The sequence below is a fragment of the Athene cunicularia genome (assembly GCF_003259725.1).
Source record: "Athene cunicularia isolate RWA chromosome 5 unlocalized genomic scaffold, athCun1 chr5_part1, whole genome shotgun sequence".
In the NCBI taxonomy this organism is placed as follows: Eukaryota; Metazoa; Chordata; class Aves; order Strigiformes; family Strigidae; genus Athene; species Athene cunicularia.
Window position 1 is genome coordinate 40,568,887 of NW_020799101.1, and position 71,917 is coordinate 40,640,803.

General features: G+C 41.1%; 2 protein-coding genes across 4 annotated transcripts in view; one reads left to right on the top strand and one right to left on the bottom strand.

Moving 5' to 3' along the window:
- The window catches only part of SPTBN5 (spectrin beta, non-erythrocytic 5), a 90,033-nt gene extending 72,225 nt beyond the window's left edge, over positions 1-17,808 (top strand). For both annotated transcript variants that reach the window (XM_026849776.1, XM_026849777.1), the window contains exons 48-63: positions 2,185-2,397; positions 2,773-2,969; positions 3,533-3,737; positions 4,479-4,673; positions 5,788-5,943; positions 6,466-6,683; positions 8,196-8,385; positions 9,371-9,547; positions 10,411-10,515; positions 11,524-12,144; positions 13,094-13,165; positions 14,673-14,759; positions 15,172-15,263; positions 15,459-15,544; positions 16,026-16,161; positions 17,487-17,808. In XM_026849776.1, the coding sequence (XP_026705577.1) occupies positions 2,185-2,397; positions 2,773-2,969; positions 3,533-3,737; positions 4,479-4,673; positions 5,788-5,943; positions 6,466-6,683; positions 8,196-8,385; positions 9,371-9,547; positions 10,411-10,515; positions 11,524-12,144; positions 13,094-13,165; positions 14,673-14,759; positions 15,172-15,263; positions 15,459-15,544; positions 16,026-16,161; positions 17,487-17,661 (2,925 nt within the window). In that variant the 3' untranslated portion in view covers positions 17,662-17,808. The remainder of the gene's footprint in view (positions 1-2,184; positions 2,398-2,772; positions 2,970-3,532; positions 3,738-4,478; positions 4,674-5,787; positions 5,944-6,465; positions 6,684-8,195; positions 8,386-9,370; positions 9,548-10,410; positions 10,516-11,523; positions 12,145-13,093; positions 13,166-14,672; positions 14,760-15,171; positions 15,264-15,458; positions 15,545-16,025; positions 16,162-17,486) is intronic.
- A 5,785-nt stretch (positions 17,809-23,593) lies between these two features.
- On the bottom strand, positions 23,594-50,687 carry LOC113480746 (cytosolic phospholipase A2 beta-like). Of its 2 annotated transcripts, XM_026849859.1 has the most exons (20): positions 50,619-50,687; positions 49,390-49,566; positions 48,618-48,754; positions 47,781-47,912; positions 46,538-46,596; positions 44,748-44,790; positions 43,474-43,537; positions 42,929-43,056; positions 42,697-42,807; positions 41,594-41,631; positions 40,521-40,656; positions 39,411-39,547; positions 38,925-39,147; positions 38,211-38,328; positions 37,019-37,156; positions 35,721-35,825; positions 34,906-35,091; positions 31,774-31,940; positions 31,058-31,244; positions 23,594-28,263 (listed from the first exon to the last, which is right to left on the bottom strand). In XM_026849859.1, the coding sequence occupies exons 1-20, from the start codon at positions 50,668-50,670 to the stop codon at positions 28,019-28,021; spliced, it is 2,583 nt and encodes an 860-aa protein (XP_026705660.1). In that variant the 5' UTR covers positions 50,671-50,687; the 3' UTR covers positions 23,594-28,018. The 2 variants fall into 2 exon arrangements, with proteins under 2 accessions (XP_026705660.1, XP_026705661.1); XM_026849860.1 differs by lacking the exon at positions 49,390-49,566 and having other exon boundaries at positions 50,619-50,677.
- Positions 50,688-71,917: the final 21,230 nt, after the last annotated feature.

Here is a 71,917-nt window from a genome sequence, read left to right on the forward strand (position 1 = left end):
TTACATGTCAGGTCAAGTGCCTCTGGGGAAAATCTGTGCAATCTGCAGTAGGGCTGGGAAAACCAGAAGATTTTACAAAGTGGGAGTTGTGATATATATACATATATACAGACAAAGTAAGCCCAAGCATTTGGTGCAATCTGCATGTCTACAAATAAAAATCTGATCTTGCAAAAAATCTGAAATGCCTCCAGAGTAAAAAGTCAAGACTGCTACAGGTGACATACTAGGACAGAAATTAAGTCTTTTAAAAAGTTGATTTATCCTAGGTGTACTCACCTTTTAGTGAATTGCAAAATATTTTTAAATATATCTCCCAGAATATTCCCGAGTAAGAACCATGGGTATATTCTGAATAATTTACACCTTCTTAGTATTTAGTGTAATTCTCATATTTGTAAAAATTATTTATTTAATCAAGATGCAGTTGGTGACTTTGAGATTAGGCAGTAAGAACAAAAAGCTTGTTTCATCATGATTAAAAGTATAAACGTTGTTATGTGAGCAATTACTCCTAAAAATTATGAGCTGATTGACATGGTAGGGAAGTAATTAGGTTCATGGAAGAAAGGAATATTTGAGCTGAATTAATCTGAGGAAATATTGGGGATAAATGAAGGAACAGTGGAGATGCTGCTTTAGGCTGCAATTATCTTTGTGTTAATTGGCCAGTTCTCAAAATATTCCAATGGACTATAAGAATGGGTGATAAAGACCATAATACCAGTGCATAATATCATGACAATTCCTCCTGCCATTTTGTTACTTATTCTTCTGGAAGCAGGATTAAAATATAAGATTTGAATTCTCGATCTTTTAGAAGCTAGAATCTCTACCCCTTTTTTTTTTTTAATGTTGGCTTACAGGATAACAAATGTCAGAGGTAACATAACAGTCAAGAATTTACTTAGTTCCACCCTCTATTGTTTATCTGAATGAGACAGATTTGCAAAATTCAGTCCTTGGTTTGTTACCACAAAAGAGATTTTGCATTAAATGTATCAACCTGAAAACAACCCCAAACTGTCTTGCAAAGCTGTATTTACACACAAATATAACATGTGTACACACAGCTGCTTGGCTTGGAATACATTTTCCCCTCATTTCCCCCCCCTCCCCCTTTTATTTTTTTTAAATTTCATGTTGTTCTAAATGAAACACTGTGTATACATGTTGCTAAATGTTCAACTGCAAAGATGTTCTTCATGTTGCTAGCTTATTATTAATACACAGTACAAGATGTATAATCATCTTTGCCACTGGATTCCATTCTGCTGGGGTCAAATATGGTGTCACTTTTCAACAACACAGTGACTGTCTTGAAATTAATAGGGGGAAGTTAAAGGCAAGATTAGAATCAGAGCTCTTTTCCAGCCAAGTTGAAAAAGCAGCTCCTCTCCTCAGAGAGGGTGTCTTCTACATTAACACAGCACTGCAGTCTAACTCTGAAATTGCCTGTTCTGTAGCTATGAAAATAAACAGAACAATTGTAAAATGGTGGGGTTTGTTTGTGCTCAAGGTGCTCAGGCATAGTTAGCTGTGGAATGCACATCTGCCCAGCCACCAACTGGTGGCGTGGTCCTTCCCCACCCACACAAATACCATATGTGGGGTATATGGAGGTATGTGTATGGTTTTAAAATCTACCAGTCTTCCAAAATTAATTTCAAATAAAGTTTTTGAGAAATGTTTCCAGTAGTTTTCTTCTCTCCCTTTCCTCTTGGTGGTCTGGTAGTATGTGTACCGAGTGTTTTCAATGGCTGTTATGCAAAGCTGCATCTTCCAAAAAGGTGTTGGCAAGTGATACATACTGATGAGCAGATGAATTGATTGTTCTTCCCTAGACACATTTTAATTCAAGAAACACTGTGTAATGGGGTGAAAGTGGCTGTATTTCAGTGGAATCTACAGATAAGAGGTATGTGATTAGTACCTCTTCCTTCCTTCCACGCTCTGAAATGGATACACACCAAGGTCGAAATTTCATGGTTAGATTTGATTTCTATAGTCACTCCTTCACCCCAGAAAACTCCTCCACTTCACTTCAAGCATTCACTCAACCTTTGCACCTCAGACCCATCTTCATATACGGAAAACAAATTTATAATGGAATTATTGACTACATCATCGGGTATAAAAATCTCCATAGTTTTTATTTTTGATCTGTCAATTTACTCTTTACAGAATTTGGAGAATGAGATAAGCAGTCGGGATGCTTTGACCAAAGCAGTGCTTAGTACAGGGCAGAAACTGGTAAGGGGAGGCCACTCGGCCTCCCGCAAGATTACGGAGCATCTGAAGGAGCTTGAGACTTCTGTAGAAACCTTGAAGACAGAGGCTCAAGAGAGGAGACAGCGGCTCATGCAGTCATATGAAGCTCATCTGTTCCTGAATGAGGTAAAGATGATTCATGAGAGATTTATTTTGTTCTGTCTTTGCTCAAAAGAACCAATACCTATATTGTTGAATGGATGCAAGTGCTGAGATAGGAGCAGAATTCATACTGTCGTGATTTTTTCATATCCGGTAAATATGGATGCACTAGAGAAATAACAGTTATTTTCCAGCTGACTGAAGTGAGGCATAAACATGGAACCATAATTACTGGGTTCTGGGCACACATTCTTCAGAACAGTGTCTGCTAGATTGCATTACACCTAAACTGCTCTCTGTTCTTACTGATATGTCTCTTTAGGAATCACTGCTTTCCATTTTTCTTTGTCTTGACCTAAATCACAGCTGTGTTCAAGCTCATCCCTCTATTTTATACAGTTACTGGAGGTGGAGGCATGGTTGGCAGAAAGGAGCTTCATTCTGGAGACCTCTGATTATGGGAAGAATGAAGAATCCACGCAAGCTTTACTTCGTAAACTTGAAGCTACCAAGTTGGACATGGATGGCTTCAGGCCCCGGATAGAGAAAGTGCAGGAGACAGGTGCCAGCTTAATAAACAAAGACAGCCCAGAAAGGTAAGAAAGTGAAAACAGGCTTCTGCTCCATGTCTAACAGAAATACCCAGAGAAGGCAAATATAGAAAAGTTCAGCCTTCAGTAGCTGTTAGCTCATTCAGAAATATGATTTCAGGGGACATCAATCCTTCCTTCCCCACCATCACACACTCAGGCCCCAGAAAGCTTGATGATTGTTTAAATGTTTTCATGACTGATGTTCTTTAACAACAGGCCAATTAATGCAGATGAGCTTTGTTGTCCAGGAACTGTCATCTAGGTCTCATTTACTGTAAAGATTCAGAAAACAGTGCTTGGGAAAGGAAATAGACATCGTTGACAGTTCACTGTTTTTCATTGCCAGTTTTCTTTTATATCTGGGGGGGAGGAGGAAGGTTAAAAGAGCCACCATTTGTATGAGATACTTTAATTTCCTGAACTAGCTGGTTTTAACAGCTTGGCATAACTCACTCCATGATGTTATCTGTTTTTTTTCTGTATTTTGAAGGTATTGCAAATTCAACCTGTCAGAACAAAAAGAACAGTAAACCAAAGGCATACCTTCTGATTCTTGTTCTTTGCAGCCCAGCCATACTTTCAAAGCTCCAGGGGATCCTAGCAGACTATCAGTCTCTCCTACAGAAGGCTGAGACCCGGAGAAAACACCTGCAAGAACAATTCCAGCTCTATCAGTTTGAAAGAGAATTTCAGCTGGTGGATGCATGGCTTTCCAGTAAACAGACTGTAGCAGAGTCCGCTGACTATGGGCAGGACTTAGATGATGTTGAGGTAAAAGAAAATAAGAAGTATTGTATGTATTGTGTGGCAAAGCAGAAATATTTTTGCTGCAATTTTTGTGTAGCTACTGACAGTGAAACTTGTTACAGTGACAAAAACTAAGCAAACCGATTATCTCTGCAGCAAAAACTCAGACTGGTTTCTGTCTACTTATACAGGGCTTTCTGGTAGCATCCTCCAACAGAAAATGTAGGTGCATCAGAAAGTTAGCTTTTTCTTGGGATAAAGTGAGGTCAGCACACTTCACTGCTGTCCCTGATTATAAATTTGACAGGGCCTAAAAATTTGACACGACCAGGGCCATGGTTTTATAACAATTTCAGGGGAAAACACTGGGATGCAGCATTCACACCTCTGGCTGCTGATTTGAAGGATAAATTTCTCCTCAGGGCACACAGTGCAGAGAGGTATAATTCATAGTATCCACTCTTCAACAAGTGTTGCCTATGGGGACAGCCTAACAGGTTAAGTTTCTTAGCTTTTGATCTAGACAGCATCTGTTTGTCAGGATGTGGATGATTTTTCTCTGTGACATAAAATGTTAAATGATCAAAACAACAGATGCCACCTTCTGACTCTGGATCATCTAGGTTTATCAAGTGATTTGCACTTGTAGACTGCAATATATAGCTTTTGTGTTATACAGTACAGAGAAAATTATTCCTTCTGCCTCTCTCATAGAGGTATGCAGAAACTCTTATATCTAAGTCTGTGTCCTCATTTACCCTGCAGATCCTTGAGAAAAATTTTAAAGATTTTGTAAATGAGGTGAAACCTCTGGGACATTCTAAAGTTGGCTCCTTAAATGAGTTAGCGTCTAAACTAGAGAAGGAGGGCCACAGCAAGATGGACGTTATCCAGAAGAGAACAAAGCAAAGTAATGAGATGTGGGAGAAACTATGTCATGCCATCCAGACAAGGACAGAGGTAATGAAAAACTGGGGCATTTAATTTTCTGCAATTTTGCATGTCCTTCGTCCCTTCTCAAACCAATGCATTGCTTATGTTGAAACACAAGGTTTATAAGAGCAATGGGTGTATTCTGTTCTATTCTTTTTTGATTCATTTCCCTTTATAGCCACTGCTTACCCTGCTGTTCCTGGCAAGACTTATACTTGAAAGATATTTATCAGCCTGGAGTAATTATGCTTTCCTTAATTCATTGCTAGGTCTGGTTTCTTAAAAAAACTGAGCCAATCTAACAGTTTACCACTACTAACAGGAGGCTGGCTCTGGCAGGCACTGGACTCTATTAAACTACTTCAGCTTATTAAACAAGATGAAATCTCTCCAGATATTTCTGCTGAGTTAGTTGCTTGAAGTCAAAGAAGGGGTATGGGAGAGAAGGTAATAGAGACACGGAGCCAAAACCCCTACACTTTGGCAGGAGTTAGCTGTTAAATCAGCTCACCCCCTCTCATGAAACTGCAGTCACAGATGCGTTTGGAAAAACAAAGAGGACACATAGAACTCAACATTTTTGTGTTGAGAGAGAGTGTAAAATGTCGGATGGCCTCAACAAATTTTTTTCACTCCCGTTACATATACATTTTGCTTATGAAGTGGGTCAAGTCCACTATTGTCTCTCAGCAGTAGTAAATGCATGACAATGTTAATATAAAGTTTGAATGTAACATAGTATTACAAAGTTTTTTAATCTTCTCATTCCAGAAAACCTAATTTTCACTTAACTCCTCATATTTTCACTGTTTGCAGTGTAGGCCTCTATTTTAAGCAAGTTTTTTAGGAGACTTTCTGTGGTTGAGTTACCTTTAGAGGGTAATTCATGCTCTCCATCTTGATCATTCATCTTGCATCAAGATAAATTGCTCTTTGGAGACATCTGTTTGTTTCCATTAACAAAGAGAACTTGGGGAAATAAGGTGAGCTTGAACACCTCACTTCCAGGTGACTTAAGTGGGAAGGTGTTTTGCTCCCACTCTTGCTCAGTCTGTGCTGCATTAGGACATATTAAGGTTGCCCTTTTCTGTGCTGCAGACATGATATATAGTGTTACCATTAAATTGTTTCTTTATCCCAGAATCTAAGAGCAGCCCGGCAAGTTCACCAGTATGATCATGATGTGGATGAAGTAAAGGGCTGGATGCAGGAGAAAGAGGCAGTGGTGGATATAGAAGATTATGGATATGATCTTCCAGGTGTACAGACGCTTCTCAGCCAGCTTGAAGGAGTAGAGGTAAGGGGATCTGTCATGAAGCAGTAGCAGAAAATCATAAATGGCAAAAAAAAAAAGAGACTGACACTTGATTTGAAATCCTCTTAAGTGCCTTGTTTGCAGGCAACCAAAAGATAAATGTATTGCATCCTGAAATACTCTTTGTGCTCACAGAAGGGGGTCTTTTCCTCCTGTTTTTAACATCGTGATATTATATTGTTAATGTTTTTGCTTCTAAGGATGAGCTTCTCTTCTAAAATCTATTCCAAATTGTCATTGTAATTCCAAATCTGAACTACAAGAGACTTCAGCTCCACACTTACCAAAATAATCAGTGTGTCACATCTAAAGAAGCTTCTTTGATGTTTGACAATGAATGTTTAAAGGCATTAGGAAGAAACTGAGAGGAAAAGTCTTCACAGAGTCATATTTCCAACTTCTGTGCAGTGAGTGGCTAGAAAAGATATGCACCATTTTTAAAATCTGCTTTTGATAGATGTAAGTAGTGACTTGGACTTACAATACATTCTGTCTCTGCTCCAGAGAGATCTAGGAGCCATCATGAAAGAGCTGGAACGGATTCGGGGAGAGGCTTGGCACCTCAGCCGCACATACCCTCAGGTGAAAGAAAACATCATGGAAAGACTCACAGATGTGGATGCGTGCTGGGAAAACCTGGACAAGAAGTTTCTGGAGAGGAAGGCAAGACTGAGCCAGGCAGAACAAGTCCAGCTCTACTTCAATGACTGCAGGGAGCTGATGTATGTGTTGGCCCCTTGAGAGTGGCAGCGGGCCTTATTTCTTGTCTTTCCTATACAGGATTTTCTAAATAACACCCGTTAGTTATTTGACTCCTCGCCCAGGTTCTCTGCACCTTGCTTGCAAATCTCTCTGAATAATCATACATGGCATCTTCTCAAGAGCACTTCACAGAATTTACCACACATCAGAGGTGGCCATGTCATTCCACTTCAGCACAGTGTGCATGACAAATCCACATTTTTAGACTATTTCCTAGACAGTCTTTGAGAATTCGGTCACTCTGAATAGATTTGGTAGTCTCACAGTTCCAAATGAAAATACTGCTGATTCTGCAGGAAGATGGGGTAGTCTCTGCTAGATAGTCAAGTAATTTGTACACCTGTACAGACACCTGTGCCCATTGTTCTCAGAGTCAAAGCAACAACATTAAAGGTAACTTTCTAGAATAAGTCAGCACTTCCTCAAGTGCTGAAAGTGTTTTGCACACATGTGTTTAATGCCATTGCCCATATGCACCCACTCTTCTGTCTGTTCTTTTTAGGGGTCTTTTTCTGGAAGAATTCAATTGCTGGGAAATTCCATGGGGTTTTTTTTTACATTTTTGAATCTGAATTAGAATAAAATGTTGAATGCTTAAAGCATCTATAAAAACATCTCTTTTAAAAAAAATATATGTTGAGCTAAATGTTTCATTATATTCAAATCAATCATGCCAAAGTATCTGTAAGCAGAGGTCTAATGTAAAAATTGAAATAATAGAAATATGTTGTACTCAAAGTGGCAAACCAATATTAAAATATTATATTTTCTCAGTTTACTGTAATTTTCCTCAAAATTGATACATTTTTGACGAAAATTGTGGTTTTTAAAATTTCTCACAGAAGAAATATGGACATTTATAATTCAGTGTAGTTAATGAAAGAGTTAATCCTCGAAATGAGTAGAAATGACAAAGACAATGAAGTGGTTACCACTGACTTTTGGACAGTTACTATGCTAAGGGAGAAATCCTGAGCCCAGGTAAATCAAGATGCATTGATTTAAGCCTGTTGAGGCTCACAGAGCAGAAAATTTTTCCTTAGAAACTATCAGTATGCTTCTTTGCATGAGTGCTCTGTACCCATATGAAGTACTTTCATGCAATGTGGTAAAGTTGGATGGACATCTGAAAGTCTCTGTGTCCCTGTACCACATATAAAACCACTGCACATGTGTACAGCCTAGGCGTTTGCAGGTACAGTTCTTTCTGAGGATTTGAATGTGCAATGCTTCAGTATGCATAGATGCTGCAGCTGCCTTTCTAACAGGCTATGTACTGAGATGGCACTGGGAACATTATTTCAGGTTATAAAAATCCATAGACGTGTGGGTGAACCTTCATCAATGTTTTTATATTCATATTTTTTGATATGTCTGTATACATATATCCACAGCCATGGAATGTGTGCATTCCTGAGTATTCAACAGACCTGGCTTCTTTCTCTTTTCACCCTTTTGACTGTATTCTGTAGGGCCTGGGCCAATGAGATGCATGCACTAGTGATATCCGAGGAACTGGCAAATGACGTCCTGGGAGCCGAACTGCTCATCAAGCGCCACGAGGAATACAAGCGTGAGATAGATAAGCAGTGGCTAAAATATGAAGAAATGCAGCGGGCAGGAGGTGATCTGATGAAGAATGGACACTTCATGTCTGTGGAGGTGTGTTGATGAGTTAAATATTTTATAAACAAGAGTGAACAAATACATTAAACAGGCAGGAGTTGCAGCTTTGTCTCTCTTCCAGCACAGAAGAACTAAACAGGATAATCCAGTTTTCTACTATTAAAAGCTGCAGACTTCATGTGACATGTAGAAAAAGAAAACACCTTTTAAAGTTCCTACTCCTCTAAAAACTGATTTTGAAGCTGACCGTAAAAGAACAGTCACTGGATTGATCATGCTATGTGGGAGGGTAGGGAGTTATCGCTATTCCACAGAAAAGGTGTGAGATAATAAATGAGATTTTAGCATTTCACTACACAAGACATCGGATAAAATATATCACAATGCGATCAACTATAGGATGGAGTGATGTCCCTGAGTACACCAGAAGATATGTAATTCTTCAGAAATGTTAAAGAGCTAAAGGGGCAAGAATGTAAAAATTTCTGTGATCCTGCTATCTATGTACCTTTAGACTTTGACCTTTGCAGTGGTCCCAAACTTGTCTTCATACTATCTGTAGATCTGAAGATCACACCATCAAAAAAATCTTCAGAATTTATCCAAGATTACCTTATTTCTGTTGTAGAAAGAATTAGAGAACTTTCACATTTTAAGGCTCTCCATTGTTGCTTTGCCATAAATTCATGTAGTTGTTGAATCTTCTGGTTCTCACTAGTTCTATAATACAAATTGCCTGGGTATGGAGTTTCATCATGGGAAAAGCACATAGCAGAATATTGGTTATACAGTCTGTGGAATACACATGCAATAATAATATACAGCTATACAACATACAAACTAAATGAATTCAAGTAAGAAAAACAAGGACTCAGACATCCTTTCTAAACTATGTTAACACTACAAAGTTATCTAGAGGTCATGTTCTGGATCATAAGGACAGATTACAAACTAGTTGACTGTCATGTGAAAGTATGATTGAATTTTTCACCTCTGGGCATTGCAAATGTTATTTTTCCAGATTGAAGAAAAACTGTTAGAGCTGTCGGAGCTGATGAAGAAGGTAAAGGAGAGCTGGGACATGAGGAAACAGTTATATGAAGAAAACTGGGAGATTCAATTGCTCCGCAGAGAACTAGAACAAGCAGAAGCATGGCTATCTGCCAAGGAGAGCTTTCTTTCAGATCCTAGCTATGGGGTGAGTAACAACAGTGCAACACTACTGAAATGCCTCTTAGCATATACAGAGGACTTAGAGCATGTATCAGCTTGGGCCTGAAGTTAATCACAATCTAAACAGTAATGCACCCTTGAGATGTGGAGGAGGTCTGTCCTCTTACAGAAGCGAGCCCAGGACAGTTGTTCCATTTTACGTGGTGATGGGCTCCAGGAGGTGGTGACTTCCAGGGGGTGATAGAAGACTGGGGAAAATTTCAGACCATTTTTTCACATAATAAGGTAACTTGCAGGGGGTTCAACCTTCCCTCTCATGCAGAGAGACAGTTTCAAACAGGAAAAGGGCTTTTGTCCACCTCTTCTTGCTCAGTAGAATATTTTTCACAGATGGCTTGATAGCTAGCTTGTAAATTCCTATTTAAACATCAGCATCCATAGCTTTTTTTTTTTTTCCTTATTGTTGACTGTCTTCTAATGGTTTATAAGGTGGGAAAACATTGTCACAAACTGAGGTATCAAAAACTAAGTGGAGAGCAAGACAGATTTAAGATGGATGTGTTGTAGGGCAGGAATAAACTCTGTGTTACTTAATCCATATTTAAGCAGTTACAGTTGGAACCCATGGTACCACATGGCTTTGTAGAAAAAAGAATGCTGTTATTTGAGCTTTTTCTCATGTACTGCAGACAGACTGGAAGCTACGGACCTTTCTTTTAAGTATAAATTAAGATTTTTAACACACTATCAGGAGTTTAGACCTTCAGTTACAAAAACTTTAGAATCGTCATTTGGCTAAATAGAATGGGTAAGTCTGAAAATCTTAGGCATAATCTCTTCTGACGAACTTGATTTTAGTCTTCCATATCTGATAATTTTCCCATGCAGGGCTCAGTATCTGAAGTAGAGGAATTACTGAAGAAACACCATGATTTTGAAAAGATGCTTGCAGCTCAGGAGGAGAAATTTGCTCAGCTCAACAGGAAAACTAAGGTGAGAAATAGGTTGATGAGCTGTGTGTGAGACAGGATGATGTGGATCCTTGAATGTTTGGAGCTCAGTGACTCCATGTAAGAGTGAACTCCTGTGCTGAGACTGAGTAAATGAGTGACCAGAGCTGAGATACTGCAGAGAGAGTAGCCGAGAATAAGACCTGTATGTGGATCAAAAGAGTCCAGCTAGCTTGCAAAATCTCTAAGGGGAAATTGGAAGCTTTCGTCTGCCAGAAGCAGCAGAAAGTGTGCATAGTGCACGTGGCTGTGTGAGAAACAGGGTGATCCCTTGCTACACAGAGAGATTTGATTCATTCAGGACTGCAGCCATGAGAGAGTGCTGGGGGATAGCAAAGGCTTGAAAATAGAGGGAGACCAAAGGCAGAGATAGGCCTTTTTCCTTCTGACATCAGAGTTCTACAGTAGACTGTATTAAGTACCAGAAATACTCAGTCAGCCTCCCCGATGCTGTTTTAATGGTTTTAAAAATTATTTTCCAGAAATAACCACCAAAACATAGATTTTGTGTTTGGCATTAGGCTAAAAATGAGCTTAGCTGAGTCTGCCTTTTTGCTCAGTGATCTGAAAATTGGTTAAATGAAAGGACAAAGGCCCTCCACTCTACAATTTTCCATGAGAACACCCCCAGATACTCACTGTTTCTACAGCAAACTTAAAGAAGCAGTGCCACAGAAGAGAAGTGTAATTTCTCTAGAGCTTATTAAAGACTCAGTCTCCAGAGAACTTAGCAAGGGCAGGATTCACTGTGTTCGAGATAACTGCCATCACTATTCATGGTTTGGTCAACAAAATAATGCTCAGCACATAGCAACTGAGTTGAGTTCCAACTCTAAAAATGCCAATGGGGGTACAGGCCTTAAAATTCAATACCATGAGAGAACATATTTCAAAAACTATACTTGCTTAAAATAATAAAAAAAAAATCTTAGCTAAATACCCATGAATGTAATGAAGGTCATTTAAAAAATTTAATATTTGTATCCTACAGAGGGAGATGAATCTCCTGAAACAAGTGGACACAGAAGAGAGTGAGCAGAAGGATAAAGGCAAAATTGTACGGGTTCCCTCTCTGAAAAGAAAAACATCTGACAAAAGGAATACACCGCCAAAAGTGACAGAGAAAAAGAGTGTAACGCCACTGCCATCCACGACCTTACCCAGCCTGTCCCGGATAGCCCCACTTGAAACCATTTTCTCCCCCATTGAAAAGTCTCCATCAACATTCCAACAATTCACTTCTGGGGGAGTCCCAGATGTGCTGAGCAGCAACAAAACAGAAATGAAAGCTGAGAGGAAGCTGAGTGAGATTATCACTCCACCTTCACCAAAGATGGTGGGTTCACGACCTACATCTCTGGAAAGTCAAAGTTCTTTAAGTTCTCCTTTATCTCCTACTCCCATAAGCCAGCAACACAACAGCAGTTTGTCAGAATTGTATGCCACAGGCCTTTTATCACCTCGGGAAAAAAGTGCTAGAGGATCCTCTTCCTCCAACCTGCAGACAAAACTAATGGCGACTCCATCTGAGCCTGGCCAAGGGTCACTAGATAAATCACCAAACTTACTGCTGTCTAAGTCCTCTTTGGAGAGACTAGAGAATACATCTTTGGTAAGTCCCAGGAATACCTGACTTTCTCCTCACAAAACTGCTATCCTGTGCTAGTTAAAGTAAGGAAATAAATGAAGTTCTGTGACAAAGTCACAAAGAACATTATATAGTGGGAATTTTAGTGGATACACTTGCGGATCCGAACAGCAAGATGCACTTTATGTGCCTTTGCAGTTGATACCCTTTCCAAAAAAATAGTTAAGCAGCTAGGTAATGCTTAAAACAATTTCTAATTTGCTCAGCTTTATAGCCTAAATCTTGACAACTGCATTGGTTTCTCTTTTTCTTTCCCAAACTAGAGGTTATTCATGCTGCTGAATACTCAGCAGAGTACTTAAGAACCAGGAGATGCTGTCTCACAGAGGCAAGACTGATAACTTACCCATACCCTCCATGTGAGGTGGTGGTGCTTAGTGTTCACTGAGTTTAGAAGTCAGCGAGGCAGGACTTAGTGTTACCCTTGCCAAAGAGCTGAGCCTGGTGCAAGACTAGAACCAGCCTCTCCTGTTTGCTTATCCTGTCAGGAAATGCACTGTTAACTCATGGACAGGTAAGAATTGTTCCCTTCCCCTCTTGCAATTTGAGAGGAAAGTGTACAACATTGGTGTAACTCAGTATTATTGCAGGAGTGGTATGAATAACTTTAGCAATTTAAGTTTAAATTGTATTTAATAATATAAAAATAATATTAAATAATTAACACACCACAATAGAGCAAATTCCATGAGTAAGTTGTTCTAGAGGGATATGAATTCTCTTCATTTAGGTAGTGTATCACAGATGTGACTCCAACCTAGAGAGGATTTCTAGCCGTGATGTGAATGTAAAGGCTAAAGGCAGTAGAGATCAGTTTCTCTGTCTGGAATTTATCTAGAGACACCTTTAGAAATTTTAATGTATGTTTTAGGACTATTTTAAAGTTAAACAGCAATGTTCTTGTGTGTCTCAGGTTTCTGCAAGACTCCAGCACATGGAGGGATTCCTAGAAAAGAGAGACCAGCTCCTTCCAGGAAGACAACAGGTAGAAACAAATGCTATCACTCTGGGTTAATTCATCTTTCCTTGAGTTATAGTCCAGATCTGGTCTGACTTTTTCAGGATAAACTCTTGCTGAAGAGGAGCTCAGGACTGTGGGTTTAATTCAGCTACCACTAAAATGTATGAAGAAGTGTCCACTGACTTTGGCACTACCCGATCAAGTCCTTAAGAGACAATGGAATCTTTGCTTGTCATGGAAATCATGCAGAACAGGCTCTGTCTACATTTAACGGACTTATGAACCAGAGTTTAGGCCATGCGAACGTGTTAATTATGTTCCACAAATTATAAATACAGATTTCAATATATCAACTGAAATCAGTATTTAAAAAAAAAAAAAAAAAAAAAAAAAAAAAAGAAAAAGACTCCTTTCAAGACCCTGTTTTAGCATATGATGGTTAGATGGCAGAGGAAGTCCTCACTCCCATGATCCCAATGCTTATAATTTCTAACTGTGCTAGAAGAGAATTAAGATTTCTGTTTATCTTTGAAGTGGTTTGTTTAATCCAGGGCTGAATGAAACTGAAATCTAAATTCTTATCCTGGGAAAGAATATCACTTCAGGTCAGTAGGCTAATGATCATAACATGGCAGGAGATTTTCTAATAATCACCACCAATCTGTAGACATCTGAGTGTTTGCTGAGGCATTGTACATAAGCAAGTTCTCTTGGATTTGTTCCGTAGACTATTTCCTCTGAAATTTTAACTTGAAAGACCTGTTTAAAAAATTGAATCTGGTATGGACTCTGTCTTCTGGAAGAGAAATTTAGTTTTTCCTCTCTTCTGGATACACTGAATTTAGTTTGTTGTAGTACTGAACTTCCATATTATCAAAAAGTAAAGCTATGATTTACCTTCCTCAGGACTTGTTTCTTCCTTTTCTCTGAATGACCAAATTGACAACTTGATTTACTGGCACAACAAAATAAGAATATACACGAGTAATAGGATCCTTCATCCAGAAGGGTGTCATGGCACTAGGCTAGCATTTCAGTGGCACATAATTGGGCTAGGAAATAGCATCCACTTTTGCACAGTGTTCAGTAGCATCCCACTGGGGTTAGTTTAGGAAATGGAGAAAAATTCAGTAGCCACATTAGATTGAAACCACACACCTAACAAAACTAGACTGTGACCAGCAGGCAAGGGCCAGTGTTCCAGGTGGGAAAAAAAGTGGAGCTTTTAGTGGCCAAAAATAGGCATAACTTTGATTACCCAATTTCTCTCAAAGATATTGCTGAGCACAACATGGTCTAGAGCTTGCTTGCCCCAGGTTATGGCATTTGTTCAGTCCTGACTCAGAGACCCTTCCTGGATTACCCACACCAGTAACTACAGCAGGTTCTGTTTTTCTAGGAGATAGTCATGACTAAGAGAGCTTCTGTGATCATAATATATAGGCTTCCTGTGGAAGTTGAACATGCAAGATTTCACTACTCAAAATATATGGCTAATAATTGGCTTTTATTACAATTTCTATTCATGTAGCCAGGCTCAAGGTCTTGGAAATCCTTCTACGTAAAACTTAATGGATTGAAGCTTGATTTCTATAATGATGAAAAAGAAGCATCTAAGGTAATTTGGGTTTGAATCTTTATAGTAATCTCTGTTTACCTATGTAAAAATTAATTTAACAGAATATAGTTACGTTTCCTTTTGTTTGGGGGAGTGGGGTAATAAATTCTCTTTCAAATGTCAGATGAGTGAAAATTCAACGATTGTTCAATTGATACCAACTATAAGACAGAATAATAAGCTTTCAGAAATTTTCAAACATATTCCTTCAAAGAAGTATCTTATTCGAAAATTGTGTTCAAGATATTGTCCATTATTCCTCTGTGGTTCTTCCTATTCCGTGATCCCAGTTATAAATTTAGAAGCAGAAAAAGGTTGTATGGGTGTGTAGTCAGCTTGCAGATTGGTATGGAATTGAATTCTAGCAGAAAAGACGCAGAAGACATTTTATTTTAATTTCATCCTCCTTCAGAATGCATCCATGCTCCTGTCCCTCAGCATTCCTGGTGCCAAATGTGAGAGGCTGGTAAACTACATCAGGAAGGAGAATGCCTTCATGTTGCGGTAAGTCTTATGGAGAAATGCACTAATAAAAACCTACACAGCTACATCTATGGTTGTATTTGCCTACAGTCACTTAAGACTTTGTGTTGTTAGGAGGCATAACTGAACTGCCTTACAGTGCTTGCCTCATTCACAAAGACAGAAGGTATAAGGCAAGACTAACTAGAATTCACCTTCTCTTATCCTTATTTACAGGCTGAGAGATGGGGCAGAGTATTTCTTCTCAGCACCTTCTCAGGCACTGATGGAGGACTGGCTGCAGTCACTACATAATAACATAGGTACATTCTCACTTTCTGCAAGAATGAACTGTGTTTTTAGCAGGTGACGGTGAGAGAAAAGAATGAGGCGGTGTCCTTAGTCTGGGGCATTTTGAGCTGTGCTTTTTGGCTCTGGTAGATAGCAGTACACATCACCTGCTGCCTTGCAATGGAATGACCTGGCAGGAGAATGCCCAGGGTGACTTGCAAAGCAGTCTTTCAGTTGTACTGGGCTGGCATCAGGTTATTCCCAGGGAGGGGCCTCGCCCAAGGGCTGCATTCATCCTTTTATTAAGGAGTTGCTTTGGATCTTGATCAACAGCTTTTTCTCCTGAATCTAGATCTCTTTCTGGACACATCACTAGGCGGTGGCTTACTGGAAGGGAAGCCAGAGCATGATTATAACAATGATGTTCAGATAAAATTGTTATGGACCCAGAAATGGAAAGCTGCGTCTAACACTACTTCAGAAGGTTTTTATTTGTGTTCTTTAACTCTGCAGAACACAGTAACAGATCACATTCTACAGTGCTGGTGCAGCCTTTCGCTCCAAACACAGAGGCCTCCCAGACAAGACTGTGGGACTTTCCAGACAGAGACTCTCCTGAAAGACTAACCATCAAAAGCTCACTCCTGAGGTAGGGGCTCTGTGCCACAAGACTGAACAGACGTCAGTGCTCTTTGCTCTCAGGTAGCAGTCACCTACAAAGGGAGATTGTCCTGAGGTCAGAAAGTGCTGCCCCTCTGTCACTAATGTCACAGAAATCGTGTGGCCAGCAGGACTAGGGAAGTGATCATCCCTCTGTACTTGGCACTGGTGAGGCCACACCTCGAATACTGTGTTCAGTTTTGGGCCTCTCACTATCTTGTAGTTGACAAGTGTCTACAGAAGAGCAACAAAGCTGATGAAGGGTCTAGAGCACAAGTCTTACAAGGAGCGGCTGAGGGAACGGGGGGATTTAGTCTGGAGAAGAGGAGGCTGAGGGGAGACCTCATCGCCCTCTACAGCTCCCTGAAAGGATGGGTGTCAGTCTCTTCTCCCAAGTAACAAGCAACAGGAGGAGGAAATGGCCTCAAGTTGCATCAGGGGAGGTTTAGATTGGATATTAGGAAACATTTCTTTGCCAAAAGAGTTGTCAAGCATTGGAACAGGCGACCCAGGGAAGTGATGGAGTCACCATCCCTGGAGGTATATAAAAGATGTGTAGATGTGGTGCTTAGCGACGTGGTTTAGTGGTGGACTTGGCAGTGCTAGGTTAACAGCTGGACTAGATGATCTTAAAAGCCTTTTCCAACCTAAACAGTTCTATGATTCTAATCCAGTAAAATACATTATTCCAGAGTATGACTCTGCCTCAATTAGTTTGTGCATTTATGATGTGCTACAGCCAATTTTTATAAATGGGCCTTGCTATAGTCAGTCACACTTTCCTTGTGGTTGGTGACTTAAAATTGGGACACCCAGAGGAATTCTTATATCACCTATTGTAGGAACCAGAGTTAATGAAATAAAGTATCTGATCTGAAGATTGGGTTACCTGTATGCTAAACGGGGAGAAACTTGTTCCGACAGGTGAGGGAATCTGTGCAGGAGTCTACAATAGGTGCTTTGGATTTTCCTCTAAACATTCTCTCCAGCAGGGTCTGAAAGGAACCAGCCTCCTAATTTAAGGAGCCAAACGAGTTGTGTAAAGTTGCACTTTTTGGATACTTTCCTCAAAGGCTGTTTTGTGAATCCAAACACAGCCACAGCCAAATTCAGAAATTTGGCCTGTAGTGTAAATCAATTTCTGATGCATTTGGAGCCTTTAAAAATCTTACAGGCTATGATGTGAAATCCTATTCCCTCTGCCTGGTAGATTTTTGCTGCTGAGCTAGATGCCTAACAAGTTCTTACATATTCAGAGTGACTTAAACTCCTCTAGATTGTACCTGATTTTCTGGTGATGCATATTGTTGACAGGAGAACACCTTCCTTCAAAATCAAACCAGAGAGAGAGTCTGCACAACTTTCCACAGATTTTAAGGAAGATGGGACAGCAGTGACACGAGCCTCCATCACCACCCTAAGCCTAGAACAAAGTGGTAATAAACCAAAACTGCTTCCATCTCTACTAGAAGCAGGAAGAGAAAAATGATATTTGCCTCTATGAATACCAGACCCTTCACCATTATATCTTAACCCAGCCCTCTGGAAATGTATTGATATGTTTTAAGTTAATCGCTACCCTTGGAACTTATTTTAATTATGTATTGAATCTAGTAAAACTATTAAATGTAATTAAACAGGACTGCATCTAGTATACTTTTTGTATATGACGACTGTCATTCATCATATCACCTAAGTGATACCTACTCCAAGTTACCTAATGGGACAGCAGAGGGGCCTTTAAGCCAGACAGCTCAAGTGAGGTGACTGTGAGACAGAAATGGGGAGCACCGAGCAGAGCACAAGGTGCAAGCTGTGACTGAGCAGCAGCCACCTGCAAGTATCTTTGCAGATATCAGCAGATAAGATTAAAGAGGGTTGGGCGATCTGTACGCCACAGAAGCAGAAGTCTCAAAGGGAACGTTTGTTACATAATTCCTGCATGTTTTGTAGTCTCCACAATCTTTCATTTTTACAACACGTTAACCAGCATTTCCCTAACTATTTGCCAATTCTGTCTGGATGAGGTTACTAGGGGAAAAAAGTCTGCAGTGTTACTCATTTTTAATGGAATCTGAAACTAAACATGTGACCAATCAGTCTTCCAGTGAAAAGGAGAGGAAAATCAGAATAGCAAGGAGGAAGTCTAGTCCCGAGACCACTGCTCTCAGAAAGACCAAACCCAAAGTTGATTAACAGGAGCCTATTGGGAAGCTGGATTGAATAGGAATTATATAATAATCTTTTGAGGAAATATGGGAAAAGGATAAAAACTTATAATATGGTATCTGTACGAAGTCTCGACTTGTTCTCATTACACTAGGTTTTCTACTACATTTGTCTCCCTCATGGATCCACAGTAAGTCTGAACTTCTACATCATTGATATCTACATGGCTGAAGAGCAAAGAGTAGCTAAATGAACAAAAATAACAATTCCTGCAATATTACAAATCTGGACTCTGGATAAGGACCAAAAAGTCCAGGACAAACGGTCTGGCCGGTGGCCCGGCGCCTCTCTCCCACACAGGAGGCAGTCTCCTGCCACCAATGCTCTTTGATTCCTCTTCACAGGTCAGATAAGAAGTAACGAAGACCACTCTGAGACTTTGTAGACTTGTACTGTGAGGGTCCCCCCTCATCTTCCTGTTGGCCCATCTGTTAGCCACCGGCCTACCTCAGCACAGCTTCTAGAAGTCAAAGCAGAGATAAAGCACTGGAACAAATCAGAGTGAAAACTTGGGCAATCATGCTATGCAATTGCTGAATTAAGTGGATAGGCATGTTGAACTGAATCTTTTCCTGAAGGGGACCAAACAGAACCTTCTTGGTGGATAGATGTGTGCACGCCCACACACATGCCTGCACACGTGTGTACTTGTGTGAGGAGACACCCATGGCACCTGTGCCAAACTCACCATCCCAACAGTGGTGCTGTATTACTAGTTCCTTTCCAGTGGGTAAGGCTGAGGACAAGAGTGGAAAGATGAGGCCCCACACTAGGTCACTGACCCCAGTTAAAGAAGTCCTAGTGCCCAATAGAATGGTGGAGAAACAAATGAAATTTTTAAAGTCTTTTAAAAGTTTTTTTACTATGAAATAAGAGCATGGCCTGCAGGGATTTTTCTGGATAAAATAATGTCATTCCTTCCTCAACATTTTGCTGCATTGGAAACTAGATGGCAAGTCAAAACTGTATACCCAGAGAGAGAGGAATGATCATCTAATCACAACGGAAGTAATTTGCAGAAAAGACTTGCCACCATTTTCAGCAACTGAACTGTAACAATCCAGGTGGCCAGAGCTGCAGGCCTGTGAAAGCCTTCAGTCTAAATTGTTTGAGCTTGATACTGACAAATGAGAGGGATTAGGTGCTGTCAGGTCAGTACCTCGCTCCCGGGGATCATCAGTCATGCCAAACTGCATTACTGTGGTCTTAGATGAGATCAGACTAAGAATAACAGCAACCTGATCGCCTGTCTCCACAGATGCAAGATAATTGCACTTAATGCTTTGTCTCATGATGTTTTCATGCTCTATTTTTGCCTTGAGGTGCTTATGTAAAGGACCCACTGAATCAGCTGTGCATAGTTAGGGAGCTTCAGCATAACAGATTTGTTTGTAGTGCTCTGAATGACACTCTGCAAAGTCAAAGCAACTGAATGTAAGCAGTAATCTCACTCTATAATAAAAAAAAAAAAAAATCCCTTGGCATCCACCTGAGCATCACTCCTGAGAAAAAGGCAAATAAGAGAGCAGTTACTTCATAATAAAATGAGCCTTTCGGGGTTTGCCAGATTCTGGCAGGGAAGACATCCAACCTTTTCAAAAGTGATTCACACATTAAAACTGCAAAATGCTATGGGATTAAATTATTGAGCATAGGCTTGTCTTTCTGCACCTGCCAGTGTATCAATATACTTTATTCTACTGTAAATCATTATCAACATTTAAAAAAAAAAAAAAAAAAGAAATTATCATCCAAGGTGGGTGGGCTGTAATTTTGGTGGTTAGAAAGCATGACTTTACTAAGAAAAAGGCACATTTGCAAAATTTTTTTTTTGCTAAATTAGAAATAGTAAATTTTCAAAGGGAGTTTCTGCAATTGTTTCAAAGGGGTTGCATCTACCACTATATTGGGCAAATAAAGAGGTAAACAACTTTCTTGCCATTTGCCAGAGGGATGGGAGGGGGAGGGCTTGAAAAAAGTAGCTCATGAGATGGAAGCCTGTCATTATCATATGTAAGCATCTCTTGCATTATTGCCAATGTTAATTGAAGAATGAGTAGGGTTTGGGTTTTCTAGGCACCCACACCCATAGGTATGCTGGTGCTCACCAGTCACGACAGGGGCAATGCCTTAAAGAATTTTTATATTGTAGTGTAGTTGTCTCAGTGTTTTTCCTAATAGGTGAGATGTGGTGTCCTGCTGATCCCACCAGCTGCAGTGCCCAGTCCTTGTGCTTTTACCGCATCTGGCCTTCCAAAGAAGCAGTCTCATGTGCCATGTGATCCCAAACGATCTGCACATCTGCCTCTGTGCAGCTCCTGTCTCCTCCTCCCCAGACATCCACCATCCACGTCCCGTGTCCTGAGTGGCACACATACATCCTGGCACTGCGCGGTGCACCGAGGAGGCAGCTTAGGTGGCCCAAGCCATTGCTCAATAAGGCCCTAATAAATGCCAGCAGTAACTGCTGAAAATGTGGCTCTTAAGCTGGGATGCATGTGAGACATTTCGACATTGTTTATCCCCAAGAAGCTTTCCCAGGAGAAACCCCAAAGAGCCCGGGAGGAGATGATACACGCCATGCTGTGCAGCAGCAGGAGGGCCTCCCTCGAGATGCACCAGCAAGAAAGGGATAGTGTTCTCAAAGACAAAATTACCAGACTTATTTTGAGCATATATCTTCCAAGAGTGCTGGCTGCTGGGAATCAGCTAGGAATGCACTGAAGCAATGTCACATAGTGTTTTACCTCAGGCACTGGGATCATTTTGGCTTTCGAGTCTTAACCTGATTGTGCTCTGTGCTCGGATACTTAATTCTCTCCTCCTTCCTCCTTCAGGTAACTCTTTTACCTTCAGGAACTGGTTTATATCCCATGAACAGGGATTATATTTTCTGTTAACAATGCCATTACCATTATTAAAACTGTTGCTTTCGTATGCCCGTGGGTCTTCTAAGGTTCTGCCTGGATTTGTCACACTGCAGTATACACTGGTTGGTAGTTTATCATTACTTACAGTTACAGCTTTATGCTACTTGTAGTACTCTTATCAATTGATTAGCAGTGAATGCTTGAAGCAGAAAGCTAAAAACCTGCCCAAGGTATCTTCTGCCTGAATAGACTATCCTGGCATTAGCATTAAGAGACCTTCCACAGCAGGACTATAATATGAAGCTGTGTGCCATGTCTGGGAGGGAAGACTCACTCCTACTTCCACTCTCCTCTGGTACCAAACAGTAAATTGTTCTAAGGCTGTAGGAAAACCCTTGTGTACTTAAATATGGGGTGTCGTAGAGGTGCAATGGGTTAAATGTTTATTACACAGCAGGGAAATCCAGGCTAGCTATATATGACTGCTCTAGCCCTGGATTCTCACAGAAAGAAAATTCATGGTAACTATTGTTCTGGAAGGGTGAAAGCCAGGAGATGGAGATTTTGTTCTTCCAAGGGCTCTGAGCACACAAAATGAAGGAACTCATGGAGATGTCAAGCAAGCAAGCTGTCATAATTTCCCCTGCCCATCACCTGAAACAAAACCCTGTCTATCTAAGTCAGTGTTTATGAATAGCAGGTTTTTCCCCAGACTATATTTAAACACCTTAAGCTTTCATGCTTCCAAGGAAATCTCTGCCAGGACAGCAGTGAGCACGGTTAACCCCCCAGATGCCCTAATTCCTGACTGGGCCCAGCCTGTGCATGTCCCTGGACAGTCCCAGAGCAGGTTACCAGCACAGCACCCAAAACAATTAAAAATGCTGATTGGCAACAACTGAGAAGGATTGTTTGCACACTGTGAATTAGGCAGGTTTGATTGTTTTGGGAAGTGGAGATTTTGACCTGAAACGCCACCACAAAACCAATTTGTCTGGACGCCAGGGCTGCTCAAGGTCACTTTTCTTTTAAGAGGTCCTATCTGAATGGTGTGTTAGCAGCATGCTATACCTGGAAAATTTCAGCAGCTGTGGAGAGCCTCCTTTCTCTTCCAGAGGCAAAAACTTGGTAATTAGTGTGGGTTTAGAAATGTAGCTCCTCCCCACAAGCAGAGTCACAATTGCCAGCACTTCCCAGGGAGAAGTCCAAGCCTAGAAGAAAAGCATTTAGCACAGGGCTGCCTCAGCTTGGGTATGCAGGAAGACTCAGCCCGGAGTCTCATCTTCATGTACTTGAAATCCTTATGCTGAAGAGATATAGCAATATAGGAAAATGGCAGGCGTGCAGTTAAGCCTGGGCATGTGTTTTTTGTCCAGAGACCAAATACTCTCACACCTGGAGGTCCATGCCCTGCAATGGGCTTGTAGAAAGCAAGTTTCAGCTCTGATTCTGAATTTGCTTTCTTCACCAGTCGGGGAGAAGCAGAGCAGATCCTAAAAGGAAAGAAGGAGACTCATCAAAATAAGGTGCCAATGAGACTGTTCAACTGAGACACAGACCCAGGTCCTGCCGTGACAGACTCAGGCCCAGTTTCCCAGGGCTAACCCAGGATGAACCAGATCAGATGAACCCTCCAGCATGGGGTGTGGCCTGTTTAGCCAAAATACCTACCGATTGGTGCAAGCGTTTGGATTTTAGCCTTCACTTGTTAAGGTATGGTGTAAACATGAGGCATAATACGGGGCTTTTCCCCAACTTACCTCTGGTTTTGAGCCAAAGAGAGGTTACCTAGCATGAACCTGGGGAGAAATGGCATTTTCTTCACCCAGGTCAGTGTGGTAGCTGGGGGCTCTTCTCTGAGAGGGGGAAGCTAAAGCTTCAAGTCCTCAACCCCTCTGACAAGGACTTCAGCCTTGGTCCTCTTTTAGCCAGTGTGAAACATGACTTTTGCTCTTTGCTTGCACACTTCTCCTCTGCATTGACTAATTTTATAGTGGGAGGGAAAGAGCATGCATAACACCAAGTTTTTGTAAACAGTTTATGGGTACATGCAACATCTAGAATTTCAGTTTGTATTCAGACCGATTCAGATCAGTCATTCGCATCCAACAAGGTGATCTAATCATTATATTTTTTTTGGCTAGTCCAGCTCTCCCATCTGCTGTACCTCTGCTGGAGCCGCTGTCTGCCGCAAAAATACAGCAAACAAAAGTAATGGGAAACTGGTGCGTTTTCCTTTATTGTTGATCATTTTTAATTGCATTTACAAAAAAAAAAAAAAATCCAACAAAAAAAACAAACCCAAACCCACCCCCTCACCTTTCTTTTTAAACTTGGGTGTTTTAACTCACTGTTTAATTGATAACAGCAAAGTTCAGTAAAAGGCAGACTTGTGTATACACCAAATCACCGAGAGGCAAAATAAAGCTGTGCCTTGGCTGTGGCTCAGTACGGCTGCCTTCCTCAGGATAGCCTTGTGCCATTTCACTGAGGGTTTTACCAGAGGAGGTAGATTCTGTTCCATTTTTTTTCCAGGCTTTCAAGGCCTTCATAAACCAAAATATCTTCTCTCTGATTTTTCCACCCAATCTTGAAACCAGTAAATACCTTACAAAATGCTCAACAGGCATCTAGCATAAGTAGTGCTAACACAACAGAGGAAAATGTAGTCTTGTGTTTAAGCGCATAAAGACTTTCATGGGTCTGGTGCTCCTTTGCAATATTTTATTTTTAATATCTTATTAAATAGTTAAAAGACACAGCAAGCAATTTTTCTGAAGAGTAGCTAACAGTTATAAGAACAAACTTTTGTTTCCTTTGTGTTTGGCAGCAGACAGCAAGCTCTGTTTTTGTGGGGGGCTTCCACCAAAATGTTCATCTCAGAGCGGTGAGCTGGGGTGTATTTTGAATGAGTTTCTTGCACACATGCATTCATCTGTGGTGGTTAAGCAAACATAACGCCAGAACAGTAAGGCCTTGTATACAAGCATGCCACGTGCCTTTTCACACACACACACCTCTTCATGGTAAGACGCAGAGACAGCTTTCACCTCTCAGCGCCTGCTTTGCTTTTCATGCACTCTGCCCAAACAGCCATTTGACAGCATGTGGCACAAGGCCAGGCAGGGCTGGGGACAAGGAACAAACACATGACCTTTGGGGAACAAACACACGGCATTTCCTTAGACTCCACGTGCACACTAAAGGAAACAAGGGCCAAGGAGCAGACCTGAGTGCGGGTCACTGATGAGCCGTACGGCACTGCAAGCTGTGCACTGTAGTTTTGTGGGTTTGGGGCTGTGCAAATTATCATGCTCTGAAGCAGAGCCAAGGTGTGCTTTGGGGGACAGCATGTGCCAGCCACCACTTCCCAACAAGCTGCACGGATAGGACTGTGCCAGGTGGGGGCCCCTCCATACTGCAGAGTCCTCCAGCAGCCATTGCCCTCATGGATGCCCTCCAGGTCCTCCTGCCACACCATCAGGCCAGCAACATACTCCCTCAATGTCATGCTAAAAAACCGACCAAAACAAACAAACAACAAAAAACCCCCATCCCACTCTGATGGGCAATGATACAGACCTCAGATAATTTCAGACTCTGAAATGCAAAAATGCATTTAAAAAAAAATACTGTTGTTTAAGGCTCAGGGGTACCACATGGGGCACCAAGGAAATCAAGGGGCACATACATGTCTGTGCCGCTGGCCTGAAAGATTAAACAGCAGTCCCTGGCCCTACTGTAAGTGTTGACACAACTGTGGATGACAGTTCTCATGGTAAAATGAGAGTCACGCCACCCTCCCAACCCACAGCTACCTCCTTCACTCTGTAACAGGGTTTAACAATCCCTCGGAAAAGTTATCCTCCACTGACTGTGGGTTATCCGAAAACCCTGTGGGGTTTTTGGCTCTTTCACATTTTAGTGGGCATTTCTGTTTTGCATTAGCAGCACTATGAATGCACCAAACGCCCCAGTTATCAATCTGTGGAGCATTTAGAGAGAGAGAGAGAGAGAGAGAGAGACAATTTTCTCAGCGTGGCTGAGCTGCCTCACTCACTTTGTGCTGCCAAGGGTCACAGGGGTTATGGATCACTCACTGCAGTCCATGAACAAAACAGGGATAACTTATTGCAGCAGCAGAACGTTTAAATTAGGTAGATGAGGTAAAACACTGTTCCTATTTACAATATGGACAATATGTAAATAAAATGCAATTACATAACAACATTGGTGGTCTTCTTCCTGACAAACCTGCTGTATTTCAGCAGAGGCCACCCTGAATATCTGCTCCTGAAGGCCAAGTCCTCCAGCTTCAGCTTGATATTGGGTTTGTGTCAAAAAAAAATCCCAGTCTGTTGTGGAGAACACCAGCGTTCCTGACTGAGTCCTTGAACCACTGCACCAGAAAACCCGCTATTGGCTGCTATTTTGGGGACTCCCCATGAGCTGTTCAGCCCCCAGCACCTTCCTCCAGCTCAGCCTTTTGTACCTCCTGTGTAATAGCATAATGCTGGAAGCCGTGAGCATAATTTGATGCCCCACGTGCCCCAGCACAGTGAGGCCATGGAGAGAGGCAGCACAATGGCATCACTCCTTGTCCACCCTCCCTGCTCCCACTGCCCGGCCGAGGCGAGCAGGGGTCAAACACAGACTGGCTGTGGGGCCAAGCGCTGGAGCCCGGGTGAATCAGGGTGCACCAGGCCACGGGATGTAGGAGCATGCAGCCTCTTCACAGTCATGCTGGAATCAGTTTTTGTTCTGTGCGAGCAGGTTATAGGAAGAGGTTTCTTTACAGGACCAGCCAGAGGAGGAGGAAAACAGTGCACAACATGTGCATGTGCCTGCACACAGCCACATGTGCTTGTAGGTGCATCCACCTGCACCATGGCATACTGCGCCAGGACACGCTGCTCTCCTACGCCAAGGTGACAGATCCTCCTGGTGGGAGTCTCTCTTCTGAGAGAGCCCCCTGCTGCCATCTCACTTCTCAACTCAGCATGGCTCACTGTATTTTTTCTTGCAGCCGGTATCTGGTTAGTTCTTATCATCTCATGGTCTGAATTTAGTTGTGCAGTTGCATTCCAGCTGTTAAGACTCCTCAGGTTTTCATGGTATTCCTTAGCTCAGTAAATGAGCATTGGACAAGGAATGTTGCTGAGGCTCATGCATTGCCATTGCTGGCAGCCACAGAAGCATTTAGTGGACGCAGGGTTCAGGCAATGAAGGCTTTTGTTAAGTGCTTTCCCTCTGAGTTTGAATACTGTCTGCATATACAAAAAAGGCAGAGTCCTGTTTCTCTTTTTCTGTCTAACTCTGGATTTCAGGTAAAATGAATCCTAGGTATCAAGTAAATGTCCAACACAGAAGAAATGTGTAAGATTTTCCTTGGAGAGCCCGTTGAATATGCTGTGTTTGGATTAAACAAGCCAGAAGCCAGTCCAAATCCTTCAGTGCTAGGAAGTCTGAAAACTTCTCTGACTTGTGTGGAGCTCTGTTTTGTGTTTGTCAGCATCCTTCCCCACCATCTTGTTAATATGGTGGAGGGCTATAAAGATGTTCTAAGCTCCTAGTTCAAAGCAAAGTCTCTCACTGCTCTCCAAAGCAAATGAAAACCAGGTGAGATTTTTCCAAATATTTTCCTCCAGCAAGAAGGTGTGACAAAAAATTTCCTTTTTTTTTTTTTTTTTTAATTTGTGATCTATTTTAGTATAGCACCTATTAAAAATACCTTGCCTATGATGTCAGGGACAGAAGACTGTAAACGGAAAAAATCTTATGGGTGTGAAAATACAATGGCTATGCACTCTGTTAGTGAGTTATGTTATCCTACACTCAAGTTACAAATGTAAGGAGCACCAGCTTATGTCTTGGTCATGATTATTAAATTAAATGTACCTGAGTCTATGGTAATTATTCCCCTTGAGTTTCTGGTATCAAAAACTTGTTTCAGTCTCTTGACATTTTAATGCATAAAGGCATTACCTGTATAAATCAATATTATTAATTTATGCAGAATTTTTCCTCCAGCCAACGCTCAGAAGAACCATACTCGTGCTTTGCAGCTGATATCCTCTCTCCTTGAAATGTAACTGCCCCCCTCATGGCAGTCTGGAGCAGTGTTTCTGTGCCAAACTCTTGCAGGGGAATGGAAAAAAGGAATAATTTCTAAATCAGCAAGGGGAATCGGCCAGACAGAATGCAGTTGTCCACGTTGCAGTTTGGCCGTTGTTCACAGATATACATGACTCTTTGGCCCGACTTCAAAGCTGAGCCCACCAATTCAGTGCAAATTCTAGTTGCTCAGCCTGTCTGAAAATCTGGACATTACTGAATGCAAATGGCCAGGACTTGGTTTGTAACAAAGCATTGAAAAGACACCGACAATGGGCTCAGGATTGAGGGGACAGGTGAGTACAAAGAACTATCACTATGACCACCACCATATTCTATAACAGCAGGGAGATCCTGGAGGGTCTCTGCTAACCAGGACCCTAATTTCTTAACAAGACCACAGTGTGAGGCTCTTGTGGTCTGAAAACTTAGGGGAAGGAGATTAAATAAACCCTTTTGAAAGCTAGGAACTTGAACAAGGCAAGATGAGAAATGTACAGGTTTCCTCAGTTTCCTGCAAATAATTAACACTGTGATGTGTTGTAATGTGACTGTGACATGTTATAACGTGACTGTAATGTGTTGCAATGTGACTATTGTAGCCTTCAGTGGGGAACAGTGCAAAAATCCAGCCTAGGGGTATCCAGCTCTAGAGTGGCTGGGGAAATTCCCAGTCCTGACACTTCTCCTCCGTTCTACTGCACTTTGGATTGCCTGGAGGAGCAGGTCTTTGTTATTGAGGATGTTGTATTTGCTCAGGTTCACGAGTTTGTCAAAATTTTCAGAGGAGTAGATTAGCCTAATGAGGTAATAGGGTGAGCAGGTGTTCTCCAGGTTTACTTTGCCTTCTTCCATCTCTGAGAGACAGCGCTTTACCCCTGCAGAGAAAGACAAAAGCCATCACAGTGAGCTGAATCTGGAGCACAAAACATGTGCTGTTGAAGGGGACTGATCTACTTAGCAGAATCCACTGTTAAAAACAGTGAAAGATCCAGGAAAGACTGCACACATCCCCAGCTTGAAAGAGCCATTCCTGGTCAGCTTTCCCAGCCGCTCCTGCTTCCCCCTCCTGCTGAAGCTCAGACCTGGAAATCCCTCAGCAGGGCTGGCAGGAATCGTTACCTTCCCCTCATCCTGCCCGTGCAGACAGTCATTCCTGGGCAGGGTGCCCCTGGGTCCACATCCTTTCCCAGACCCTGTAAGTCTGACTCTCAGATAAGCCACACACCTGGAACAACTTCCAAAATCCACGATCAAACCTCGATTAGCAGTGACAAGAGCATAGCTGCCAGCTAGAGCGAGTGGGCAACCTCGTATGTACAAGGCGGCCTTGTGACGATAACCACGCAGGATTGCCTGTTGCAGAGTGTGGAATTGCAGGGGGAACAGAGCACCCCACATCAGCCTCTCATCCTTCAGCTCCTTCAGCTCAGCCTCAGGCTAACCCAACCTCTTGGAGTTGCCAACATCCATCCTCCCTGTTAGGTCAATCTTTTTGCTTTAAAGGACACCCTACTTACCTCCACCAGGGTCTTCAGCAGCCTCACATTTATGACTCTATAAAATATTTAGTTACATTTTTTCTTCATTTTTTACCTATTTCCTTACAGTCTGAACCAAATATGCCTAAACCACAAATGTGTTGTGAAATGACCATCAGCAGGGCCACAGGCTGCTGAGATATTCCTTACGATGTCTACTAGAACCACATGAAAGCGACACATGGATTTTGCTTGAGAGTTTTCGTCAAACCTAGTGGTTTCTGGGCAGTGTGACCTCAGGGTGCTGGGCACAGGCTGTCACTAGAAGTGGCTGAATTAAAATTGTCCAAGTTTTGCTTCAGTGAGCCTCCCAATATTCAGAGCTGTATTATCTGTGCTATCCACATCCAGATACAGATGCATCTGCCTCAAGCCCACAAAAGCACAGTCCGTAGTTGCATAGTAAGTGGGTACTTCACAAGCTGATTCTCTTTCCTAGAGTTTACATCGTTAAAAGCAAGAAAAATAAGTACCTACATTCCACAAGGTGTCTCTCAGCCATCTAGAAATGAAAAGCTCCACTGTTAAACCTGAAATCCACTCAAGCAGGTTGCCAAGGTCCCTCCTCCCCCAACCACCCACATCAGTTGCTGGCTGTCAGCTTGATTGATGAATCACCAGCTGCTCAGAGACATGCAGGTGAGCACCACAGCTCACGAATTTGGGCCTGGAGCACTGAGAAGCTGCAGCAGCTGCTTTGTTCTGCATAATCTCATCAATCTTTCATTGAGAGAGAGAGAGAGACTCTAAACACTAATCTGTTTTACCTGCTAGCCCCTGCTCAATGGCTGTACTCACTACACATTGCCATTTGGACCATCTCCAGCCTCCACCCAAGAAGCCTCGTTCCCTCTAGTGGCTATTCCTCTGTTCATTCATAGAGTTTCAAAATGTGATTTTGTTGGTGCGACTCTTACTGAACATATTCTCTGAGCATTGGTGAACATCATGGCAGAAAAGGAGCTTTACTTAACCTGTTTTCCTGCTGTTCATAACCTTCCCCAAATGTGCCCTCAGAGGCATCCATTTTGCTGCAGTCCCAGCACCACAAGTTAATTTTGGGTAAAGCTGGAAGGAGAGAGTGAATGCTCTGTTTGCTGTGCTGAGAAGTAGTGCGGGAGAGCAGAAGTTCCCCATGGCCTGATAACTCAAAAGGTGGTGTGTGAGATACCTCAGGGTTTGTTGCTGTGTTCCAACACAGAGGAGGTTCTCAGGTCAAGGAAGTCAAACAGCAGAGGCACCAACAACATACCACCTGTCTGATTTTTGCAGAGTATCCCACAAGCTGTTGGGAAAACCTAGTCTATACTGAGGGTCTCTTGTTCTAACGTGGCCTTTGCTGCTTCATGCCTGCACTCATAGCCAACACCTGAGGGTCAGACCCCACTGCCCAGGGCCTGTGTATGTCCCCACAGCAAAGCCACGTCTGTCTTTGAATTCCCTGGAGAAAGGGAGGAAGGATTTGAGCTGTGTTACCTGGAAAACTTAGGGGCTTGCTGTCTGTTAATCATGTGCACAGGGCTGCCAAACTCACATGCAGAGCTCTTTAGCAGGACAAAGCCCTTCTCTGTGAGCTAATACAGGCTGTCCTTTGTGTACACCGCAGACTAACAGATTTTCTGGCAGCCCTTTCTATTCACTGTCTTTTAGTAAAAGAAGTCACCTCCCACAATACTTGTACCAAGGTAGGACAATCAGGAACTTTTCTGCTTCTTACCCTTATGCCAACTAAACACTGCATCCCATCCACCTCCTACTATTTATTTTTCTGAACATGTTCTCAACAGAATTACTCGACCCAGCTGTTAGCAGCCCTGTGCCCGTTCCTTCTGCTCTGACTCTTGGACCACAAACATCATTCTGATTATTGCTGGAGAGACTTGCTAATTTTCTCCATCTAGATGGTGGTTGGCACAAAGGCTTGAGAGTATGGGAGAAGCAACCAGTGCCCAGCAGAAGAGGCAAATATATGTGTGTGACCATGATGGGTAGGAGACAGGATGATCTCACGCACAAGAAGGCTGTGCCCTTGCTTAAAATTCTTGCTAGAGAGGACAAATAAGATCTGTGCTGTGGAAAGACAAATGGCCTAAACTCAACTAGAAAGTATAGTTTTGTTGACTCAACTTACCAGGCTCCTTGAATTCCTTAAAGGTGTCATTCACCAGGGGGAAATGGATTACTATGGGGGCTCTGGGGTCCTCTGCATCCAAAAACACATAACATTCCTTTGGGTTCTTCTCTTCTTCTTTACTTAGCTCCACTTTGGGGAATGGGATATTTTGTATCTTGCAATATTTGTATGTCATCTCTAATTGCTGTGGACACAGAATGTCATTGCTTTAAAGCTAACAGTAAGACAAGAATCAGGTTTACTGAGGTATCATAGCAATACAATGGCAACTTAATTCAGTCCCTAGAATTACTCTGCAATGAATGTGTAGTCCAAAGTAGCCCCAGTATAGCCCTACTTTCTGCCACCACCCACCTCAAGTCAGAAGATGCCTCTTATCACCCTATAATGTTTCTTACAGCTACAGGGAATGACCAAAAGCCACACTTACAATTTGTCATGAGGACAGACCAGGAAAGATCAAGGTCATGTCTCCAGCAACCAACTGTTACTGCAGCTCCCTGAGGATCCTAGCAAGTGTATGCTGCAATCCACTACAGAGAAGATCCTAACGGTTTCTAAGGTTCTGGTCTTGAAGGAATTTTCTTTCCCTCCTCCAAAATATGGCGACTGGTTTTTGAGTATATAATCAAGATTTAGACACTTTAAAGTTTTAATAACACAAGAAGAGTTTTACCAGGGCTGCAAGGAGCAGAGCATGTTAATCTTCTCACCTTGAACACATTCCCCAAACCATAATCGAGTGAGATAATAACATCTACATTCCTCTCTGGTTTGAAAAGTGCTGCACCGCTGGTGTTGATGAAATAGCCAACATCTATCAGGCAAAGATATTTCTGCAGCGGTGTCAGACTGTTAGGGAAAGAGTCCAGCACAGTGTCTGAAAAACATTTTGAATGTAGTTAGTGGTGCATTGGTAGGAAAGGAGGAGTCAGTAATTCTGTCTGTGCTACATTTAAGGGCAGCCCCTCGGTTTCCCTGCAGACCAGGCTCCCCTCCCTCCATGACGCGAGCCCACCGACGTGGCCGCGGGAGCCCACCCTCCGAACTGCACGTCTGAGCACCTGTTACCACACTCCCCATGGCACACTCACAAAGGCAGGCCGTGAGGCAGCCAGGCAGAGGACAGGCAAGACACACACTGCTCTGGGGAGTGATTTTTTCACAGAATATAGACTTTAGATTTTTTTTTTTCCCCCTAAGAACTGGGAAAAATCAAAAAAAAAAAACCACCCAGTTTCACACTGTAGAAACAAATCTAACAAATGCAGTACATCACTGCATTTTTGCATTGCTCTTTTTTTGATTTTTGCATTCTCAGGATTAGACTCCTCTCCTGACTTCAACCTGCTTTCAGTGATCTCCCTATAAATTATCTTAGCCATGCAGCAAAAAAATTCCACATCATGCACACAGCATAAAATATTGCTCCAATTAATTAAACTTCACAAAGGAGCCAAAAGGGGATTATACCAACTGTCGAGATCTAATGCCAGTTTCTGATAGATAACTCTTATTTCTCTGCTAGCAACCCCACCAGCCTGCCCTGTAGACAGCAAGTCCACTATTGTTCCCCTGGTACCATTTCCAGTCCCACAGAATAAGAAATATTTTGCCATGGTTTTAAATATCAAAATAGTGGTTTAAGAGTGTTCCTCAAGTTTCCAAAATGAGGTAGCAAAGCCCAGAGCAGAACCCTTGAGCCTTAAATCATTTGTGCTTAGGTATTTTAAAACTGTTGATCATAGAAATAGTGCAGGTAAGTTCCAGCATTTAACTTCTGATCTCTCTGCCTCCTTGGCCTCATTCTGTAGTGTTGATTTAAACCATGCGGAATAACTCTAGCTTGTTCCATAGCCTGGAATGTTTGACAGCAGCTTGAAGTAATAACTCATATTTTTTCCATTCCCTCACTGTCAGGTCTTTACAAAATTATTTGCTTATTTTAGTATTCATGGCTGCTGGGAATTCATAGATTCTGCTGTCATGAGAGACATTTGCTTGCAGTCCCTCACAGAAAAAAAAAAAAAAAAGAGCTTTTAGTTTTTTAGTTTTTAGTTTTACTTAGCCTGGCGAATATTTTTAGTTGAAATTCCATTGCCCCCATTTTCTTATCACAGAGGTGGAAGTGTGCAGCATTTACTCATGGCTGGGTATGTGAATTAGAAGTAGGCATTTCTTTGGGAGAGTCTTCTTCCATCCCACACCCAAAAAGGGACTTTAAAGAAGTCCTGTCTCAGGAATTCCCTTAAAAGCATGGATGCTACTGTGGATGCATTACACTATCTTCAGACTGCAAGTTCTCAAATTTCTCACATTGAAAATCAGGCTTCTCACATGACTAAGTCTTGTTTGAATGTGTCAGATAACCTGATCCGCGGGGAAGCCTTTAAAACACAGCTATATTTTGGACACTTCACCTACAACGAGACTATAATTTCTGCCCACAGAACTGGCATCTCCTCTTGCTCCTAGAGATGGAGCCATACCTTGGTTTTGCTTGGTCTCTTGCAGGCAGCCAGAAGAGGATACAAAATCTGCTAGCTTTTCCCACTCTAGACTTTCAGCCTCCCTTTTCCCACTCCTGACTTCATGCTTTCCACTTATTTTACTTTATTTGTAGAATATCTACCCTGAGGTAGTCTTTAGTATCCAGTGCTCTCTTCCTCCAAATCCTCCTTGAAATCTGCTTCTACCCATTTGCCTTTACAAAACTGCTAGCCAGCAAACGTAAGGAAAAAAATTTTTTTAACGTTTACTGACTGACAATTTTATCCTTCATCCACCTTCTTAAGATACTTTCTTGCTCCTTCTCTCACCCACCCTTCTTATGCTACTTGTTTTCTCATTCTCCCACTTGTTTTTTTTTTTAGAGCAGACTCTTTAAGGACACAGACTTTTGCTTACTGAACATTTTGAAAGCACTTAGCACACTGTGGGCTCGGCCTTAATCTACAAAACAGCTTCACCATCTCTTGCCATTGTCAGCAAACCATGTAGCAATGGCAGCCAGCCAGGGACAAAAATTGTCGTAACTTGCATGAAACAAGGGAGCGAAAACACAAGTTGCCAAAGAGAAGGACTCAGAGAACACGTATTTTCTTGATGAAGTCAGATTAACCTTAATAATGTGGGGTCCTCCCACACTGCTACCTGCTCATGGACTAAATGAGGACCCTGGGATTACAGAAAGGTTTGTGATGCACAAAACCTCAGTTCCATCATCTTGCTATCATTTTACAGATTGTTTTGTAGGTTTTGAGCTTAAACTATTTTGACTGTTTACTTTGCCTGCCTGCAGAGCACAGGCCATGGAAAAATGTTGTTCGATTCATACATCAAGTCTACACTTTCTGTTGTTGGATCTTGGTATTTCTGTTCCTGAAGGGTTAAAGAGAGCTGTCTGGTTGGATAAATCATCAGGCAGAAATACCACACATATGGGCAACCACATGCATGCAGCCAGTCCTTTCCTTCATCTGATCCACATAATAACCTGCTATTTTATGCTTCCGGTGTTACCCTTCTTTCTTGACCTCAAAAGATTCTGCCCTTTCTGGATCTTTTGATTACTTGTACCTATGCAGAGTGACAAACTTCCTGTAGAAGAGCATGCCTTGGCACAAATTACAGATATCTTCAGGAGGTGAAAGAGTGGCCTGTGGACTTGTTCATTTTAATCTGTTACCCTAAAGAAACAGACACCATAAACATAGTTCCATCTCAGCAGATTTCCAAACTCTGAGAAAGTATCTCTAAATGTGAGATTTCCAAAGTCTAAAAAAAAAAAATAATAAATCTGAGATGTTACCTGCACACTGCAGCTAACTCTTTGTTGCAGTTACCTTTCCATTCAATAAATTTTTTCTGATGGCTATAATCCTTATGAAATTCTAAGCCTCTCAGGAAATTATGAGACTTTCCCAGTAGTGGACGCTTGGTCATAATGTCCTGAAACATTTCATACAATTTCCCTGACAAACAAGATGGAGGCTCGATGGTAGTGACATCCTCCTCAGGTGAATGTTTTTCTGAAATAGAGAAGAAACTGTGAGAAAAACCATCAGCAATCTGTTCTGCCGGGCACCTTTACTGACTAGCTGCCCTTGCTGTCTTCCTGTGGGTCCCTCCTCTCCCTGTTTCTTGCAGTCTGCTTGAAAACATATGTACATGACCAATCCCATTTAAACAAAGAGATATTTGGTTTTGTTTAAAGCAAGCACAGCTTTTGTCTTCTACTCGTTCAAATGACACACTGGCTTTGTACTTTTGCTGCAAGTAAACGCCATCCTTCTCATTTGCAGTTATGGGAGGAGTCATTTAACAGACCATGAGCAAGTTTTAAATTGAAAACATTTGTAACTAGCATGAATTTTGCCTCTGGGTAGAAAATAAAATAAATAAAATAAAATAAAATAAAATAAAATAAAATAAAATAAAATAAAATAAAATAAAAAAAAAAAATAATCACATAGCGATCATTCTGAAACAGGTGAAAATCATGCTGGAAGATCCACAGTGAGGCAACACAAAGTGCAGCAGTTCAGGGAGGACATGTGAGAGATTATTCACAGACAGTAGCAATAATACATCTTTCTTTATCCTCTCCTGATTAGGGAGCACTGTCTGGTCAAAAACAAATTCTGGTTTTGAAACTTACCTATATCTACCATATCTTGGGCCCATCGTTCCCAGAATTCATTTGAATTTGAGGACCAGTACAAGCCATCGAGCAAATTCCTAGTAAAGATGTTTGTCCAAAGACCTGCGAGTCAAACCACATGGGAAAAACACGGCACCACCACACGTTAACTGATGCCTATTACAGGTGTCCATGCTGTATACTCCTGGCCCACACGAACTGACCCTGTCATGAACAGCTTACGCAGTCAGTCTCAAAGAGTTCAAACATAATGGTGTCAGTACTACAGTGCTCTTTCTCAAGAGGTAGCTACACACAGACCATTCACTGTACCGTACAGAGTAACAAAGTAAGAGGTGTTGGTCACCCCAACAGTGTTTTAGCGTGTTTACTGTGTACTTGGGAGAGAAAGCAGGCGTTGAAAGCATGGTGAAGCCATGTAAGCATAAGGCCCTTCCTTAAATGGATTTACTCTTTAAATTGTTCTAAGACCCATTTTTTCCTTTCAGGCATGTTTTGTTTCTGTGAGTTCATCTGGTCCAGGATCGAAATAGAATTGGCTCCATATGTGAGTCTGCTTTTGGAAAAAAAATAACTATCTTTTGTCATTAAGCCCCATGCCAGGTACTCACTAATTGAATCTCTAGCAGACTTCACAGTGAGAGAAATATGATTTTTGTCTCCATTGGACCCTTGGTTTTGGTATCAAAAGCTAAAATTCTGACTAGGGTTTAAAATCTTCCTGGGGCAGATGGATTCCTCTGACTAGCTGCTTTTCCACATTTCTTCGCCTTGAGAGGCAGAACCGCCAGTCAAAGCAGTTGTTGGGAGTTAAAAGGACTTCCTTTATCCTTATGGTCAGGGAAGATTACTGACACCATTCTCAACCCACAAAGCTCAGGTGGTTCTCACCTTTGTGGATTGTTCTACATGATTTATATTTTATTTTCAGCTCCCTCCAATTCTACCCCAGCAATGCATTGTCTAGGAATATAGCTGATGAAGTTGAAGAGTTGATGACTGGTCAGGGAAGAAAGGCTTATTGCTTCATCAACTTGCCTTCCCCACCTTCTTGTGTCGTTCAGAAAATGGAAGGGGAACCATGCTGTAACTTTCCCAGATCCGCCCAGGTTAAAAGGGAGGACAGGAGGAAAGAAGCTTTATGAAGAGCAGAAGTGTACAAAAGGGGTAAAAAGCCCATTGAATCAAGACCTAGAGGAGACCTGCTGGCAAGGATTGTTGTACACAGATCAGCGACTAGCTAGTACCATGCTTTCTACCATGCTGTGATTAATTATATTGTGCTGCTAGGTCACCTTCCAGATAGCAGATCCGAGATTCTGGCAGCTTCTTCACTCTCCTTCCCATGAAGAACTCACTGTCAAAATATTCTGAACGAATGGAGGCTCCGTATTTTGGTATGGCCACCTCATAAGGAGAGAACTCTGCCCACTCTACAAAAGAATTGACAGATGGCATGTTTAATTTAATAAAAATAAGGAAGAAAAACCTTCCTCTGTGGGTAAAGTTATCCACAAGCTCCATGGATCTTGCTTATCTCAGCAGCTCTGTACTATCAGTAGCTTTGGATTGCAAACGACACTGTCTATTTCTGTACAGACTTAGAGATGATCTGCATTCAAAAGGAACTAGCTTTTTCACCTCAGAAGGAGTCTAACATTAGCTTCGGAAGGCTGGATATATATTTCTATCTAAATATTCTGGGATCCCACTTGACTCTCTAAATCAAGAGCATCAAATGTACAATATGCAAGTGTGATCCAACCTGCAAGGAATGACTGGCATGAAACCTCTGCTAACCCAAACCTGTCAGTCTACATGATATAACAAGGCAGCCTAAAAACACATCATTACCTCCAAACTAGAAAGTATCACAGTGTAGGCATGGCTGTGCAGTTTCCTGACTCAAGCTGTCCCACACAGGTGTTGCAGTAGAACGGTAGCTATAAACCTAACCAAATGTAAGTGCTAACTGTGTTTTTTCTTTCCAGTACCTGCTCATTTTAATACCTTTTGTTGAATGTAGCCTGTATCCATTTTAAAAGGGTCTTATCACACCTATCATAGCAATCATACCCCATTTTCATACCCCCATCAGTGCAGTATTTAGGGAAGTGAGAATTACGTTTCACAGCACCTCTACAAACTAAGGAACCGTCAAGGCCTTTTTAGAGGTGTGGAACTGAGGCAGAAAAAGACCGTGCGATTTGCCCACACTCATTCACAATGTCTGTGGTAAAACTAGAACTTCAGCCCAGATCTTCAAAAATGCCCTGTATGTGCCTAAGGATATTATCCAAGCAGATCTGCTCTTTCTAATCAACACACAGCAGTTATCAAAAAAAGACAAACGTTTGATTAAAAGAGGAATGCTGAGTCAGGGCAAGCAACAGATGTATTCCCCTTTTATTCTCCACACACAGTGCACCCTTCTCCAAATTCTCTTAGTCCCTACTCGGAGTCAGAAGAAACTCTAGGAATACTTACCTCTAAATTTGAAAGTACTGAACTTTTCCTCTTTCACATTGAGGACTGCATAGAAAGGCAATGGGTTTTGTCCATGCTCCAATGCCCTGCGCTGGTCTGTGAGTTTGTACTTTCTTGGCTAATCAAAGAGATACAAAAATCACAGTAAACCTCTGGAAGAACATAAGGCAAAAACACGGACAGAATCTACCCAAGTACAGATAGAAAACAGATGTTTTACAACCCAGAGGAATCTGTGAGTCTCATTTTTGAGAGACCGCTTCCTTCATGTTCCTGCATTTTCCATCATGGTTGTCTCTTTGATACCTAGTAACCTCTTCATTAATATCTAAGTGCCTTGATTACCTGCATCCCACAGATCTTTACTAAGGCTGAGACTGATGGTTCACATGAAGACACTCTAGCTCTAAAGTGTCCAACTAGAAAGGGATTTTAAAAGACCTGACTTTTCAGGGGGGATTACACAATCCTTTCTGAAAATTTCCCTACTGAAGTTGCTGGCTGTTGGGAATCCTAGTACAGAGGCACCTTCAAACCATTAGCTACCCTGGAAAATCCTGGTTTCGAGATCCTCTGTCATTGTTTACAAATCAAACTGGGATGCCTCAGCCACTTTGGATTTGTTCCACACAGTTACGTCATGCCCTCAGAGAGTAAAGCTCTAAAGAACATGAGTGGATGTTCCGCAGGTGTGTGGCAGGACCATGTACATACCCGTTCATGTAAGAACATTTCCTGAACAAGTGACCACAGAGTTGTAAAAGATGACACGTGTCCTGCTTTTGCCCTTTCAGCGAGTTCCTTATGATAGTACTTCAGATGCTCTATAGACATAAGATTGAGTTTGCATTTTGTCACTTGTTCTTTTACTGCCTTAAGTGGCCCCTCCAGAGACTTCTGTGACCAGTCGGCGTGCTCATACAGGTCTGCTAGGGTCCTAAAGAACAGAAATGTGAGAAAATCATCCATTTATTTGCATGGGTTTGGAAAATTACTGTATTTACCCAACCATTTTCATCAAAGAAGAGAAGCAGCAAGCCTAAACTGAAGTTATGATCGAGAGCCAACAATAATAGCTTTACCAGGGAATTATGTTCACTTATCAACAATGTAAAACTTCAGAAGAGGTGCATCTCTGTCACTGTGTGGAAACACAGTGTCACATTCATTCCAAATATAAATCTCATTTTCTATACACACCATGTTGAGCCAGAAGCCCCGGTGAGATAGGTAACACAGTCCAAGAGATTTAGCTTCTGAAGAGCTAAGAGGTGGCCAAACATAGCTGACATTGCTCTGAGGCCTCCGCCTGTTGCCATAACAGCTATTACCGGGACCTGTTCAAAACATAAGTATTATCTTCAAAAAGTTACTCACTTGCCTACTTGGAAAAGCCTAATTACAGCTCATTTAATTTTCTCAGCAGACTTCACTGGAGGACAATTAAATTGATTCAACATTCAGCCAGACTTTACCAGTACCTTCTTTAAATTAACCTCCAGATACTCAGTGGGTTCCCTTAACACCAAAGCTTGGATGAGTTTGAATATGCAGTGTTTTATACTTTACTTCCTCCCCTTGTTCTTTATAATTGGAATTGCAATGATTAATAACAGATAATGATATTATTTTATTATAACTAACAAAAATTGCAATAAATGTAATTAAGACAGATTCAAGGAAGTCCTAAGCAGAGTTCATAAAAATATATTAAGCAAACAAAATTAATCTTTGGACAGCATCCATTCAACAAATTTAATTCCAGCAAGAAAATAAATGTTCACTTAAAAATTCACTCTGGATCTTGGCAACAAAACATATTTCAGATGGAGCTTGTCATAAAATGTTTTTTCTGCACTGGAAAGAATTTTGACTTTTTGTGAAGAGTGTTCTGAAAAAAAAAAAAAAGTAAGCCTAAAGAAGGGACAATACAGTGATTTCATAAATACTGATGTGAGGTGAATTTCAAATACTCTTGTTTCCTGCTTGGTTTGGGTTGTCTGGCTAGGCTGTGTCTAACACAACGTACCAGTGCCTCCTTGCTGGCCCACTGCATCACACTGTTGGAAACTCTGGCTTTGAAGAGTGGTATACTATGTCCTTGGGACTTTGACCCATTTAAAAGAATGGAGGCATGAATAGCTGAGCTGAATTTTTAGATGAGTATGGGGTATGCCACACTGAGAACTTCTGCTCTGCTGCCAATGGCTTTGTCATCAACATGCAAAAACTACTAGAAATTTTGTGGGGACTTGTGCCAATCCTAATTCAATAGACCCACGCCCCATGCTTGGAATCCAACTCACAGACCTCGTGTCCATGTAGATCCCTTTCCAGATGAAGAACCCTTTTCAGGGCACTGGCAACCACTCTCTTCCTTTTTTGCAGGAATTCTTGCTCTTCTCGGCACAGATCATACCCTAAGCGCACATCTAGTTTTTCTGTGCTGAAACATAAATAAATCCAGAGGTACAGGATTGGTGTTTAAAATGTATATAGATCTATTTTCAGCAACTGCAGTCTACTAAATAACATAAAAAAATCATGATTCATTGTTCAGTCTTAGAGACAGTAATGCTGCTCCCAGTTTCAAAGAAATCAACTGGTTTGCTTCTACATGGTCTCTATATTTTCTGATGTTTCAGTGTAAGGTTTGCTACAAACTAAGTATAGCAAATACGAAGGAAAAAAAAAAAGTTTTTTGTGTCAGTAGCTTTGTAAGGTGAATCCTTTCTATTTCTGCTTCATCTAATTTCTGAGCAAGGGGTGACTTGAACTTAACAAGGTCTTCCATGGGGTTTTGTACCATTAATTCATACAAACACAATACAGTGAAAAAGATATTCAGATAGTAAGCTATTGAGATGATTTTGGTTTATTTGTTGTCTGTCTCCTTATTTTACTGTGTAACATTTCATCTTCTCTAGCTTGTACTTCTTTCTATTGATATCACCCGAGCCACAAACCTATTTTCTTAAGAATACCTGTGTGGTTTGAATAATGTATGGACTCTGGATGTTTTGCTTATTTCACATCCCCTTTACCCTCTGACTTCTTCCCGCTTCTGTATCCCTTTTGAAGGAGCTTCCAATCTCAGTTTTTGGTTCTTTGACACAAAGGACACTCAGTGACTAAGTTCCTCACTGTTTGAAATTTTTTTTTTTTTTTTTTTTTTTTTTTTTTTTTTTGCATCTTGGTGTGACTCTTTTACCCCAAGGACATTTAACTTTGATCTGTTGTGGTGACTCTTTAATGACTTAACTATTGTTACATTTTGCCCCTAGTCTTGTGCATTCCTTGTATCTAAATAAAGGATACTCTGGTCTAGAATTCACAGTTCAAAGGGCAATAAAACCTTTAGAGAAAAAAAACAGTTCTCTTACCAATCATTTAGTTGGAGGTACAGCTGCAGTGGCACGTTCTGTAAACAAAGAAATGAGAGCACAATGTGGATGACTGGGAGAAAGAAAAGTTTTGAAATCCAGATTTTCAGAGCCTCCTGGAATGCCCCCACCACTACACCAATACCACCCTGTATACAGGTTTTTTTGGAAAACTGTAGTGGGATGGAGAATGAAAGCAACTACACACCAAAAGTTCTACAGAGAAGCAAAAGAGGCAGGAGTAGTCCAAGTGGCTAGATGAACGGGCTGTGAAACTAGAGTTCTGCCTCACTGTGAACACACCTCCACGAACCATTCTAACCCAGCAGCAGTATCACATTGCCACCCTCCTATTGTTGAGGACGGAGGACAGCAGCCAGATAAAGACAGTGATAAAGAGGAAACACAAGTCACGCATCCTTCCAAAAAGCTACTGGAGGTAAAGAAGAATCCCAACAGAGGGGTGGGGAATCACTCATAGTGAACAGCCATTCATTCTCCCTTCTCTTTACAGGAAAGGCTGATGAGAAATTCTTCTCCTCCTATCTTTGCCTCTTATTTGCTGCAAGGTCTGGGAAAGGACTTCTGGCTATCATTAAAAGATTAATCTGGCCACACAGCAGCATTACTACTGCTTTTAAAGCAACTTATAGTTGTATCTCTCCACCAGTTACCATCATGACTGTACACATAGAAGAATGTGACAGAATTGTTCTGTGAGGGTAAGATTCAACTCAGCTAATTGTAACCACCTAAAACTTAGGTATATAGACTGAGCTAGCCACCCAGGCTTGATAAAGAGCAGTGGGGCATCCCAAAGTCTTGCTAGGGGCATTGAACATTTCCTAACTGCGTAAAGACAGCAGAGGTTGGTCTGAAATGCGTCTAAAGCTGGCCAGGATGAATTCCCAGTTATTTATTTTATCAATGGAAAACTGATACTCCTCTGAGAAAACTAAGCTTTTTTTTTTCCACAGAAAATTGTATTTGCACAAAATTCTCCCCTCAGGCTTACTAATTGATTTTTTTGGATAAATGTTATGGTGTTAAACACTGAGGGTTATTCCACTCTTCTCTCCAGAAGATCATATAAATGCACTTACATGTCTTACAGGGAGGGTTACTTTCACTTTATGTCCAACAGGTAGAAATTTCAGTGGTACTGTTAAGGTGTCACTTAAATTGCTATTGTCATCTTCCTTATCAGAAACCTTCTACAGAGAAGAAAAAAAACGGTTTTTATTCACAGAATAGAAGCAATACGGTTTTTTACATTTTGGTGACACTGGAAATAATCAAGCAGTATGAACAGTGGTATTGTATAGTGCCCATTACCTGCAGCCTGACTTTTAGAACTGGCTCCCAAGACTTCACACAGTGGAAGTAGAAAGTATCTGTGTCCTCTGTAGTTTTCTGTGTTCCCTCATGAGATGCAGGCACCGTAAGCACGAGATTTTTACCCTCTAGCGAAAACAGATTTGTTTAGAGAATAATACTGCTGTTCAGGCAAAATAGCTCACAAAGTTGGCAAACTTTCTGTTGGAGCCATTCTCTGTGGTAACTCCTCTGTAAGCTGTCACACTGGCAAGTCTCCTACAGCACAGGAACTGGTACTCCTGCCTGTACCCCATAGTTTGGAGTGCTCCCAGAGTCAGCACTCTCTCATACTTCTGCAGTTTACTGTGTCCAAACTTGATAGTTTCAAGGAAAAGACACGGAGATCAGTGTTACAGCTGGAGGCAGTTTCAGGGACTTTCACTGCATTATATTTTATTGTCTTCAGAATATTTTCAGTCATCTCTGTATCCTAAAGTGCCTCCATCTGGGTCTGAATGACTATGATTTGGTCGTGTTCTTGCTCCACAGAGAAATCAGCATACCTTTCAAGTATTTCCTGCTTTCATTGATGTCCACTTGCACTTCCAAGCAGCAAACCTCACGGGACTGTAAAAGACAAGAGTGGAAAAGTATGAAGACAGCAAATGCCACATCTGCAGCAAATAAGGAAACACCATGCCGACACAACTTCCGATAACATAGAGCCAACTAAACTGGTCTCAGTGCTGGAAGCGATCCAGCTGCACGAAAGTCAATTCAGAGCTCATGATACCAGGGCAGCAGCCCAGTTACACTGCTTCAGAACTAGCTTGTCCACGCAGTGGTGCATTGCCAGAGGTTATTATACCCATTCGAGTTATCCCAAAATCAGGAAACTCTGTACAACAGAGCTGCCCAAACTGCTACACATATATCCGATCGTTATTTAGGAAGGGTGGAGGAAAACACCTGATGATGAGTTTCTGTCTATTGTGGCAGTGATTAGTCTACAAGGCATCTTCTTGTTGGTCCTCATGTAGGGAGATCGTGGATTTATTCCACCCTCCTCTCCAACTGAGTCATTCCAATTCACATTTAATAACTCATGCCAGAACAGTTTTCCAAACCATTTCAGGAACAACACATGCCAATCATTACAGCTCTTATGCCTCACACAGAAAATGAGGGGGAAAGAACAGAATATATGTTACTTTGCCTCAGGGGTATTCAACACTAGCATCTGGAAATCATATGCAGGCTTGGAGTGGTTGGCATGAAGTACTTTGTACTCCTTAGCTGCTGGGCCAGCCCAAGGAGATGGGTGATGTACTACATGCTGACTAATACCAAAAGAGCACTCTACGTTTCAATGACTAAAACAACTCTTTATTGAAAACCTCCTCTCCCAAAAAGTGTTACATTAGATAACACACTGAATACTTACTATTGCCTTCTACAGACTCATCCCTTTTATAACCTTTGTTTTTCCTGCCAAGTGCCATACTGTATTACATGAAACACAAGAAGTTTTCACTTTCAACACCAACAGATATGGAGTTCTGCAACATTAACAAACCACAGCTGGGCAAAATATTGACATCTGTAATATCTGAGGACTTCAAGAAACACAGCTTCTATTTTTGCATGGAGAGCGGCAACAGTTAAGCCATAACAAATGGGAATCATCCCACATCTTTCACTTTATAATGCACACCATGCTCTTATCTATCATGGTAGATTCTGTTCTCTCTATAAAATGTCAGATGGCTGGGGGGAAGAGGAGACAATCAAAATGACAGAAAAGTCACTCCAAGCTAAATTCATATGTGAACCTTACCACTAGGACATCATTGGTAATGAGGTGCTCCGGCGGGCCAGGACTGCCAAGACAGAATCAAAAAACAAATGAACAAAAGCTGTGTTTCTGGTATTTTATTTTTTAATAGTAGTTTTATGACCTTTCCTGCTTAAAATTGAATATAATTATGTTAGTAACACAATTTGTTTTCCAAAAGGCATAATACCTGATCACCTGTGCTAAGCACATGAACCAAAATGTAGTAACCAAACAAGAAGAAAGGCAGGAGAGCTCATAAAAATACCAGTGCTTAAAACTATATGCTAAGATACAGCAGAACAAAGACATATTGGTCTATGTGGAATCATGTCCTACTATTAAAAAAATGACCATATGACTTAGGGAAAGCAAAGACTACTATTAATGTATTCTGCAAATACTTATTAGGAAAGACATTTCTGACTGTTCCAGATTATAATTTACAACCAATCACAAATGAACGGCAAATAAGAATTAGTCTATGACTGGAAAACACAGACGTAAATAATAGAAAGTCTTTGTCCCAGACATTTTACCTTGTAAGACCTAGGTCTGTCACTGAGTGGATGTTGTTATTCAGTACTATGTGTAACCTATAGAGTCTACAAACAGCATCTCTCATTAAGGCTAATACTCCAACATCATTATGTGACACGCATCCATAAGTGCTTTCATACATCTGAAGGGACCATTAAAGTTATATAATATGTAATATTTGACTTTCTGCAAAGTCCAGGGTATTTTACCAAGCACCAATTCCAGCCTTAAAACTTCTTTTTCAGCTGTAGAATGTATTTAAATGTAAATAAGTAGGTTGGACTTCCAAGGACAGAGAATCCACCACTTGCCTTATAACGTGAATAGTGAAAAATGTTCCTCTTATTTCTAGTCTGAATCTACTCAGTCCAGTTTCCAAGCACTGCACCTCAGTCTGTCCTTTTTATACATCTGCCTGTGACTGCTTCCACGTTTGCAAGAGATGCTTATACCATCTATCAAAGTATCTCTCATAAATAAAGTGGATTTTCCTGAGTTTCACTGTGTGAGAAACTAACCGAGAAGACCAGTGACTTTTTTAATACATTTTCATGTGTAAGAATAAGAAGCCTTATTTAAAACAGTTCCTTCTTCTAATCATTCAGTTAGTCAGTTTTGACCGGACTGTGTTCCTAATTTTCATAATGCTAAGCTCAAATATGCCAGAACGTGTAGTTTAGGTGTTTTCTTTCAACCAAACTTGTGATAGCATTTAAAAGAGAAAGAAAGTTCATCTTGTGAGGTTTGTTCTTCTCCAGACAATGTTGATTACCACTTTGAGAGGGGTGGTCTTAAATTTGTGTGGGTTTTTTCTGTTTAACTAAGCTACCACCTAATGGGTGACTTTTCTAATATTGTCTGCATAACTCCATGCATATATCATGATAATAACGCAAGACAATTTTTTTTAGTCTTTCAGAAACACCACAGTGTTCTAGGCATTGTTCAATTAGCAGTAATATTAATAATGAAGAGCACGTCTGTTAAGTTTACATGCATCTCTTGTACATCTTGTCACATCATGCCAGTGTTACTACATTTCCACGATCAAGATATACACGTCAAACGGAAAGTAAGATTTATATGAAATACACTGAAAGGCAGAATTATCTGGGGAAGTTCAGCTGAAAAAAAGTTTGGAACTGTAATTTTGGCTCACTGCTGGGAGGAAGAGCTGGATGAGGTTCCTCTTTCTCTGAGATATTATTACTCCCTGGCAGATCTATACCTTTCAGCTTTGGAATTTTACTCACATTCTTTCCATCCAGAATTCCACTTCTAGACTTTCCCATTTCTTAATGCATCTCTCTGTCTAAAAAGAAAAGGGTAAAATAAATATGGATTCTTGGAGGCTGCAAAAATTTGGCAGTACAGACACACGTAAAAACCACTTCCATGGCTGAAATCTCTTCTGCTACTGTTACCAAAAAAGGTGTGTGTTACCTCTTTGCAAAGCTGAAATTGCAATGGAAACCACAGGCTTGCAAAACGCACGCAAGATTAATATCCTCCCTTTGTGGGATATGTAGAATTATACATATTTCCAAAGATGCAGTTACAGAGGGAAAGCTTGACTGAAACAGAAATGTAATGGCTTTTTGCAAAGATGGTGTGCACGGGGGGAAAGGATTGAAGCCCAGCAACAAATGCAGCTAACGCCTGAGTCATTTCCATGTACAAACCATGTAAAGCACATTCACACTGCACCCAGCTGACATGAAGTAGGCAAGAGTACCCTGGACTGAGGTGGTTATTGAATCGTTATATTTCCAGTGACTCACCCCCTGGCTGAGAAGTGCATGGCATCAGCCTGCAGAGTCACAGGCAAAATCCATGTTAACAGCTTTCAGTACTGGGGAAGCAGCTGTTCTTTTGGGTATGGACTGTCTCCTTCCGGCAATGAGCCACAGCTCAGACAAACCCGCAGGCCTATCCCAGCTTTGTTCTCTGGACAATTCTTTTTCATGGGCTCCTTAACAAAATACCAGTGATGTTAGTAGAACAGGCGTCCCTTTACTATGGGCTAGAGAAATCTGAATCACCTAGAAGGAAACCCAGCATGAATACCAACAGGAGAAGGCTGAAAGAATCATTTAATTCAAGTGGTGAGTGGACCGTCTTCATGTTTTTAATAAAAAGTTGACATTTAAGAGGAAACGTCCTCTAAGCATGGCAAAAGTAGAATAAAGCCGAAAGGTAAGGAAGTTATTTATTTGTATTATAAAAGATAAAAATTACTATTTCCAGCTGCTCCCTGTTAACATATTTTTCCCCCACAGGCACTGTGGGCATGAGAGAGAAGCTGCTTCATTTTCTGAATCTGTGAAAAGAGATTAACGAACTCACAAAAATCCAGAACAATGATACCTGTTTTGCTAATATATTGATAATGATATATACGGATATCTGTTTACGCAGATCCAAACCCCACTTAACATGGAAGCCAATGTGGACAATGAGGTCTTGCTGAGCTCTCCCTGTATTTTCAGTCCTTACCTCTGATTTCAAAGCAAATGTCTCACGGAGTGTCTCCCCGGGTCTGATTCTAGCAATGTTAAAAAGAACTGTGAACTGCATGTCATCTTTGGTGAGTGGATCTTCATCACACACTGCCAATTCTAAAACGTTCTGGTAGTAGAAGAAAATAAGTAAGAACTGTTATTGAGCTGCTATTGCACAGAAACAAAATAAATGGTTATAGACTTGTGCAGATGCTTGACTAGCACAGTGGTAAGAAGCATGTGCTCTCCTTCAAGAGTTTGTTAATGTGGAACACCATCTTTAAACCCAGCCTTGGGAAACTTATCATGAAATAGAAGACAACTACCTATAACAGAGAGCTCCCACTATCCTGAGACAGAAAAGATGTCAGTGCTTTGCACCACACTGACAACCTTCCCAAAGAACACACTCAGTTTCTTCATCCCCAAAGTCCTCTTAACTACATAGCTTGGGGTAGGATTAAATTTGTTGTCTACATCGCAGCAACTCCTCCACCCTTCCCTTACAACCAGTGGAGGGAAAGCTCTTCCTAAATTAACCATCCAAAATAGCCCAAATGAAGGATGCTACAGCAGTGCTTATTTCTCTCAGGTGACAACAAAGTGAATCTGAACTAGCTCAGATGTAGGCATTTGCATCACCAATGTCTATAACTAGCCGAGGGGAACACTACTGCCTATGTCTCCTATTTTATGCTAACCAGACAGTTGCAAATTCTGTTACATAATCATTTTCTTAAGTTATTTAGCACAGCTGATCAACAGAGTGTCAACTGAGGATTCCCAGCTATTCAAAATGGTGACATTTCCTTTTTTTTTTTTTTTTCAATACCTCAACTTCTCTCTGGATCCTAAAGTAGAAGGTCTCATTCCAGACAGGGTTGTCAGAATTCCTGATGGTTTTGGTCCGAAGCTTTCTATTTGAAGCAGAAGGCAGCCACAAGCGCACATAGCAGTCTGAAGCAGTCACTGCAGCAGAGAAAAATTAAACACCTGACGCCTATATTACAGAGGAAAAGCAGGGCAAGGCCATGATTCTGGGGGCTAACAAATATTACTACTTTCCTTAAATAAGTAAAGAGGCCACCAGTGGAAGCAACCAAGGAAAACCATCTAATTCCTGGGTAACTACAAACTGCAAACGTACACATGCACACACAAAGTACACTAAAAGCCATGTTTCCCATGTGAAGAGAAAGAGGTATAAAAGACCCCGCGGACCATTCATCGGGCACAATCCCTAAAATTCCAGTCAACAATGTTAAAAAAGTTTAACTGAAACTAGAACTAGTCCCAAAGAGTGCTGTTAGGACGATTACAGGAAAAGAGAATGCATATTACAGAGAAGACCAGAGGAGACTGGCTTGCTCAGTCCAGCAACACAGACATGCAGAGGGGACATGATGGCTGTCTAGAAGGGTTAGGTACTAGGGAAGAAAATCTGTTGCAGCTAAAGGCTGGTGGGTGCCCAAGACATGAAGGCACAAACAAGTCTGAACTCTTCATCTCACTTCCAGCCTACATCTATACTCCTTATGGTTAGTGCAGTCAGTGTCTCGAGCAGCTGTCCTTTGGGAAGAGCCGGGGTGGGAAAGTACATTTACTTTGTGAAGCTTGACAACGGTGTGAAAGGAAATCTCCAAGGTGATGTCTTTCAGAGCTGGAGTCTGGACTTGACGGAAGATGTCCACTGCACCCCGAGATGCCTAAATACTTCAGACTGGTATCAAGCAGTGAATAACATTGCCCCGCAAGGTTTTGGCAGGAAAGTGGAACTGTCCCTTCAATAGAGTAGATAGAAGAGATCATTGAAACTCAGAAATACAGGCCTTGTCACACTACCACCTTTCTAGTGTCCACCTCTGGACGTTGCTACATGGCATTTGCCACAGGAGTAGAGGAAGCCCTTCGGCAGGCAGTTGCTCAACCAACAGGAGATTGACTTCCTCGGGTCTCCCTCACACCCGAGCTTGGCCAAGGTTGTGCTCGGCCCTGAATGATAAGATGTGAATGGCCTCAGCTGTAACTCAAGTAACTCATTGCAAAGTGATGCTTTTTTGGCTGAACATGTTGGTTTTCATTAGAGGAATACACAGGTCAGAGGTTTCAAGAATGTGAGAAAAGGCAGATCAAGGTCTCTCCTGACTGAGGAACCCAAGGAGACCTCTGCAAAACTGGCAGGTGAATGGCTGGTCCACGGCACACCTTTACGAGCCATAAGGAGAGCGAGATAAAGAGTTAAAGAAGGTTGAATACAAAAGTAGACAGAAAAGTCTGTTTTGCCTGCATGTTCAGCATGTGCTTAGGGCTGGGTCTGCAGAGGCCCTCCTTAACCAGAAGCTATCAATATCATTTAACATGACCGGTCTTATGAGAACTGGAAATACCCTGAATGATACAGTATTTTAGAATGCTTGAAATTCTAATTTACCTTTGATTATTCTGTATGATTGATACATCGCAATGAAAGGTCCCTAAATACGTGGCCTGTTTGGCAAAAAATTCCAATCTATTATATGATTTATACCAATTATGAACATCAAAACCAAACAACTCCAAGCAGATTTAGAGACTGTAGTGTTCTCACAAGGTCCACCTTCCCTTGTGGCCCAGGAAATTCATCTGGGAGTCGGTTTTTACCAGTTCCCTGAAATGCCACTCTGTATGTCCTCCAATCTAATGATACCTCAGGCATTTGATCTAATTATACCCCTGGCGTTAGTACTTCTATTGTTGTGCTTTATGTACATCATTTGTATACCTTCAGAACTTAGGAACATTGCTCACTGTAAACTCTGGGAGTGACTGAAAATATAATCAAACCACAACTCACACAGGTCTCTTGACTTGATGTTCTTAGCTTGTATGATTCTTACAGAAAGCATGTGGATGGGGCAAAACTTCATCTGCAGAGAAAACAAATGCAATTAGTTTTATCAGCTCAGAATACAAAAATAATATGTATTTTGAACAGTACGGGGGACAGACTGTCCTTCTGTCGGTCTGAAGTGAGGGGACCACCCTCCAGTGGAAGACGGTAGCACAATTGCACACTGGGCTACTTACTAAGTAGCTTGAGTAAGTGAAGACAGAGAAACAGGGGCTCAGAAAATGGTATGGAAAGCTTTCATAGTCACCCTAGAGGTGCCTATTTTCATACAACCTGATGCATGCATGGCCATGGTGATGGTTGTACTGCCAATCTGCTGAGGGTCCCATGCCACAGGTAGGACAAAACTGGGCCTTTGGGAGGAAATACTAGGAACTTGCAGCTGGTCGCTTGGGTCCTGGACAGCAATGACACTGGGCCAGGACGTGGTACTTCCCAAAGTGCTCTAAACACTTCTGACTGTATCCCAACAAGGGCTAAATTTCCATGACGCTCCTAAGTAGGCCAAGCTCACCAAAAGGCATCTAGAGGAATGCACTACGGATGAAGAAAGAAGAGCCCTGCTTTGAAGACGTAATATCACAGCATCCCACATCATTAGGTGTCTTGGAAACACCTAATGGGAATGGAAACACTTCTCTTCCAGACATGAGATTTATTTCTATCATAGGCAAGCGATCATTGCAATGCTTATTTCAAGTGACTTGTTCCTGATTCTAACAAAGAATTAAGCTTCCCAACCTAAGCTGGTCAGAAAACATTTGTCATTGTCAGAAGACATTCTGATAAGCCTGAATGAACACACATATACAGACATGTGACATTGTTAATACTAAAAGTGGGAAAACATTTCCTTCTTTTTTTTTCAAATTGGAACATTTAGATTTATTTTTAATTTTCTGATGAGCATTTTAACTGTTTTTTTCATATTAGCATAGCTTGTCAGCAATAATTGGTGATAATAACATACAGTCCTGCTACCACTATTAAATTAAAACAGAACCACACCACGTTGGATGTGATTCATTAGGTTGAATGGCAGCTTAAACTACACACTGACCGAAACACCGTATCTATTTGTCCAAATGAGAGTATCCCATTAGACTCTAACAAAACAACTTCACAATTTTATTTTGGAAGTTAGCACCATGATTAATTTTCTTGACAATGAAATTATGAACTGTGGAGGTAGAAACAGCCAGGGAAGGAGGAACTTCTCTATGAAAGGAGTTGCCTCACTACAGTTAATCTGAAAGTCTTTTAAAATGGGGTGGACACTATTGGACATGTCTAATAGAGTTGAGAATAGCCTTCATTCAGCTTCATTCAGTTTTGTTTAGAAGTAAATTACGTTACGTCAAATGGGTGCCATTTGAACTGTGAATTAGCACATTCAAATAAACGCTTAATATTAAATTTTATTATGACACTTTTAAAGTTACATCTTTTTAAAATTCAGATTAATATTCAAGAGTCACCCTGAGCAGAGATACCTTGTTGTTAAACCTACAAAATCACAGATTACCCTGTCTCTTGTCTTCCTAATGGTTGTTTAAAACACTTCTTGTATAAAAATGCAAGACTCATTTGTTCTCATGTGACAGCATTTCTATTAGGTTTTCTTCAAATTTGAAACTCACATATAAAACATTCTGAGTTTAACGCATTATGGATGTTACAAGTTCCATTTGGGACACTTCTATACTATATTCCAGTTTCCCACTGAAAGAATTTGACTTTAATTTTCCTGTGCAAATAGTTGTTTAACATAGAAGTACCAACTGGAAGACTCAGTCAGCATTCCTAGTGGGTCTCATTAGCATGAAATATTGGATTATGTAGCAAATTACAGAGCTGACTGTTTTTAATTAATGTGTTAATTCTGTGTTATTTTGTAATCAACTTCCCCCTTGCTCAACAGAAGCCCAAACCATTCTGAGAGCCTGTCTTCACTGGAGAAACAGATGTTGGTATACAACTTGCTTTAAACCTTTTGTGATGAAAATTTCCTATTCGTTTATAAAAATGGTGCATCTGCAGTTTGTCACCAGAGTACTCTAAATCGTGGTAGCTGACATGTTTTCATCCTCTCCCACTAGAGCCAGAGAGCCTCACTCCTCCTCCCTCCCCCCTTCAACAGCAATCACTTCCCTTAAACATGTCAACATCTGCCTGCTGATGGAAACATCATCAAATATGACTGTTCACTGCTTCTGATTTGGAGCAGCTTAGCCCTTGTGTTGTTGCAGGGTAAAAGATAAACAGGTTCAGATGGGTAAATGTGGCCATAATAAACCCAATGGGCTGTGCAAATCCCCAGGGGAAGCCAGAAGCCATCCTGCTCCCATGACTGCAGTTACTCCAACCTGTGATAACCATTCAGAACTGGGCTAATTCTTTTTTTTCATGACAAAAAGGCAGAGCTAATTTTCTTCTACAACGGTCCAGGGCAGACTACTAGGGTCTGATTTGGGTGGTTAAAATAACATCTTTGCTCAAAAGTGCTGGCACTCTAGAATACCCTTCCAGAAAAATTAATTATGGTTAGAGATACCACTTGCTATTTTCATAAAAAGCAATGTGTAATTTCATAATTAATGCAAATGGATAAACACAGATACCACATCCAGACAGCTCTTGACAGTCCTGTAGCTGTACTGGTCTTGCTCTTTTTAGTTCAATTCCTTGAGAGGAACACAGTTTCCTGCATAGGCACACAGAGAATAACAAAATCCCCCTGTAAATACCCAGAGTCAAAGGCAGCTTTCCCAGAAGTGCATCATTCTATTTTTACTGGAAAATTAGTGACACATTGAGGGCAATGACAGAGTTCAGGATTCAGCTACCTGTGTATATTTGCATCCTAGACAATAACACTCCAAACCTATAAATAGTAGCATGTTCAGAGTCCCAAAGAGTAGTATGAAATCTTCTCAAAGCTCATTAATAATGAAGAGCCTGTCAAGTGAGTCTTTGGATGGGCAGTGAAAGAAGAAAAACCTACCGTCTTTCATTTTACTCCTTATTGTCCCTCCATGCCGCTCCTAGAACAAGATCTCATGGCTACCTGCACTAGAAAGTTAATCTCCTAGGGGTTAGTTTTTGCAGAGCCTGGCAACCTGGGAACCACCTCCCATCACCACCTTTTTTTTTTTTTTCCCCTTGAAAAAAAGAGTCCTTGGTTTGTACATGTTGGAAGGCTGACTTGAAACAGAATCTCAGCGTTTAGCTCCCTCTGCACCAAACCTAAGCAGTTCTCCAAGTGGAGTTATCACCATGGGTGATAACACAGAGTTACGTGAAGTCTGATATGAGGAGTTTGCTCTCTGTCTTTTGACATTCTGTAAATAGCTGTAGGATTTATCACTCAGCCTTATCAATATTTTTCAGATAGGAATAATTACTTCCATTCACAGATTACTTTTTCTTTCTCCAGTGGTGTACTAGAAGCTGTACAATAACTTATGTACAAGATCTTACACCAAATGTAATCATTTGGCATATTCTTACCATTTATCTTAATCTTGGATACTGAGGATTTGTTTCAACTACAATTTAGCAATTTATCAAATTAAGGTTAAAGCTATAAACGTGTAAACTATAAAAAAAGCCTCATGACCAGCCCGGTTCAAAGCATTCTCTTCCACATAAATTCTTTAACATCTAATACAGGATGAGTTTATTAGACCCTCCGTCACTGAAAATACTGCTAGAAATTTGTCCTTCCAACCAGCTGCCTATTTTCATTAAAATTAGAGGAATGCAAAGTTCTGGTGGGAAAAGCAACTGACTGAAGAAATACGCAGAACCAGAAGAGGGGATAGAAGGAGACAGCATGACCATGAAAGCCTCATTTTCACCGGGAATCAAAATTATCCAAAATCTTTTCATTGTGAGTTGGAAGTTGAGAATCTTGTCGTTGGAAGGTGGAAGTGAGTAAATCTCATTTGCCTTACAAACATTTACTGTAATTTCATGTTAGCACTGATGGATTGTTTCAAGAGTCGTTGTGGATTTGGGATGCAGCCCCTGTTCATATTCTATCAGTCATCTCTTTACATACATGAGTGGGTCTCTCAGGGCTCTGTATTGACAAAATTTCTGAGCATTTTACCACATGAAAATTATTCCGTAGTTCACAAAATAAGACTGCTAAAGAGTGGTTATTCTTGTCCGAGCAGAAGAAAAGACCCTGTTATGAATACCAAAAGCATTCCCAGGACGTTGTAAATTAATACTGTCCATCACTTCCATGCCAATTTGATAGCCTTTTTAAACAGAAAAAAATTAACGGGGAGACTTTTAGTTGGTCTTCCTAAATAGTTCAAAGTATCCACGCTTGTCTAAACAAGTTAGATTTTTTTAATATAAAAGGAAAAACAAACAAACAAAAAACCAAAAACACCAAACCACTCTTCTGATTTCCTTATCTTTTTACCAATGTACCCCACTCAAAGATGCATTTGCCTGACGGAACAGCAGAGCTACCTGCAGTACCGCACGAATCTCCTTCCTTGGGAATAAAAGCTTTCTGACCTGAAGCTATGCTTGTACTCCAAGCTTTTGGCACTGTTGCCGATTAACCTGGAGTATGTCTATACTTGTGGAATAGCAGTTGCAGCATTAGGAGGAAATGCAAGAACGTTCGCTGTAGTCAAGGCTTTCTAGATAAAATCATACCTAAGTTATCTACTCATCTATCAGATTCTGAATTATTTTATTAGATACAAAATTAATATTTAAAATTGATAGGTAATATTTATATCTAAGATAGGTAGCTCTGGATCTAACAGGCAGATAGATTAGATACAATTTTATCTAGAAGGTACATTTACAATTTATATTCTTTGCCCAGAGCATGCAACGTTTGAATATTTTTAATCTATTGAGCTGTTTAAGCTACTGATATTTTCCTGAATCTTTAACTTCACCTGCAAATATTCCCATGCCACAAGTATAGTAAGTATTCTTTATTCTTAATGATTAACAATTCTCTATATGTCGCTACAAATAACATTGTTTCTCACTATACTTAAAACCCATAAATGCCTATATTTCTTTTATTTGCTGCAAAACGTGACATAGGGTTTGATACATAAAGAATGGTTAGTTGTAAATAATTCGCATCTTGCATTTCAGACACTGCATCCATTACTCTTTAAAGATATACATGAGAAAATAACTCTCAGCTAATAATTCTGTTGATTTATACTAAAAAGGATCAGTTAAAATTTCTGAATTGAGCTTATTATTAGAAAACTCGAGTCCAGACATGAAATACTTGCACTAGAATCGCAGACACTGTAAACATTATGTTAAAGATAGCTAAATCAGCCAAATACCTCATAGAAACTCTCCCCTGCAGCTAAAGTAATATAAAGTATGCTTTGCTGCTAGAAAAAGCTGTTGTTTTTTTTCCGCTGGGGCAAGAAATGAACATGTGCTATCCTGAGAAAAGCATGCAGTAGGGCTAAAGCACTTTCATTTTACAGTGAGGTAAACTCATCAAGGCCAGCCCTCTTCCTTCCTGGTGTTCACTCCAGCATGTACACCTCACGATAGAAGAAAAGGGCCATATTTTTGCTGCGTTTTCACGGAAGCTCGCTTGTATATTAGTTACTGGGAGGTAAAAGGGGAAAATGTTAAATTTGCAAAGTTCAGGATGACCCTGCCACATCACACTAGCGGCAGTGGGTCTCTGCATCTCAGCCGATGCAAAGACGAGGGAGTTTGCTTGCAAGAACTGAAGCAGGGAGGTCCCAACAGCAAGGTGCCGGGCCACAGCAAAGCACAGAACTGCAATTCTCTTACCTTGGCTGGTGGGCTCCCCATGACACACAAGATGGCGACAGCAACAGAAAACCCAATTCGGGTAACAGATCTGCCAGCTGACAAACAGGCTCACAGCTTGTTGTTGCTGCTGAAATAACCTGAAGAACACATATAATTTATACAGGCGTTGAGCTCCACCCTCTGCCTCCTCTGTGTGGAGAAGAGTCTGCCTACGTCTGAGAGGCAAAGATCTGCAATGTCAGAGGTGAGAGGAAAGCTGCAGTTACCTCATCTTTGCCTGTCACTATTACCTCTCACCATTTGTTATTGCCCCAGGATTGTCCTGCCAGGTTTTGGGGTGGATTCTGCCACGTTCAGAAAGTCTTCCTTCACTCCTCATCTCTTCCATCTATCTAGTCAGTGGCTAAATTTTCAGTAGCTATTAAGGTCTTCCACAAAATACTCCAGGAAAAAAAAAAAAAAAAAAAAAAAAAAAAAAGGGATAGCTAAATCTTATCTATTAAAATTTCTGGTCGGCGACCAACCCACTTCTGAATGCTCTTTTCAACTCTTCCTAAAATAGGGACTTGTTTATTGGGATTATTTGGAATCTTTCTACCAACCAGTAAGTCAAGTCTCCTCACTTTGAAGTATCTACTGAATGACGACTACCTGGCCAATGCAGAGATGCTGGTGAAACTGAGATAAATATCGGTAGGGAAAGGGAAAGCTGCATACCTGCTGGGCTTTTCTCCTCTACACACTTCTTATGAGAACATGACAACTTGACACCTCTCCGCTTCCCATTCTATTCGCCCATCAGCTTGCTGGTGAAAGTGGTGGGTCCTGAGGCATCCTCTGGAGATGGCACAGGCATGGCATCCTCCACATCAACCTTGCCTACTGTGGACTGCTGACAGACAGCCCGTGGGGTCTCTGTCAGGACATTGCTCCAGGGAAGCTGTTCTGGCTATACTTTAATCCACACTTGCAATTTCATGTTGGATGGCATGCAGAACCAGACTTGGAAAAGGCTTGGAGGCCACCATAAGTATGCAGTAAAACATGTCCTCACTGGGAGACAGTAATATCAGACAGGACCAAGTCTCACCAAACAATCAGTGGCCACCTTACACTGATGGAGAGTGTCAAGAGATAATTTTAATCAAATAGTAGTGATGAGTTCGGATTTTGGCAAGAGAAGAAAAAAATTGAAATTAACCACAACAATTGTTTAGGAAAATACGTTTATCTGAACTCTTTGGGTTTAGATTTTTCCTGAAACTCAGATGCACACTGTAGATCACCTTTAAATCACTTTTTAAAGCATTTTCCACAAAAAAAACCTGTTACCAATTGAAAATCAGTTCTAGTCAGATGCTCCTGAGTTATGCAAGTGAGAACCAACAGCTCAAACTGACACTTGACAAAGATTCTGCTGTGGTTGGCCATGCAGCCACCACGCTAGCGGTGAGGACTGGAGGCAGGCTCACCCAAGCAGCACGGTGAGAACTTGAGCGCTTAGTTAGGTTGCTATCTTTGAGATACTAAAAAGAAAGATATCTGAAATAAAGGTCTGCTGTGTATGTGCAGCAAATCAAAGGGCACCTACAAAACTCACAGAAGAATAAGCCAAACTCATCAGAAAGCAATCTGGGGTTCAGATCAATGAACTGTGCAAGCCTTGTGCTCCTGCAGTAACACTGTTTTGACAGTCTCACTTGGGCATCTTTACAGGAGCAGTCAAGACTGTTGTGCAAGCATTCTTCACCATGCTTGTTTGGACACAGAAGGCTGCAGCATCCCATTTCAGGAGATAAGAAAAAAAGCATAGAAAAGGGGGGAAAATCTCTTATTCAGAGTGGAGGTTTGATTTTCCTCCTTTATATTGCTGTTGCAGCTTCGATCACAGGTTCTGCTGCTGTAGTGAACTGAGAAACCAAAATAGCAGGCTGGCAAATTTACCTCCTAAAGAGAACGCAAATGGAAAAACAGCCAGAGAAAAATGAACTCCATTCAAAGAGGGGGTATGTCTGCCTGGAAACGGAGCAACACATTAAAAAACAGAACAGCTGCAGCAGGGAGACCCAGGTCTTAATGGAACAGGAAAGAAGGAAAAAAAGGTCCCGGAATGTCTTCAAATCAAGGTGTAAAAGTTATTTTGGAGAGCTATGGAACTAGTTTTTCCAATAGCCGCTCCAAGAAGCTAATGTTTCCAGTAAATCAGCATGGCCAAAATACATAAAGCATTTCGTGTTGCGTGTCAACAACCACACTGAGAAGTTCCACATCCATTTCCTCCTGGACATGAGAGAGATGGGCTACGTGATTGCAGGTCTTACTACAGACCCAAAAAATGTACAGCATGGGTAAAGTAAGACATAGAAAATCATCTGCGTAAAGAAGGAAAGGCAAAACTAAAAGGTTAAACCTAAAGCAAAGAGGGCACAGCACAATGCATTAGTGAACTAGCTAAATAGTAAGCAGCATCTTCAAGGGGTACAGAAAGTACTGCCCCTTCCCTTTTTAGAGGGGGAACATTGTCATGCCAGGCTTATACTAGTGGAAGTAGATTCAGAAAATATAACACTGTATCTGTGGTTTCAGCCTGTAAAATACTACTCAGGAGACAAAGAGAAGAGGGATTCTAGAATTATTTTACAGGTTAATTAAGCTGGTCTCACTCCACCTTTATCACTGAACCTTATTTCTTTTCTGAATCAATATTAAGAAAGGACTTGGAAATAAGCTATGAGGGGGGGGAAGGATAAAAAGACACCAAATTACACTGAGGCTATATTACTTCATATGCTACCTGTTGGCATTCAGATAAGCACACAAGAGACTACGTGAAACTGAATCAGAATGGAAGAAATGCAAGCTCATGCTGCTCTCGGTATGCAAGAAATAAAAGATAATTAATACGGTGTTCAGCTTCATGCAACTTACCCAGTGGGCTGCTCACTAACAGCCCCTTCCAAGAAACTACTGAGAGTCACAGCTGAGCTGCCAGAAACCAAGCAGTAGAGTAGTAGCAACTCTAAATGTGAATTGGATCATCACACTGCCGGCATAAACTTAAAAGCTAACTGGGACTGAACGTACAAAAGGTACTGAAGACCCATTTAGTGAAGAACATTACTTACCCCAGCATTGGCAACAGCACAGCACAATTTCATACAAATATGTCTCAACTTTGATGTACAAAAAACTGCCCTCGATGATGCACTCTTCCTTCCATGCTGGATCCTAGCAGCCTCACAAGCAGGGATGGCAAGTACTGAAACACTCTTCTATAAATACAAATCTCCTATGATTTTGTATAAGAACATTCGTTCATTCATCTCATGAAAGCTGTTAAGTAGACATAAGTGATGGCTCTTCCTAGGGCTTGATGCAGCTACACCACTGAGGAGATGGAAGACTGTGCAGCTTTACAGACACTTCTTGTGCCAGAGAGTGGCAATGGGAGATGACAGTTGCTTTTTCTCTACCTCATAAATTAGTTTATACCTTGTTCAGCTCAGTGGCTAGGTTAGAAAAATCACAGTAATCCGATAAGATAATTGTCGATGGTCACATGCAAAACGAAAATATTCAAAATGTTCTCAGAAATTGGGAAAAGTAGCTCATCCTCAAACTAATTTTTTTTTTCATATTTGGGTTATTTAAGCACTGTAAAAAAAAAAAATAAATTTCATTAAAATGTATCTCCACTTTTCAACTCAACATTGCCATGTGAAACTAGAAGCTATAAAGCAAAGCTTCAGAAATGCCAGATTTGAGGACCTTCCAAAACTGAAGCATTTAGTTTTGAAATAAAAACTTTCTAATCTTTCGTTGTTTCCATCCCCCATTCTCTTTGAGCACAACACCACAGTTAATTTGAAATTACTTTAGATCACTGAACACTTTCCAAACAACCATTTTCAGCACACCTGATGTTAATTAGAACAAAATACCAAGTTGTCTGTTAGGGTAGCAGGCAGGTGATGGCAGCATTTGTAAACTGACTGTCCTAGCTATCAAGATCTAAACCTGTTTCAGAAAAGTAAAAGGTGCTATATCCTCTTACCTATCTCTCTAACTACTGCAATCTTAAATAAAGGTATCACACAGTAAAGCCAGTATCACTGCCTATTTTTCCTGACCGGAGTAAGAGAGCTACTAATTTCCTTAGATACTTTGCAGGTGAGGTTGTAAGTATGGCGAGATAGTGATCTGCGCAGCTTCAGGATGGGAGGAAGCTGCTTATTACTGTCCTGGGGTATCTGAGGACTGGAGTGTTATCTTTCCAAGACACGTCAGTGTAAAGCCACACACTGAAACCCACTGTTTATGTTTAGAAATTGTTCTTTTATTTTAAACCAAGTGATTGCAGCGCATCTAATTGGAATAATTGAGTAAGATATTTCAGTGTCATTCCACTCCAGCCAGTTTCTGAGACCTTTATCTTCAGATCTTATTCATACTGATGTCAGTATGAAATTGCCTGAGTAAAGACCTTGGAAGAGTTAGGTAAGTATTACACTTAACCACTTGGCTGACAGGAAGACTTGACTTATGGTTATGGTATTTAGCTTCAAATTATCAAAAGAAGGGTTTCTTTCTCAGTTGCCACCAACCTCTTGTATTTTTTAAATAGTCACTTTTTTAGAATCAAGAGAGTGACTCTTGTTTTCTCCTGTTGTTTTGAACTCTCTATGGCTGTAAGTTCTTTGGGGCAAGACCTACTAAGGAAATATTTGCTACTGAATGTTATTATACTGGGCAAGAGTAATTAAAAAACAAAGGTTACTGTGATTGTATGACACACATAGCAGTATTTCTAACCCTGTTGCTGTTCTGTATCAAATCCTCTTTCAGCCCTGTATGTGGTTTTATTCAAGGTTCTACCTTTACCTGAGCACAGTCCTTCAATGTTGGCTCAGAAAAGGATAAAAGATATACACGCATTTATTTCATATGATGTGCAAGTCATTAAGGGTTCAATTCATTCATTCCTGGCATTAACTTAGCCTCCAAGTAGCCCTCCAAAATTAGCAACACTAAAGACAGTAGCAGGTATCCTCGATTTGTTATTGTGTAGGTTAGTATAGTATAGATTTTAAACAAAACTAGCATCAGCCAACCTACTTAAGTAGGAAGACTTTAGTGAAATGTAAATATAAGAAAACTACTCATCTGAGCATAGAGACAGAGCAAAGAGATACAAAAACATCCAATTCGGGGTGAACTGAATACATCCAAGTATATCACCAGCAACTTTGGAAATACCTGCAAAGTATGTCTACGTAGCAGGCATAACTGATCACAAAGAAGTGAATACTTGCACAGGATCCTCGGTAAATACCTGAAAATGCTAAAGTCTTAAAAATATCTGAGGGTGAAGTTTCATGTTGCAGCAAAACTCAGGTAAGAGCTAGTTGTCACGAAAAGAGGAGGCCTTGCTCCCATCCCAGTACCAAGCTTAGAGAGTTCTGCCCCTACCCCACAGTATTGGCTCTGGAACTCTTGTGGCCAAATGCTAAGATCATCTGAGGAGCTGAAGCAATAGAAAATTACTCTTTTCCTTTTTCTGAGGAATTTCCAGGGCTGCCCTTCTTTAGTGGGATGTAGCCATTACCTCAGCTTACTAGAACATACAAACTCGCCTTGAGTTCAGTAGTAGGAATCTGACCGTGGGCAAATAGCATTGTCCAGAAGAGCTGCCTAAAGCATCAGGACTCAAGGAAATGAGTATCAGGGGTGGAAAAGACATTAGACAATTCAGTCCACATCCTTTCAAGTGGATCATTGACCCCAGTACCAGAAAGTCACAGGGCGTTTCACTACCTCTTTGTACAGTTCTTCTAAGGTTGCTGCAAGGTTGTCAAAATTGAAAACTGAATTTTTCCCCCCCTTCACTTAGGTTCATGATTCTAACTTTTTTTTTTTTTTTTAATACAAAGTCTCTAGACATCACCCAAGCTATAGGAACAATTTGAAACAGAACAACCAGAGTTTGACTTAGCCATTAGAGCTATTATGAGTTATGAGCCTTGCAAGCTTATTTACAGCAATTAGGAACCCTGTGACTCACTCCTGGTGGATTACAACTTCTGACAGCAGAAGACTACTTCATGAGGACTTCATGGGCTCTACAGAGTCATGAGGACTTTAATACAAAAGCTCCTTCTGCATCGATACGTATCACTATAGAAAATATTTGTGATGAGAAATATTTCTTGTTTAGGTATGTGTCTGTTCTTCATTTGTACCGTTCTTGTGACAGAAGCCAGAAAGTTTTCCTAATAGTGCAACTGTGAATTCACCTTGCTGAGAGCACTCTCAGCTTTATTCCAGCAGGATGACAGCAGCTTTTTGTCACCTGTTTCCCTTAACCCAGTGTAGAAGGCAGACAAGAAGGCAGAGAGCTGGACCCCTGAAACACACAGAGCATCTCACAGCTGGTCTCAGGAAACCTACTATATAATGTGCCAAGGCAGAGTCATCCACAGAGTCCGATACTATCTCTGAATGTCTCTGTGCATGTATATTGGGTCTGGTTTAATTCTTCTGTTTCAGCAGCACATAAAACATAACACTTGACTGCAATTTTACATGTTTTCATTCTAGTAGAAAACTGATTTTTCACAGGCACAGATCTTTTTTAACCTCTTAATTCATATAATACCCTGGGACTTCTGAAGCTCCAAGATTTTTGTACAATGCTTTTTGAAACCTGAGAACCCAGAATATAAACTCATACCAAAGCCAATAGAAATTTATAGCCTTCAGCATCTCAATGAACTAGGGTGTTTTTAACCTTGGGCTGCCAGCATTCATGGTTTATATGGCAAGTGAGACACGATAGGGTCAATGAGCCAGAAAATTTTTGTGTAGGTCATTAGAGGCATTGAGTCTGTTCAGAGCAGAACTTTAAAATAAGCTATCTACACCGCCTCCTTTGCCAGAGGATCCAGATCTATGTGCCAAAGATCCCACATTAGGTCTCCTGGGCCTAGCCATGGAGAGTCTGGGCTGGAGGAGATACACTCACTCAGAGACTCTAGCTTCCAGGGGTAAAGATGTGATGGAAGACTAGATCTCAGACGGTGAGCTCTCCCATAAATCCCTCCAGGAATCAAACCTCACCCACAGCCTGCCAGTGCAGTGGAGCACAAACCAGTAATGGTGCCTTCTCTGCAACATGTGCAATTTGTACTCTGCAAACCCTCCCCATGCAACAGATACGTTGCAAAGTGGCAGAGACCCTCGCCTTGTATGATTCAAATCCACTAATTGTTGGTCTTCCCCACTGTGCACTCGCACACATACTGAATGCATTTGTCAGCCAAGTGCTGGCAAGCAGCCTGTAAACCACAAAAAGGTGGAACGTCCCATGACTTGCCTGCACCAGTGCTTGGAACTGGATTGTTCATCCCACAGAGGAAATCATGTTGGCACATCTCCCCTCACCCTTCCCAGAAAGGTTTCACTCACATATATAAGAAAGATTTTGAAACATTTGTGGGCTGATGCCTCAGTTCACATGGCAGGATCCTGCCTACTTATCTGTTTTGCTACCACGTGGGTGGCTAGGCAACCACCTGGGCAGGCTAGGAGCTTTGAAGCTAATAGATGTAGGCAGCTGGAAGCAAAGGAACCGGCCAACAGCTGAAGGACATCTAATGGGCAGCTCATTCAACTGCTGACCAGCCTAGAGGGTAGCCCCTGGTAACTAGGAGAGCCAGCAGTGTCACAGCATCACAGAATGGTGGGTAGCCAGTGGAACAGGACAGGTGGGTCCACAAAGCTTACGACAGCATGACAACTTTCCAAGCAGGTTTCCATGAAGCTGGAGAACCAGCCAACCCGGCAATACAGAGCCCAATCAACATTTTCAAAAGGAGAAGTGTTGCATCAGAAAACTTATGATCAGCTCTATTCATCAGACATCACTTCCTCACATATGCTAAAACTGTGAATGGGAAGTACCTGACTGTTGTTAACACACCTCATATTTCTTCCTCCTCCTCAGACTTGATACACAAACAGCTGACAGCATGAACAGATATGTGGAGCACAGAATGCCTTGCACAACAACTGCATGCTCTTGCTTACAGGAAAAAGAGGAGAGAGGAAATGAAAATTAAAATGATAATGTACCCCCTGCTCCATCTGAATACTCCTTAGCGCTCTCATAAATTCTCTGGAAGTCTGAGGCAAGTAAGTAAACAATTTGTAGTGTGAAATGAAAGTAGTAACAGCCAGTTCAGTTCACCTGAGATCAGGGAAACTGGAGCAACTCAGAGGAAAGACAAACTAGAAATGCAAAGGAGAATTACCATGATTCTATTGTTATAGAATATTACTGGCCTTTCCTCCAAATAACTAGCATTTGAAAATATCCCTTTCAGACACCTTCCATTTATGAACCCAAACACTGTATACTGACACTGTCCATGCTTGGAGAAATTTAGTGTATTCCCCACTAAGTGTCTTGTCATGGGAGACATCATTTCACACACGGTCCAGAGAGCACCAAAACATCCATCAGCCACAGCATGGGTCAGAAATACCTCCCACCCTCTGAATTCACACCTGAAGACACTACTTGTTCCACATAGGACATTGTCTAGCCTTATGTGGCTCTGAATCAAATTAAATGAATGGTTGTATTACATTATTACAGATGCAGCTAAACGCTGTTCACTTGTCCCCAGCAAACACCCTTCAACTCTGTGGGGAATAACCTGGGAGTCAGAAAGTTAATTAATGGTTTAACTTGGCACCAGGGATAGTCTGGAAGAAGTAGTGAGCAGGGCAGCTTAATTTTCACTCGATACACTCATGTACTAGGAAGTCTGTATTAATAACTTCAACAGAATATATTACAATATCCCTTGCAAAGCCAAGAAACAAAGATACTGTAAAGCTATTTGATGCTTTCCTAAATGGGAACAGATCTTAATAGCTATCTATTAATAATTCATTTATACCTAACATTTTGAAAGAACAACTGTGCAGATGAATCCATACCAATCCATTTCAGCCTCTAGAGACAGGAACACCTATTTGATTTCTTAATTCCAGTTCTGGCTGTGATCATTCAACCTTCATTTCCTTCCTTCTGACATATGTAGCCATCACCATTATGCAGTCCGTCTGTATCAGGACAGTGCCTAACACAAAGCATACTGACAACTGAACATCTTGAGGTTTTTACTGCTACCTGTGTAGTGCTGAGCACGAGTAAAATCCTTCTCTCTTACACTACACCTGCTGTTCCTCACCATTCCAGATTACTGAGGGGAACTAGTTAAAATCCAGCCAGTCAAAAACCAACCTACAGTTAAATTCTGAAAGTTCAAAGTTGTCTCTTTGCTGTTCGAAAAAGATGTGCTGAAAAGATTGAGACATCTTCCTGATCTGCAGCTACTGGTAATTCATTAGTAGGCTTTGTGGTTGGACAATATCGGCTTCTCTGCCACTCATTTAGTAGTTATCTCACACATTTAAAAAGTTAAGAAGCTTTGATCCTCTCAGACACTTGCACATGTTCTCTCAAGAGTGGTCTAACTGATATTAATAGGATAATTCACAATTAAAGTGCCACCTCAGGCGCACAAGTGTTTGATGAATAGGAGCACAACCACACAACAGACAAAGGAATATGCACAAAACATTAGCCCAGTCTTCCCTCTCTGCTCCCCAGGAAAACCAAACATATCACATTTTATTCCTAGGCTTAATTATTGTTTAACACCTGTCCTTTTGCTTCTATTTTACCATTCGTGTTGGCATTTGCATTGGTGTTCATGTAATCTATTTAGATTACAAGTTTTTTTTCTGAGAAAGATCTACAGTTTATCTGGGAAATTTTACCACTTTTAACAAAATGGGGCTCCTTTTCTCCGTTGACTTTTCACAGTGACATGGTACCATAAATGACAACAAATTCTATTTCTGATCCTTGAAACCTGTGTTATAGCTAGACTATGTATTTTCCCTCCTACACCTTCCTTTCACATTGTGACCCCTGACTTTGCTCAGCCTCCACACCACATTTCCCTCCCACATGACAGCTAAACATAAATCAAGACTGGATGATTGTCTTTCATGTGTAGCTCAATCTAGGAACTTGATTCAGGAATTGCTGAGAAAAATGTATGCATTGTGTAGGCCAGACTCAATAACCATAGCTGGTCTTAGCTTTAAAAATCTCTTTTTCTTTCATGTATCAAGCTTTTCTTTACATCTCAAACATACATCAGGAGCCTGTAGTTGACTATTATCCATAGGCGGTGATGGGCTCTGTGCTTTATAAAACAGGTTCACAAGAAGAGACAAGCTGTTCCTATTATTTTAAGGAGACTTGCTCTGTAGTCTAATAGTGTTAGAAATTAAACACCCTTGGCACTGATACCCAGTGTACTTCTTCCAACAAATATGGAGCTACAGAGCCTCCCAGAAAATACACTGCACAGGACAACGTAGAAAAGCTTTCTCAGAAGGAGCCTTGGGTCCAGGGCCTGGGGTTCATAAAACCATGGAAACACATATCCTTCCCCTTCTTCACACCTTTCTTCCCTTTTGAAGGCAGTTCCTGGAGACAAATCTTGAGGGACTTCCTCAGCCAGTTTTCATTTCTTATTTGTATTCCTACGGTAGAGGCATCAGCCCTTCATTTGCATCTCATCTGTGTCAGTGGGTTTCAGCCTTTCCTGTTTATAGTTTATATACCATCATGGCAGCAGTGCCATTAGGATAATTATAGTTATGACAGAACTCCCTTGCACACTACCAAGAGGCATTTTGTGTCTACATAATGAGGTCAGCAGTTTCCAAGATTTGCGGAACAAGGACAAATTGTTTTGGCAACGTGCCTGATTTACTCCCAAGTTTCCCTGTACCATGTTCTCCTGCAGTAGACCCCATCTGCTTTCCTGCATTGATGTTCAACGCTACTTTCTGCTTCACGCTCTTCTTCCCCTAGGATGAACCATATCGTGTTCTACCCTCTGCAGAAACTCCCATACAAAGGGCCATCACCAGCACAGAGGCCAGTGGAGAATTCTTCCAGTTAAGATAATTCCAGAATCAATGGTGAGGGGGGAAAGGGGAGGAATCGTAGGCCAAAATCATATTCAAGTAAATGTACCTAAATAAACATCATTGAACATACTTCTAAGCTATTGTTACGTTGCAAGTAACAAGAGGAAACACAACTTAATCTGCTGCTCACAAGTGCCTTCTGGTCTTCCAAACCCACCCTGTATGCTGTTGCTGTCTCTTCAAGGGAGTCACATACTCCAGGGCACCTCTGCTCTACTCTAGCCTGTGAGATCTGACAGTTGGGGTTTTATTTAGCACTTAGTCTCACGTCACATTCAAGGCCAGACTAACATAGCCATTCCCTCAGTTCATACCATTGCACCAGAATTCATACTGAGGCACCAGAATTTCCAGAGAGCCATGCTTTGTAAACCTAATAACTCAAAATATGACTTGACCGTGCGCTTAAATTGAATATACGGCCATCAAAACTGGTATATCACAAGCCAACTCCTGGCTCAAACAAAATCAGTAGCAAAACTCTCACTAAGAAATATGCATCTTAAAACAGTGCTATCATTCTCAGCCGCTGTGCGGAGAGTAAACTTCATACAAAGCAGAGCAGCTGATTTAGGAAAAGCATTGCAACTACCTAATGTCCTAGTAATCAAAACAAAGCACCTTGCGCTCTACATGGGTGGGAAGTCATTGCCAGATAGTGATCCTTCCTATAAAATCTTAATCTAACCTACGCAGACTATCAGGATGTAAGCTTAAGATCTGCTACTCTAGGCTCAGTGACCATTTTACAGAAGAAAGAGCACATACCAACACTTATTACTGCATGAGACTTTGCAGTCTTTCGATACACCCTGAGCCAGATATCTTCTTGGCTAAGGCTCATACTGTATCTGTACACAGCTGTTTCTCTCGGTGTTGCTATAGCTGTACATTATGAAACTCCTTAAACACCCGATACATCAGCTTTTGGCACAGCTCTCTTGAGCAGGTGTGGCGTGCAAAGCATTCTTTGGGACTAGCGGGGATTAAAGAGCATTTTGTGAGTCTCGGGAGCTGCAGTTTATATTGCTCTGAGCTCCATAAGGCCAAGCTCCTCTGCTCAGGAAACCCAAAGGATGTTGTGCATTCTGATATACCAAGACAGAAGGAGAAGAGAAGGACTATAACGAAGCGTAGAATAAGTCCAGCACCACTGAATTTTTTAATCTCTGCCTTGCAACAATTTTAGATAAGGCTTTGCATATAAGCATGCTCCCAAAGGCAGACATCTGGAGAGCAAGCGCTTCTGGGCTAAAAACATTTCTGATTTATTCCAGGAAGGTACATGAAGGCGGGAAACAGATGCTTTGTATAAAATAATCTTCCTAGAACACTCCTACAGCGAAGCTTCCGTGACCTTGCCGTTTTTGCTGAAGCATCTCCTTAGATAATATCACATGGTTGGGATACTTTGAAAACTTGGAATTGGTAAAGGCTTTATTGCTAGGGGTTCTGCTGCCTTAAGACACAGTGACACCATGTGGCCAATTGCTTAGCCCAGAAACGACATGCTAATGGAAAGGGCAGTATACAATTTTCTCATTTTTCTTTTGCTTCGTTAAATATAGTTTAGGGATGTTCGGATGCAACTACATGGACTGGTGAGAGTAGACTTGGATAGAACAATTATCATCTGAACAGTTATACAAAACCAAAGCCAATAACCATTTGGGATTTCAGCATATGTTCAAAACTTTAATATTTGCAAAAGTGTCCTCTGAAAACATACCTGTAAGATCAGCAAGTAAATACCCATAAGCACAGTTTTCCCATGTGCCAAAATGTCATATTCACTTGACAGATGCAAGCAACTGGTAAAGCTATGATGCTACATTCTGCTCAAAAAAGTCCACCTAACTATCTACGGTTTAATTCTGCAGTAATATCATTAAAAAATTGAATTAATTTTGAAAATTGATAGATTTTTGCCTTGCTCTCATGGCTTGTTTTCCTTCCAAGTATATGCAGATACTCCTATTTATTTTTACAGACATTCCTGGGGAAAGTATTTAAATTCACAAGTGGGAATATTGCTGCGAGAAATGTTCTCGGTAGTTGTTATCACTCTGCGTTACATAATATGGTGACTGATGTGATGAATCATCTCTCCCTAGCACAGTTCTTTTTTTTTTTTTTTTTCCAAATCAAGTACACATCTGAAAGGTGCAGTTCATGACGAATGTTAAGAATGGGCAGATTTCTTTAAAAAAGACACAAGAGACTGGCAGGCAAATAGGTAGATGAAAACTGAATAGAGATTACTTACATATCCCTCAAACAGAAAGAGGATAATACATTAAATAAGCTCTTCACAGAGAATATATTCACTCAGTACTACTATAAAAAACTTAATGTTCAGTAAGAAATGTGTATACTGAGGCAGGGTTCCGAATACCTTGCTCTCAAGAGCAGAAAGGAAGGGAAAATAAAAAAAAACAATGACTCTCAGTTGCATAGACTTTGCAAAGTCAACGTTCCATAAATTATGCTTTTTTAATTGGTTAGTTAGATAACACGCTGCTGTAATTTTTTGTTCAGTATTGAACTCCAGGTGAGCAATTTGTTTCAACACTATCAGAGTGCATCTGAATTTAAATTAGTTAGTATGAAAAGTGATATAACAGGATTTTCACCTACACACGTAATAGCTTCACCTACATACATAGTAGTTTAGAGCCTGGGAGGTACCAGATAGTTAGACAAAGGACTTTCTGATTATTCAGGCTAGGAGAGGAAGATTAATGACCTGATCCCTCAAATTTTGTCACCCTGACTAGTGAGATTATGCTGCCATCTTGTGACCTGTAAACTTTGCTACAGTGACAACAATTTTTCCCCTAGTCTGGGAAGACAGCGTACATGTCTCCCTGGTATACAGGCACAATGACCACGCTTTGAGCAGCTGAGGCCTCTTTTATATTCAGAGACATGTTTTTTCTCCTTCACTTTCTCACCTTGTGACTCACGGGCTGCACCCTTCAATGTCATTGTCATTGCTAATGGAAGTGCTGTCTATGGACAGTCCTGCAGAGGGGGTGAAACCCACAGTTTAGAGGACTAGCGTTTTGTAACAGAGGCTATAGAATGTCCCCCTGCTGCCAAGAGAATCATCCACACTGGAAAGCAAAGCACACACTTAGCCAGCATTTGAATATGACAGTATACACTGAAAAAAAGACATACTCTTTACAGCTGGGAAGGAAAATTATTATAAATTATTATGCAGTTTCATACGTTGATGATAACATTTTCCTCCCCATGTTCCCAAGTGTAAAGCTTGTATATTTATGGTAGAAAGTTTTTGCTTAAAAAAAAAGCAAGATTGGCTGTATTCTGAATCTAAATGGGTTGTTTCCATGAGGTCAAATTAAATAAAACAGCTGTATGTCAAAGTGGTTATGCTGTTCCCTTGAAACAATACAGACTTCAGACGCAGTGACTGCTTAATAGTATTTTGGAATACCTGGAAAAAGCTTAGTATGGCTGCAATCAGATTGGAAATCAAGATGGGAACTCCTTTGCTAGTGACCCCATCCTTTCCTTAGACCTCTACTATACGTGCTTCCACCAGCATTCACTCCCAAGACACTTCAGAAGTAAAAACATAGAACCCCATCCCTGGAGGTGTTTTAAGAGTCAGGTTGACACAGCACTTAAGGATCTGGTGTAGTTGAGAACTGTCAATGTTAGGTTGATGGTTGGACTAGGTGATCTTCAAGGTCTTTTCCAACCTTGATGATGCTGTGATATTGTGAACCAAACCTTGAAATGCTGACAACCTGAAATACATGCGCAAGGAAGGAACCCAGACATACCAGCTACAAGCAGGCTTGAGAGCTCCGAGCTACAAGATAGCTGCTCTGAGCTCAGACACGTGCTTGGGAGAGCCCACACAAGGCACGCACAACTAGGAGGTTCCCTCAACACATCTGACTGGAGACAAATCATCGGACCTTCTTCTTCCCCACCAAAGCCTCAACCACCATTATACACCAAATCATTGAAGTATTTTCTCTCTAATTCTTGTATGCCGAAGTAAACAAAGCATCCTGCATTTAGGCTCAGATTAGAGTTTCCAGGACATGCTGTATTTTTTTCAGGGTATGACATAGCAGAATGAAGGTTTCCAGCTAGCAAGTGAAGGTTATGTTTGCCTGTTCCCTGTTTTTCAGGAGGCTAATTGCATTGCAATGATTGTCCAAGTGGAACCTCAAACCTTGTGACAATGGGGACTTTATACTTTCTTATAATAATAAAATATTCAGTCAACTACACAGCCAGCTGAATTATTTCTGTGACAGCAGTATATTTCAACAATCTTAGTAATAACTGTTACTGCTGTGGCAGTGCAAAGCTCTGGGCAGACTTAC

Excerpts from the sequence above, each read along its gene's own strand:
- LOC113480746 (XM_026849859.1), bottom strand. The coding sequence starts at position 50,670 with ATGCTTTCTGTAAGAATCATACAAGCTAAGAACATCAAGTCAAGAGAC. Across the intron at positions 48,755-49,389 it reads CCGTTGTCAAGCTTCACAAA|TGACTGCTTCAGACTGCTAT; the intron begins GTAAATGTACTT and ends TCTCTGCTGCAG. Across the intron at positions 35,092-35,720 it reads CCAAGATATGGTAGATATAG|AAAAACATTCACCTGAGGAG; the intron begins GTAAGTTTCAAA and ends TCTCTATTTCAG.